Raw genomic sequence first — 72089 nt, forward strand, 5'->3', positions numbered from 1 at the left:
TATCGGAATAAATTCTAAATTCTATAGAATAAGGCCTAAATTCATCGGAATAAGGCCTACATTTATCGGAATAAGTTTAGGGTTGGTTTAAGTGGGTTTGGGGTTAGTTTAAGTGTTGTTTAGTCCTGATTCTGACCTTTTAGGTCTTATTCCGACGGATTTCAGACTTATCCGATTTAGACGGTACTAATATCATTAGGTATTAATTCTATTTTGGCCTCATTCCGAACTGTGTTTTATTCTGACGTTGGTGTTGTTCTTAATCGGTCTTATGTCTGGAGTCCGTTAGTTTATCGGTCCATTCTCCATTTCCTTTAATATATTTAAACATGACTTTTAGCGATAACCTCAGGTTTCCTAAGGTTACTTGTTTTAGACTTCCCGTTATAACGCAACTATTTGACGTCATCCATGGAAATTTCCTTGCGTTTTGCTTATCGCCGAATTCATAAATATACCTGTTGCGTACATACTCGTCTAGTAAATCAAAAGTAACAAGCTAGTAACATTTTGCAATATTTCATTACAGCAAGTTGTCCACCTAACATGGAGCACAAACGTTGTTACCGATGCGTGCAAACTTGCGACGATGGGGTGGAATGCTACCCAAAGTGTAAATCGGGCTGCACTTGCCAACCCGACTACTACAAAAACAAGGAAGGCAAATGTGTGAGAAAATACCAATGCTCCAGATTACCATACTTTTATCCTGGTGAGTAGTTTCAAGGAGGCCTAAGATTATTTTAGAGCCTGTATTATATAGTTGACAATTTTTCCATCACAAGAAACCATGCCTTGTTCAAAATGTACGAAATGCCTTGTGATGTTTTAAAGATAATAGCATTTTTGTCAAACATACAGAACAACAATCAAGTTTCCATTCACTATTGGTAAAAATAATTTACCAGCATTGCAAAAAAATAAAATAAATGAATTGTGTTTTATTCAGGATAACAAAGAAAGGAAAATGGATTTAATCGACTTACACGGCATCATAACCAGTTTATAATTTTTGAAATATAATCGCATTTATTCGTTTTAAATAAATGGTGTTAAAGCAAGATATTGCTTTGTTAAAGATGTGGTCAAAACAGTTGGGTTGAGTGAAGAAAAATGTAGAGACAAGAGTAGTACATACAGTGGACTTACGATTAAAAGCCAATGATTCTTTCAAGTACTTAAGTTAAGAACATTTTAAGCCCCAAACCAGATCAGCTAGGTTCAACAGAAACCATGAAAAACACAACGGCCTCCTATTACGCCTAAATTTGTCCGGACTTTTCCAAAAGCGCTCGTATAGTTGCTTGGAGAAGTCGTCCTCGATATTGTCATCGTTCCAGTTTTCCTCTCAAAAAACTTCCAGCTCCTTCTCCATCTCTCCCCACTCCTCCGCTGGGAACTCTTTGAGCTCATCATCTTCCTCCAGTGATCCCAGATCAGGAGCCTTGGTTTCAATTTTCTCCTCATTTTTTTTTTTTTTTTTTTTTTTTTTTTTATTCGACATGGCCAAAGGATTATATTCGTTAGCAAATTTAAAACATGTTGCTTTCTTACGGTTTAAAAAAGGAAGGTTAAACGTCAAACCTCAGGGCACTTTAAAACTCCACACTTATTATGATGAATGGTTATTCATGGTAGCGCATGTGTGAGTAACACAATGTGTACCTTTTGCTTATGGAGCAAATGTTTTTAACAACTTTGTTCTTCACTTTTACCGCAAAAAAAGTGCACTGCACTTCCAAGGTTTTTCTACAACTAATGTTTTAATACTGTTTAATAGGCTGACTCAGTTCATTCGCTATACTTGAATGAACGGTGATAAATTGACTACAACCGAGCTACTAGTTCTCTTTCGTAACTGTGCAACCAAATAGTGATTACTAATGTCACTTGGTACGACATTACTGTATGCTAAAGTGATTGTTGCATTGTTGCAAAGTTTTTTCATTTTTAGGAATTCTTTGCGATTTCGAAAATATTCTATGAATATCTTTGCGATCCTTATGAAAGTACATTTTGCAGGCATTTGCAATCTATTGCTACGTGGAAAAGTGCTAGCGGGCGGCATTTAAAATATAGCCTACCGCGCAACCTAATTAAAGTTATCGCTTATAAAAGCAGAGAAAATGTGCGAAATTCTTGCCATTCCAAACTTTTCCTGGCCTAATCTTTCTTGCACGAAATTTTTAATTGATCAACTGATTTCAGTTAGCCTCTCTGGATGCTCCCGACTATACTATATGGCTGTTATCGTTGGTCAGTAAGATTTCTGAAGGGCAAGATCGCAATTGAGCACACTTGTGTATGAATGTTTCAGTGACATTACAAACTGTTTAATAATAATATACGTCCAGTTGTACGATTGAATAAATAACAACTCTCAAAACCTAGAAAAGCTTGAGTCTTGTAGTTTTAGAACAAAGCTGTTTAATTCAAAGGCGATTTTATGTTTTCTAAAGTCTTTTTGCCAATGTTAATGTTTTCAGACTGTCGTTGATTTCGAACCATTTTCTCGAAACAATATACCGGTACTCCATGTTTAGCGAACACACAACGACAGCGATCAAATCATACATTCGTCATAATTACAATAAAAAGAAATTTACTTTTAATATATTTATTTTAAATGTCTTATTTTTATCCAAGTATATTTTCACTAATCCGTTTTATCTGCGTTTTTTATGTTTGTCTGTGATGAGGAACCTCTCATCAGCCAAGCAAAGAAGCTTATTATTCCCAGTACCACGTATATGTAGGAATTACGGTTCATACCTGGAAAATGTTTTTTTATGATAAAATAAATAGTTCTAGTAAAAGCAACTTTATGGAGCCATATATATATATATATATTATATATATGTTCATTTATTTTAAACCTAAAGGAGGGGGGGGGAGTTTGTCTATATTAAACATGCAAAAACTTGTTTTTATGTTCTGCTATTTGTTATACTTTGCAAAGAGCCTTCTCTTGTCGTTTCGCTTGACCTGTGTTTTAAAAAGGAAGATTGCGCTCGAATTGGCTTTTGATTAATAACAAAATTTGGTGAGGTTGTTCTAGTAGGGGTGGGGACCACAAGGCCAAATTTATCCACTTATAGAGTGAACGGATAATTTATATCATGGGTTTTAACATTTAGCTCAAAGCAGTTTATTAGTCTTCTGTTACAGAGTGAAGTTGTATGAACAAATATTTGTATTGTGCTATATATATATAGATGATAACTATAATGTAGTAAGAAGGATGCATGAAACAAGGTTAAACAGTTGTCAGTATAGTGATGTTTGATGCTTGACTTTTTATTTATACCGATGCCACATATTTCGGACAATAACTATTGCGATTCGATGTAATCCGAAACGAAATAACCTTATCAAAGAAAAGGATTTTTCTCAAAGTAATAGGCCAAAATTTGCTTTAGTGTGAAGAAGTTTAGTAACATCTATTTTGATACATTAACATTTTAGGGTAGAATCGCTGCCCTGGGTCGCAAAGGAGCATTGGAATTCATATATTTATATGATTTTGGATCGGCACGTTACCACTCAAGTATTCGGGCAAGTACCGACACTACCACCTAGCATCGGTATCGCGTCCAATCCAAAATCATCGGACATCACTATTTCTCATAATAAGTAAAAGAAGTGTTACATTTATAATTAAGTTACCGTATCCTAGATAGGTGGCTCTGGCAACAATGCTGAGAACTGGCGTCAGCATAAAAGGATAGAAACTCTTGATGTATTTGGTGTAATCGGGAAACAGATACAGGTCCGACACAATCCAAGCTAGCACCACAGCTACGAAGAACGTGATGCAAATAGTGCCGCAGTCTTCGACAGAAAACCAACCTATAGCGTGAAAAAGTATTAAATTGAATCGACTGTGACGCCTAAAAGTTTCATAGAATCCATTTTATGCGTTTCATCGATTTGAAACAATGCCGGTGCCGGTCCGCGTCAACTTTTTTGCCGGTCCGCCAAATATATTACAATTTTATATCTCAATTGCAAGATGTTAAAAGCTCGTCCACCAAATTAAGAACTTCGCCAGTTCCGTAATTTGCAGCATTGTTACGTAACATAAAGTTAATTGTCTACTTTGGACTTACCGTACGTTACAATGCGCAGTGTTGTGCCCAACTGTTTATAAGTAGGCTACACGTCGTTGAAGTCTTCTACTTTAAGATTGTTGTATGTGAAAAACTTTCGTATACCACGTATGATATAAGAAAAACAGCAGAAAATTGCTAATTTAATTGAAGTTTCCAGTCTTTGCTTTTAAGTTGCATAATTTTGTCGTAATTACATTTTGGGTTGATTTTGATTTTCAAAGGTCCACCGGTCCGCAAAATTTGTTTTAAAATTTCACCGGTCCGTAAGCTAAAAATGGTTGAGAACCACTGATATAGGCCCATCAACACCAGAATTAAAATTGTTTCTTACTTTAGTCTTGCTTATGCACTGATGATTAGGCTAAGCACCAACCAAAAATAATTGGAAGTTTATGACAAGTATTCTCTATTTGTGTAGCCATTACATCAATAGGCTACTCTTTATGGCCTAACAGCAATTTACTGCTAACCACAAGATTAGAGAAAAAAAATTATTTCTTTTTTGAGAACTTTTTCAGGTACTTTTCCACCATCTTTTTCTATATAAAACTTGCGGGCAACCCCATGGTGATTTGTGTTTAGCCTCTCTTAGCGATGTAGCGTTAGCCCGCCAAGGGCAGACTTAGACAACTAGATTTTTTAGCCTTTTAAAAGTAGGCCTACATAAGATTAAATTTAGATCATTTAAGTTTGCTTTTGAATTAGATTACAATTAGCACTATCATTTTTTTAAACTAGAATATAAACTATAATAAAACCAAAAATTTGATTATAATTAAAATTAGAGCACACGCCATTAACAAAGTAAAAAAATTAAAAATAGTATTTGACGCATTTTGCCCTAATTGAATTAGAAAACTAGAATTATTTATAGTTGTCCGAGTCTGGCCTTCTTTCCATTGACCAAACAACAAAAATATTTGTTAAAAACTTTGTATTTTTGCCCTTAAAATTATTCTAGCGCCACGAGGGAGCTATAGGTTTGGCCAACCCGAAACTGGAATTCGTTCTAATTATTTGGAAACTTTGAAATTTCTATTCACCTCTAAGTTTATCTCCGGTATCTGGACCATCTTTGAAAGCGAGGGACATTGCCCCCCAGAAGGCCACCGAGTGTCCGGACCAAATAAAATTGGTGGCGTGGGCATCCAAGACGCATCGGTCGAACCAGAACTTTGCCGACTCTTAAATTACAAAAGATTATTTTGTTAATCAGTGGTTAAAATAAGCCGGTACGGCCCAAAGCGAAGTATCAGTAATAAAATAGCTCTTTGCAGGTATGCGCCGTATAGGTAAAAACAATCTTCTTATTTGTACCAGACCATGTGAATTTGTGAAGTCATCTCTGTAATTTTTCATGCGTTCCAATAAGAAAACAAATAACAAATCGATAAAAAATAACAAATAGATTGAGGTATCCCTAAAAGATTTTTTTTCAAGATTTTTTCCGTAGGTGATTCGCTTGGATGTCACAATAAACGGAACTGGAACAACACACATCAACTCTGCGCAACGTAGGAAGCTATAATTGAATTTATTACACTATAATCCTTACAAAAAAATGTCAAGAGTTGAGCAAAAATCAGATTCTTGAAGATCTTCAAATATCTCTCGGCACCCTTAACCATTAGAAATGGCACCCCGGTTGAGAACCACTGCATTAGCATATCGTACATATTGTCAGAGACCAATCCAAATATAAAATAGATAATGACCTGACACATTTTCGTCGTCCATGCGCTTTCGTCGTTTCAGGCATACTGGAAGCGAGATTACCACCGCCAACCACATGAACAACACGATGACGGCACTTATGAACATGTGATGGCTGGAGTAAGACACAGACAATGGCATGGCGCCAGCAAATCGCACAAACCAATACATATAGCCGGTCTGAAATAAAAAGATTTGTCGTTAAGAGTCAAAAAGCTTAGCCCCTAGTAGCCTATGACTAATTTAAGTGAAGTGTCTAAAAATCGTTTGGGGTCCCAATGTTGACCTGTGCGCTTATCGAGTTTAGTTTCGGGTTGCCATACGTCCAGATTTTCCCGGTCATGTCCGGAACTTCAATCGTACACTCTAAAATACATTCTTATATACAAATTATAAATTATACACAAATATTACATTTCCAGTGCCTCTTATACATGAGGTTATTGAACCTGTCATCCATGATTTAGCCTTTTCAAAAATGGGAACCCTAGTTTAGGCACATCTGTACCTTCTACGTTTTTGTAGATTTGTATGCCACAACAAAACAAGGTGTCGGTCTTGTAACGCGAAAATTATTATTTACCGAGCTGAACACTTCGAACTGCTTCTCGTGCTTGATCAAATAAAGATATGCAATCATACTGTGGGAGAAAGTAACAATAGACGCAACAATCACCTGAAAAAAAAAGGTAAAATAAAAGTATTGCTATCAAAACTCAAACACAACTGGGGTTATCCAACGTAAATTTTATTTGCATTTCAAATCCTTTTTCAATTTTCGTTAAGACGCTAAAAGTTGATATTTTTTGTTTTGCAAAATTAAATGCACATATTTGTAACCCACCCCTGTCAATGTTGGACCGAAGTCGACTGGGTAGTGAAGTATTACATCCGCTGTGCGAACGGGAAACACTGTAACAAAACAATTTTATTTTCGAAAAACTATACACCATTTTATTTCGAAACTATACACATCCAAATAAAGATTTATTTTTGAAAAAAGAATCTTAATATGTTAACCCAGGGTTTGGGAGATGTAAATTTGGAGGGTAGGCCTATGCAAGAAAGTTCATTTTACTGACACTGTGGCGATTTTACGTAACAGTGATTTAAACAAATCGTTATTTTAAAAGTCACTTGTGCGCTAATGGGCCGAACATTTCTTTTGGCTAAAAATTATACTTGTGTGCACCAAGACCACATTATGGATCCTTACCCTAAAAGCAAGCGTTACTGCTATATATGCAACCATAATAAGCTAACGTTGACCGTGTTTAAGTTTTGCATAATTTGATTTAAAAAGAGTGGAATTTTAAAGTAAGGAATGATTGTAGAAACATAAAAATATAACCGAGTTATGATTTACAATTTGCATTGAATGTCGAATTTGCGGTGAATCGGCCAGCTTTACACAACAACAGCACCCGAGCAAGTTATAGTCTTATCACACGACTTTTCGCTTTCAGCTAAAACGGTACGTGACAGTGAAAAAACAAAAGCGTGACGCATAAAACAGTAAACCTAGTATGACCTCTATGTGACACCTGTTCACTATTATAAAAAAGCTAATTATGTTTGGAGTTGATTTATGAATCTGAAAATCGATTACCGCAGTTTTGTAATGAGTTAAGTCAATGACTTGGCTTAACTGCACTTACGTCACTGTTTTCAAAGGACTTTGACTTGACTTAAGTTTTTATAAAATTGGGTTATTACTCCTAAGCTTTAAAAATAAAACAATATGCTTGCTATATGTTGCTTGTACGTTATTTTTTACTTGCGTTATTACTCATAATCGGACAAGTTTGCCAGTTCTAATAGTTTAATTTTTATTTTTTTTGACAAGGAACTCACACTTGAAGTTGACTTGTTCTAATTGTGACTTGACTGGGACTTGAATAGGGCACCCAATTACTTGGACTGGGACTTGACTTGTTATTTTTTCGATTTGACTCAGACGTAAGTTATTATACGAATGACTGGAGTGAGACTTAAGTCATTTCAAATTGACTAGATTTACTTTGCAACACAGTCGATTACCTTCTGGATACCAGTCGTTCAGCTTTCCAAGGCCCGCGAGCACGAATTGCATCTGCGAAATTGCGCACGTTGCCATGCCGAGATACAACCAAGCCATCTTGCTTACCATTTTGTTTATGTTTCTTTAATCCAAACGCGAAACTATATTTCGACCTGAAGTTATAAAAAAAAAGTACGAAAAGGTCGCAGCACCCCTCTGAGCCTGTGAATTTCAGTTGAAACAACAACTGTCGCGGTATAACCGGAGGTCGTGAGTTGGAACCTCACCGCAGGCTAGTTGTTTTTCTAGCCTTAATTGTCTTGTTTGCACTTGAATTCTGATTAGGCTATTAACGAATAGGCGATACGCGCCGAAAGGCTAAATTAACTCCAAAGAACGTATAGCTTACATAGAACAACAAAACGCTTCGCTTTCAGTTTAAATTAACCAAATAAACATTTAAAAATGTATTTTTCGACAGTATTTTTATTAAAAATTGGCTTTTCTTTGTGACCATGGATTATACCATGGGGACTGCTCTTTCTACCAATTTATAGGAGGTAATGCTAACGTCTTTACAACATGGCAAATGTAACACCCTTAAACTCATAGTTTTGTTTTGTAGATATAGATTATAATGGGGACAACTCTCAATGGCCTTTACATTTTGTACGGCGCAAAAAGCGGCGAAAAACTCTTAATTATTTTATTTTTTCTAGTAAAGAACCAATCGAAAATATTACACCCTGCATGTGTTAACTAAACACGCGAAAAAAATGATAAACTGTGCCTGTGACCTCACAAACTATCTCCTCATAACGAAACACCCAGCTGTCAAACCCTTTTTATAAAAAAATGTTATTAATTGTTAGGCAGCTGTTTTACGGTAAACAGGGTATTGGATGAGTCAATTTCCTTTTGCTGCAGCTTTTTCAAGTAAAAACATATTACTTCCGTTCTACTGTTGGGCAGTTAGATTTTACGTGCAGAAAGTTTAACGCTCTGCCCACGCGTCGCACTCTTGTACAAGACCACATATCGCATCTGCCATCTATACTGTGTTATCTGAATTGCTAGCGTTATTTTTATATAAGCATTTTAATTTTGTCTTTCTTTTAAACACAAATAAATGAACAAACATTATTTTGTAATTACTAAGGGCTTTGAAACATAAACAACCTTTTACCGGAGCTTTGCGCGGAAAAAGTTTGAGAACCACCGTCTTAGACCTGGTTGACAACATTTGTTTAGCTAAAATGCGTCGTACGTCACATCAACCTCTAAAATAAAAGTTTTGCAAACTTAACCATAAAATAGTTTTTTTTTTTTTTCGATAACATATTTGTAATGTAGTTTTTGTATAGAAAGTAAAACCTTTCCAACCTAAAACTTTAACAAAATAAACGATCTGTGTAGTGGCCTTAAGGTTACTTCTCTATGACGTCACGTTTAGATGTAACTTTTTGACGTCACGTTATTACGTATTTCCTCATTTTTTTTCCTAGCCTCGCCAAACAAACAAAAAAGATCCGTGCCGGCCTGATGGTTACATTTTTTTACTATAAGAACAGGAGCGGAGACCTGAATGCATTACCCTTGCATAGCAAGGTTCTAAATCACTATTGTTCTAAATCATTTTTTTTAAAGTATATTTTATTGAACTGTAGGCTATGCTACCTGTTCAGCAAAAACAAAACAACTGTGCTCCAAATAATTTATTCGCTATATTCTTCAACAATTTACAGGCACTAACCAAAATATAGCGTTTACGGGGGCTAGTATAATTTATGTAAGCATAATAGTTCGGAAAATTTAGGGGTCCGTAAGGTTGAAAGTTTTTAAAAGGGTCCATCGACTTAAAAAGTTTGGAAACCAGACCTCTAAAATTAACGTTTAGTTAAATTATTCGATATAATCTCCAACAAATTACAAGCAGTAGATTTTTTAGAGAGAGTCTCATTCTTATCCAGGTATCTTGACTATTCTGTTTTATCTACGTTATTTATCTTTGTCTGTGATGAGGAGCCTCGCATCAGCCAAGCAAAAAAGCTTATTATCCCCAGTACCAGATAAATGCAGGAATTACGGTTCATACCTAGAACAGGATTTTGTAAGGATAAAATACTTAGTGTTCTAGTAGGAGCGATAATACGTTTTTTTAAATATACGAAAACAAACAAAAATTTGAACATTGTTAAGAACAGTTCAATCTTTATTTAAAGTGTCTTTTATCACTGCTTAAAGGTACATAAAATACATTTGAATAACAGTTCCTAGAACAGGTAAAAACAGTGCTATATTTTATAATAAAGTTACCGTATCCTAGATAGGTGGCTCTGGCAAGAACGAAGACAACTGAGGTGAACATAACAGGATAGAAACTCTTAACGTGTTTGGTGTAATCGGGAAACTACAGGTCCGACACAATCCAAGCTAGCACCACAGCTACGAAGAACGTGATGCAAATGGTGCCACAGTCTTCAACAGAAAACCAGCCTGGAGAGTAAAACAGGTTACAATTTAATAGAATAGACTGAACCATCTATAAGGCAGTGTTTCTCAACACATAGGCCGCGACCTAAAATTGTGTAGCCGTTTGATTTAGTTGGGACGCCGACTGCAGTAGTTTTATATGGTTAGATTTGTTAAGATTGTTTCTGAGCAAGATTTCTCCAATACTTTTTGGACCGCGTGTCATAGCCGATATATGAAAAGGAAATATTGCCAACAACGCAATACATCCGTGAAAAAAGTGAAAATTTCTCTGCGCATTAGGATGCTAGCGCGCTACACTTATTTGGCCGGCACACATATCACGAAGGAAAATCCCCAAAAATTGCGTTTTTTTACTATCTGGCAGAAAATTGCTTTCTATTTGAAGTAATGCGAGGCTGCTCGCTTCAGACGCGCATTTCTCCACGCTTTCTCTTTCGATACGAACAAAACGCCATTCGGCTTACAAACTATGCCAAAACATATTTACAGATGGGTAGAAATTGATCAACAGTAATTCTTAACTTAGTTCTTATTTCAATTTGTAGTTTGCACCAATTCGGTAATTCTAATAAAATTGAGAAAACTGAAACGCTTTTATTCTTATTCTAATCTCAAGAGCTAAACAAATTCCAGGTGTCGAAGTCTATTTCCAACACTTCGTTGAAAAGATTATATTCCAAATAAAACAAATCTCAAACCGTTTGCGAATTTACAGAAAACAGTCCGGCTTCAAATGAAATCATTGCAGCGTCACGAGTGCCCAGACCGTCAGGAAACTAAAAATACTTTCTAATCATTTAGAAACGTAAATTTTGATACCTCTAAGGTTATTTCCGGTATCAGGGCCATCTTTGAAAGCGAGGGATATTGTTCCCCAGAAGGCCACAGAGTGACCGGACCAAACGTAATGGCTGATGTGGGCATCCAACACACATCGGTCGAACCAGAACTTCGCCGACTCTAAATTAGCAAGAAAATATTTTTTTGGTAATTTATAGTAAGAATATCAAAGTCCATACAGAAGAAGTCTGGGTATCATTTCGAACGTCTTTAATGTTTCTTTATCATTTTCAACATAGTCAAGCGTTTCAAATAATACCTACTTCTGTATGGGCTTTGATATTCTTACTACGTCTTATTACAACCTCGAACTATCAAGTTGTTTCACTAAAGCACTTAACACACCATTGTTTTGCGTTTTCAGTAAGACCTTAAAAACTTAAATACGGTCGAATATTCATTCTTTTATTCTAATGCAATAAATGTGGGACATCTGCCTACCAATACAAACATTACAGTAACTGTTTTCTTGCGATAAATTTTACTTTTGGTATTCCAGTTTGTTAATAAACATATTACATCGAAGCAAATTTTTGCAACCTATTGAAATCCGGACCCAGTAGCATACATACACAAATGCAAAGCGTTGTGCATTAATACTTCATGGTCAGACCTACCATATGTCCTCTTTTGGGAGGATTCGTCCTCTTTTTTCAAGAAAACTGAATGGTCCTCCGAGGACGCTCAAAAATGCCCAAATGTCCTCTTTTTTCGCATTTTGAGTTAGCTGTTTATACTTTCGACAAGACTTAAAATGTTAAATTAATAGTTTAAAAAAGGTTTTCCACCGAACTGCCCTACCACCCCTATACCTTCTCGATTGTTATTGCAAACATTGCGCCAGAAAAATTGCAACCGAACCTCACATCTAAAACGGCCCATTAATAAAGGATCGTCACTTATAAGTCTCTTTGTAGCCGCAAACAGCAAAACCTTCTCGCTCGCCATCAATATTTGTGCTTGAGCCGGCCAGCAACACGAAATTTCCTATCGAAAGTTAATCCGACAATCCCAAAACAACCAAACATTCCGAAAATCAAAATAAAACATCATTAAACTCGAACGTAATAATTCTACTTTCGTTTTACTGGCCGGCAAAAAAAATTTCCTCTTTTTGTGTGCTGAAAATATGGTAGCCCTATTTATGGTATAATTCGTTTTTCGTACTGGGAAAATACGAGCTGTTGACGCCATTGCAAGACAACATTACAATACCATGTCGTACATTTGTAAGAGACCAATCCAAACATAAATTTGATAATGACCTGACACGTTTTCGTCGTCCATTCGCTTTCGTCGCTTCACGCATACAACAAACGAGATTACCGCCTCCCAGAACATGAAAAGTATTATCATTGCGGTTAAGAACATGCGCTCTGAGGAGTAGCACATGGACAAAGGCAGGGCACCCGTAAATCTCACAAACCAATAGAAGTACACAGTCTGGAATAGAAAAATAGTTATGGTAAAGATCAACGCGGTGGTAGGCTACACCGCAGATTTAAAGTAGATGCATTTAAAATAATAACATGCCATAGCAATAATATGCTTTCGTCAATCGCAGGCGATAGAAAGGAAGTTTTATCGACTGCTTATAGATTAGAATAAGATAGCTTCTCGTATTGCGGACTGCTAACAGAATAGCGCTGCAATGAAAACCGAATAACTTTTTTTATTTAATTCCAGAGACTTCTTAGTTTTGCCAAAGTTTTATATGGATATGTTGTTTGGCGATCTATAGCAGGGGTGGGCAAATGTGTTGAATGAAAGAGCCATTTTCAGAAAATACAATTTCTCAGAGAGCCTCAAAATTAGCAAATGAAATACCGTTGACTCGCTTCTAAGTATATAGGCTCTAACTCTTCGGATTCTATGTCTAGTGCTATGTCATAAACCAGTGGTCGGCAACCGCCGGTCCGCAGACCAGTGCCGGTCCACAAGAAGTTCGTTACCGGTCCGTAGCAGCGTTGCCAAATTCAAATTTTGATATAAACCCAAACAGTTCGTAAAAGGCCGGAAAAAGCCAGAAAAAAAAATAAATGTATTTTTAAATTTAAAGCACATTAAGTTTCGTTTACATATATGCTTGACTGGTATGATAAAAATGCTTGATTGGTATGATAAAAAATCACAATTATTATCAAGAACTCACGAGGTGCTAAATCTAAACCAAAAGCAGTGGTCGGCAAATTGTGGGCCGCGGCCAAAAATTGGGCCCCAGAGCCATTTCTAAGGGGCCGCAAGCAACTTTTGAATAGTTAAGACTTAAGTGGTATCATGTAGTTATTGGCCGCGTGACAGCCGTACATTTATTTACCTTTATTATAAAAGTTGGTGTGGAATATATTTTTTAAAGTGGCTCAGCTTGAAAAGGCTCACGTGCCAAATGTGGTCCCGAGAGCCTGTCGAACTATATTTTTGCCAACTTTAACTGTATGTAAACGCTAAATTTTTCATATATCCTTTTTTGATATTATGGTTTACATTATGACATGGCATGGTTTTGGCCATAAGGCCACTGTGAAATATTTTACCCTAAACCCAACTATCCTGAATCCGCCACTGTTTTCGTAGTATATTTACGTAGTGGCCCTTCAATAACTCGAAAATAGTATTTGAGGCCGCGACAAAAAAGATTTGCCGACCACTAATCTAAACAAACAGTGTGCTAAGACCATATGAGTTGCATAGCACGTTCACGACATTTACAAGTTGTTTTTTTCATTGTAAAAACTCCTCGTACAACGTACGTATAGGCGTAGGCCTACAATGTATTGAAAAAAGGCTAAAATAATAAGTTCAAGTAGAATCAAGTCATACAAACAATGTTCATAAACAATGTCCCATAATAAAATGATTTAATATTTTGATGTTCAGACAGGAAAGTTTTCAAAAAAATGTATGCCATTTAATTAGTTCATTGAAAAAAGTTGTAATAAATTTCCTTTAGTAAACATTTGTTGTTTTAAGGCCGGTCCGCGACAAAATTTCAGTCTTAAACCGATCCGCATTGGAAAAAAGGTTGCCGACCCCTGTCATAAACGAAATGCTGGCCTAAATAAAGAAAAGAAAGAGAGAAACCTTCTTAAACAGTAATCTTGGTAGCCTTTACAATTTTTTCGGAATTTTCAATTCGACTAGAAGAGCCACAAAAAACATGCCGGCGAGCCGCAATTTGCCTACCCCTGATCTATAGTGACAAGAATAGAGCATAGTGACATTTAGTTTCATTATACAAGAAGCCTTTGGGTCCCAGTTACCTATTTACTCGCTTTACAGGTAGTTTCAGTGTACGGTACCGTACAATAATCAAATTTTAAGCCCGGAACGTGGTAATAACTCACCGAGTCGAACACCTCAAATTCCTTCTCGTGTTTGATCAAATAAAGATATGCAATCATAGAATAGGAGAAGGTAACACATGAAGATAAGATCACCTGCAAAAAAACAAACAAGGTAGAGTAGGCCTAATAAACCTTGTGTCTAGCAATTAATAATGTTTCACTTTCAAAATATTCCGTTTAAGTTAAGGCAATAAATTAATAGGTTTGCCTTTAATAAAACCGAATGCAATTATTTGTAACCCACCCCTGTCAATGTTGGACCATAGTCAACGGGATAGCGGATTAACACATCAGGTGTAAGTGTGGGAAACACTGTAAAACACGAAAAAGTATTACGGTACTTAGCTGCTTGCATTTCTTTCGAAACATTACAAATCCTAATAAGAAATTATGTTTGAAAATACAGTCTTAACGGTTTAACACAAGACTCAGACCCTCAACTCCATTAGGCTATTATTATTCTTCGAAAGGTAAAAAAATATACGGTTTTGACGACACCTGGTACTTTTGGTTTGACAACATTTTGTGTCCTGCAAGTAATATTATAGGATATGGTCAAAGCAGTGTTGTAAACAAGTAATTTTGAAGACTTAGAAGTCAAATCATTTACAAATTAACCCAAGTCCAAGTAGGCTATAGTCATTTTAACAAATAGCAAGTCAAGTTCCAAAGTACAAGTGATTAAATACCCAAATCATGTTAAATTCAATCACGCCATTGGCATCAAAGTGTTCAAAATTTAGTAAACGAGTTTCATTCTGAGCAACATTTATCACAGCAAACATAACCAACGAATTATATCGAGCTAACAAATTTCCATTTACTGTTTAACGTAAATAACCACATTGGTTCGGAAAACACAGTATACCTTCTGGATACCAGTCGTTGAACTTTCCTGAACCGGCCAGTACGAACTGAAGCTGCGAAATTAGGCCCGATGCAATGCCGAGATACAACCAAGTCATTTTGCTTACCATTTTGATGCTTGCTCTTACAGAAAAGCTAACAATTTCGATCTTATCAAAAGAGATCTTGCAAAAATAGATTAAAAGATTCAAACGCCTAGGAATGTCAAAAAAATAAATCTTTAGCATGTTTAAGCAATAAGGTATAAGATGGTGGCAATAAATATACGCATTTATAAAGGTAAAAATAGCCTTTAAACCAAATGCAAAGAGAGGATTTTTTACTTGTTATTTCACGAGAATGGTGGCAAGGATTTTCATAAAAGCCCACAAAAAATATATAAATTCAATTGCCTTTTTTGTTTTCCGCAGTTTATTCTCGTATATGAGACCCATCTCGAGTTTCTATAAACATTTAAAGCCCACTAGCAATACTAATAAAGTCATTTTGACGTGTCAGGCCTAATACAAATTAAACGCTACAAGTATTAACCATGCAGTGTTTATAAAATAAGGCGTCAAAACTTTATTGTGACTTAGATAGATACGAGAATAATTTTCGAATTTAAAGTTTCAATAAAAGACTTTTTATATAACTTACGTAAAAAAAATTTTCAACATTTGCACCCTACGTGTTTATAAAAAAATGCCTTTTTAAGGGAAAAAGGTAGACAACAGAATAAACCTTCACAGACTATCCCTCACTAATAAAACAATGTACTGTCGAACACTCTTCATAAAAATCTGTCCCACTAAACCCAAGCTGGTTTAACTATCCCAAAGCTTGCTATTATTTTATAAAGACAGCAACCCACATAGTTATAGCTGTTTTACTGTTAACAATTTTACAATCTTTTTCGAAGTCATTTAGGTTTAGTACATTCGCCGATCCATGTGTGAAGCAAACTACGTGTGAATGAAAACGCCGAGGATGATTGTCCCAGTAAAACACGGCGCTTGTCCTCGTAAAACACGTTACGAAAAAATACGAAAAATAGTTTTTGCGAGTCATTTATACAAATATAGACGATGAAACCCTTTGAAACATTGAAAATTGCCTCCTAGAAGTTAATTCCCCCTTGTTGAGAACCTCTAAAAAAAGTGTTGCCTTGCTGAATGCTGCGATCATTTGAACTTAACGCAATTCAGCGATTGAATCTATATATACATGCATTACTTAACTTTAACACAAAAATCTCGCAAAAGTTAATCTTAACGATGACACGGATTGCCTTGAGCTCAATATTTGTACAAGCACGTTTAAGTCATCGATTTACGTGAACAAAGGAACCAACCCAACTTCCCATATTTTTGTTTGAAATAGCCAAAAAGTCATTGTTTATGTTAAATCGGACTTCATTTTCTTAAAATATCCCTCACAAGACGTTCTGATTATTTAACATTATTTGAGACACAATTAATTTTTTAAGGAGAATCTTCTTTACGTACAGTAAAACGCGACAGGCCTCATTTAAAGGCAAATCCCGTTAATAGCCTTTAAATAGAGAGGGGTCAAAACCCCGACTGATTAAGGTCTCCCTCCTAAGACTGCGGTGCCCTATAGCGACAAAATTATTGGGTCACTTGAACCTTCCGCCAGATGCCGCACCGTGCAAAATTGCTTCGGGCACCGTACACAGGAAAAAAGTTTATTAAGCTTAAAGTACCCTCAAACTTGTTATTTGTTGCCCCGTAATGCGTTTTGTAATTTTATTTCGTGGTTTAAAATAAATTCCGCTAGAGTTCACTCCTTGCTAAATCCCGTGCGAGCGACGAAACTTTTTACGATAAATCCCTTGCGGTATCAACATTTTTCAAATTTGGCGAAAGCGTTTATCGAAACCTAGCCACAAAAAGCCAATTAAGTTTAAGATATATGTACCTCACACTAGCAAACAAAAAATAAATTGGGACAAAAAAACACAAATAGAAATAAGGGCCTTGTCAGACCGCACTTGATTGGCCTATTGAATTAAGGGGCCAAATCAGGCGTTACTTCCGCAAAGCATACAGACAGCTGAACCAAACTTCCGTTACCATTTTGGCAATAAAAATAAAATAACACCATAGCTTATGCTGACAAAATACCCACCAAACAACCATCAAGCTCCTTAACCCAGTCTGGATGTTATACTTTAGGCAGCAACCAGCAAACGACAGCTGTTTTACTGTGGTTTTACAACCTTAACTGACTCAATTTCCTTTGTAGTGTGACGCTTCCGTTCTACTGCTCGCCACTTGGATTTTATGTGTAGCATCCATTTTTTTTACGCATAACAACAAAACTGTGGACAAATCAATACAAGAACCGTTTTATGCACTGGTATGACGTTGGTCTAGAATCCTACTGTCGTATTTTAGTCCGTGTTTCTCTTTTATTAAATGGACGTTTTTCAGTGATCAATTAATGAAATATTAAAACATAACTTACCGCCATTGCTGCAAATTGGGATTGCCAAATCAAATTTTTATAAATCCACGTCTAAATCCCGTGCAAGAAACGAAACGTTTTTCGATAAATCGCTTGCCGTATCAATATTTGAAATATGGCAAACACCTTTATCGTAAACATAGTCATAAAAAGCTGTTGAAGTGCAAGATATGTGTACCTCATACTGAAAAACTAAAATTTGTTTTTATATTTTTATAAGTTTTGTTTTCCTATCGTGGACCTCATTAAGCACGACGGTGCGAAAGCTCGTCTCAAATAAACAAATTCTAAGTGTGCAACATTCGAATTTCAGCTTTCTTGTGCATGTATGCTTCATTTTTCTGTAGGTCTGCCTGATCAGCTGTTTAAAAAGGCTGTTCCTTTTTACTCTTGATAAACTGTGGTGTAAAAAAGTTTGGCGTTGTTTAGTGTCTTTAGATTTAACTAAGACCTTCTCGATAGATCTGGGCATTTCGTGTGCTTATCAAATATTGGGAACCATTTGGTATTTATCAGAAAAATAAAACATAAATCCAAAATACGATTTGAAACCCTTATACCTTACATTTAAACTTGCAACATGCAACCCAAATTGATTATTTTGGACGATCCTATCGTCAGCAGTTTGAAGAGCTGTTACAAAACAATTTGTATTGAAATAAAAGTCAAATCTTGGCAAAAACATTTATTCGAATCATAACAAAAGTAAAACGTCATACTAACAAAAGTCAGATAAGACAAGTCGCCAACGTCGGGGCACCGGCACCAATAGGGATTTTTTTGGTTTTGTAACCTTTTTAAGGGATCTCGTTTCCTGATAACGAAAAAAGCACGACAGTGTACTGTGGTTATAGATAGCAGGAATGTTTCGGTAGGGTTGCTACCTTGAATTCGATACGTAGGTATTTGCTTGTCGAGGTGGGTTTAATGTACACACACTTAAAGCAGTTGGGCGAGGTGAAAGTGCGACACCGAACGGGCGAAGATAATCGATTTCATCAACCGAAAGGTGTCGCTCGCGGCTCGAATGAAGTTACGTCACCACTTGAGATTGGAAGCAAGAAAAACGGAATCAATTTTGACTCGTTTTGACAGGATGAATTACTGTGCAGTCGCAGAAACAACAAAAAAATACACGAAGGTGCGTGACTAAATACATCTATAAAAATCAAACCATACAGTTTTACTATCTAAGGATGAAAAAAAGAGCGCGTAAGCTAAAAACTGGCGATGAAAACATTAAGACCGAGTAGAATGGTAAACAGTTAATTATATACCAGCGTTCGTCTCGCAGTTAAAAGTGGGGAAGCGCTTAACAAAAACAGCGTACGCGAATCTAAAAACACGCGCCGGCTAGTAACAATAAGAGTAAGAAGAAAAGTCTGGTACGGCGCTACACTTGGGAACAGCACAAAAGTGAGACGCTAAAAAATATTCGATACAAAAACACACCAATGCAATTGCTAGGGTTTTTGTCGGGCCGCGCAGTTTTGACGGCAAGACCACGCAAACAGCGAGTTGAAGAAGACGACCGGGGGTGCTTCTAAGTGCAAAAAAATGGCCGGGGGCTCATTTTTTGCCGGCCTTGGGCTTCCCGGCCGCGTTCCTGGGCGGGGTCACGGGCCGGCCGGCGTTGAGACCACCGTATGGGAACTTCTTCTTGTCGGCCGGTTTCAGGATCTAGGAAAGCGTTATAAATGGTCAAACACACTCATTTAATAAATCGGAACAAAAACTCCCTTTTGAGGCTTTTTGGTTCATGCCGTGATTGATTTTTTTGCCTGAGTTACAAACGATAGCGTCAGTTCCTATTAAAATACTCAAGTCAATAGATTTTTGCAGCCACAATAGTATGATCGCATTTATTTTACAAATTCCCCAGTGTAAATTCAAAAAAATGAAGCCCACTTAATATCGTTAGTGCTCAACATTTAGAAGACATCTAGCCGAGAAAGAGTGCGTGATAAATCTAGCTGGGAACTGGAATGTGTGTGAGAGAATAAGACGCGAGTGGTATTTTTTTATGTCCATGTTTAGGGTGTTACTCCTTACGGTTAACGAACTAAGAAATAAGACTCTTGGTTCAAATCCACTACTCAATTTTTGTAGGCGAAAAATACTATTACCGACTACAAAATATACTCAAATATTTTGCAGATCATTGTTTATTATTTTTATAGCAGACTAACACAATTGACGACATATATTATATGTAGACAGTAAGCGAAGAGTTTTCATATTTTAAATTGCTTGGTTGGCATTCATTCTATCATATTTAGAATCGTATATTATAGAATCTATTTTTCGATATCTCGTAGGTTACCGTACGTAGTACGGTGCAGGACAGTGCAATTAATTTTCTCCTGTTGTATTGATTTGGTATTATCGGGGTTTATGAGATTAAGGGGCAATGATCAAAGAATTTTAAAATCGACCGACAGACTGGAAAAAATATAGACTTGATATCGAAAAACGCGACGACCTTTGTTTCCTGAATTACAAAGCCCTTTATGCATGAGCTATTAAAATAAGAAATTCCGTATACAAATAATTTATATCTGGTGGATTGATCATTAAACAATAGCAGTAAAGCCAATTTACGTATGTCCAATGGAAGAGGAACAAAAACAACGATTAGCAAAAATATGACGAACAGAAACTTCATTGCTGTATCACCTTTAAAAAGTCAGGACATTTGGAAAAATTATACGACATCAAATTACTAAAATGTCCATGGTAAATTTTATGTGAGAAGCCGCTAAGTTTTAACAAACATTATGGACACATTCAAGTCTTACTAAAAACATTAATCCTAATGACGAAGCCTAGTCCAGTCTAGTCATTACGCTAAAGGTCAATCATGTCATCGCAAAAACGTTAAAAGTTTAGGCGGCCGGCAAAAATTGCTTCACAATTTGTTACGTTCAGCATAAACTCAAAAAACAGAAAAAAACGGAAGAAGCATAAGGGTTGCGGCAAAAACAGTCCGACATATATACAAGCGGTGTTGTGAACATGGGTTCTCAGTTTGTATGTAATTACCCCGAAAGGCGTGTTTAGGCGTGTTTAAAGGGCACTTTTGTCAATTATGCGAGAAGCTAACAACCGCTTATTATCAAAATGACGTAGCACCAAGTGTCGTAAACAATAAGTCCCGGTCCATGTCGTAACAACAAATAACAAGTCAAATTCAAGTCACGTCAATTCGATGCAAAACAATATTTCGAATAGCAAGCGTCAACAACAAAGCAATTTCAGATTTTAACATTTAATTGACGAAAATTAGCCAACTGTGCTAGAATGTATTCAATTATAGCATTTCAACCACAGTAAAGTCATTTGTTAAAGCCAAGTCATTTAGCTTATCCAATTGACTCAAATAGACCAAGTTTAGGTTAGCCAAGTAAAGCCAAGTCAACTTAAGTCAAGTCAAGTAATTTTAGAACGACAAGTCGGTACAAAACAAATATTAGTATTCAAAGCTTACCTGAAACGAGCACATGAGAGTTTCATCGACACTCATCATGGCTCCTGCGTTGTCGAACTCGCCGCAGTAGTTTGGTGCCGAGAAGAGGGTGACCAACTGGCGCTTGGCAAAGAACTCGTATCCGTCCTCGACCACCTGGAGTTACAAAAAAAAAGATATTTTATTTATTGAGATTAATTTTTTTGGTATTTTCATAGAAGTTTTTGTTGTATTGTTTTGAATATCTAGACCAGGGGTCGGCAACCTACGGCCCGCGGGCCGGATCCGCCGATGTAATTCATCCGGCCCGCCGCCTTTTTGACAAATTAGACACTATTTCACATACTTTTTGACTATTTTAACATTTTTTTATTTTTTATTTTCGGCGATGTAATAAAACCTTGCAAGAATTTAAAAGAAATGCCGGTATACCAAAAAAAATCGCGCTCGCTAGTTCTGCCTTCACTTAAACGTTTACAAACGCTGAGCTAGCTTAACTTTAAATGTTATCGCGTTCACCAAAGTAGTTTTATTACACTTCTCATTAGTAGTATGGATGACGACGTGTGAACTCGAATTTTGAACCAAACAAACGCTTTTTTTCGCGCTTTGCACCAACACTTTACTGCCTCCTTAAATTTAAATAATAAACACGTTTCAAATGCAAAAACGATCTGAGGCCCGCCTGATGCACAGTTGTTCTAAAATACTAATAACACAATTCTTAGTTATCATTTTGTGCGACCCGCAGAGACCTTTCTGGGTTTGGTTTTGGCACGCGACAAGAGAAAGCTTGCCGACCCCTGATCTAGACAGTTTCGAAGGCCATCGTTAATGTCGCATATACGTTTTCTGTTTTTATTCGATTTTTTATCCTGTTCTTTGCTATGTACATGGCTGCCTTATAAGCGGACGGCAGTGTTTCGTTTTTAGTAAAATTCTGCAGTCTAGTTTGTTCCCCAATTCATTCCGCCATTATATAAACGGGGATTTTGGTTCCCTTTGTAAGTCGTGTTTAGCTTATAGTTTCAGCTCGCTACGTAATATATTCGAAGGCCACTTACAAATCAAATCGACTTCTTTTAATGCCAGTTCGACTAAATTGTGTTTTGTTGACTAATTTTGCTTCGCTTTCTTTTCAATAAAGTTGGGCATATTTTATTGCCGTTAGTCATAATTTACATAATCCGTAAAAACTGAAATATTTTGACTAATTTGTCTGGCCGCAATAAAACAGGCCGACTCCCCATGAAGACTTGTTCCGAGTATTTTATCTCATAAGTCAATAACATTTTCGCCTTAAACCGGGCTGATGTTGTAGAATGTAGATCGTTTTCGGCCACACTGGCCATAGTTGGCCTAACACTCGAAAAAACGCGGCACCATACTGCGGAAAAACTGGCCAGAAAAAAGAGAGCTAAATATGCGTCGAACGGCCGCGCGGGCATGAGACAGATACCAGAGTGTGGAATTACAAGCGGCGAAAGGGTGGCCAGCGTCCATTCAGGTATCGTTTCGCGCGGCTTCGTGTTTAGCAAATACGAGCGGCGATTGTGGGCGAAGCGACAACTCTTAATTCGTAATCGCGCCCTCAGCGCGACATATATAAGGAAATTGCGACTAGGGGTTTTGTAGCTCGTCAAACCGCCCGGCCTATGCGATTGCCAGCCTGATCTATTTTCGCCACGTATCGTGTGGAGCGCGGTTCGCTCCAGTAACAAAGGACGATTATTATGTTCGTGTGTAAGTGTCGCGCCGCTGTCGCATACCCAAACAACGACAGCGATTAGTAAAAGAAAGCAAACAAACCGGTAGAGGGTTTTGTTGTGAACCCTAATTAATGTTGAGTACTGAGTTGACATATCAAACATTTACTGGGCATGATGTCATATCTGGCGATAGTTTATTATCGTATTTTCATACCGGTATCTTTTTAATCTTAGATTTGTGTTGTAGCACATATGGTCTAATCATCAAAAGTTTAAGGCAAGGGTGTCCAACTCAAACATGCCGGCGTGCCAATTTTTATCTTATAACTTCTACCCGTGCCAAAGTTTCGTAACCGAACCAATTCTTTTTAATCATAAAAGCGCTTTTTTTACCAAAACTAAGAACGTTTATATTTAAACTTGAAAAAAAAACTGTCTAGTATAAACGCACATCACTGCATCAAAGTGTCTCTCGTTGAGCTGACTTTTGTTTCTTCACACCAAGCTATATAATATTATGTGAATCTAGCCTCCACACAGTATAATGTTACTAGATCAAAAGTAGTTGTTGTTTGTCGTGATTGACGCGATTGATTTATATTGTGAACAAACAATTGGCGGTATAACAAACTTAGTATTTTCTGACAATTGGCTAAATAACAATTTTAGTATTTTTTGGGGAGGGCTTGCGTGCCATTTTTTATTAGGTCGCGTGCCACATTTGGCACGCGTGCCGCTTGTTGGACACCCCTGGTTTAAGGTGTTCTAATTAACCGACACGGTCTTTCAAAAGAAAGCCTACTTTTGTAACTACAGGATATTTTATAAATTTCAATAGAATTAAAAAAATTAATCGGGCTCATGCAAAAACTTTTTAGCATGTACTGAAGTAGCTATAACTAATTTAGCTAAACACTACTGCTAAGCCCTTCCAAAATAAAATTGTGCATAAAGAAATGTTTGGTCAAACCCAATTAGTAAACAAATTCTCACCTGGTGGGCTCGACAAATTAGATCCAGGTCGTGTTTATGAAGAAATTTGGCGACCACCTCTGATCCAAAGGTGAACGACACACCCCGGTCGTTTTCACCCCAGCCCATGACCTCCTTGTCCGGGTCGGACCACAACAAATCGCAAAGCAAACCCTGGTCAGGAACGTCTGTGGGCCGCATGATACGACGGATTTGTTCCATAGATTGCAGATCTGGAGATAGACCTGAATACAAAGCACATAAAAATATATTGTATAGGGTATATACTTGAATTAACTGGACTTTAATTTGATTTTTTGTCTAGTGTCAAATCACAGGCAAGCTTGTTTGAGAAGTAATACTGAGTTCTTGAATTCATAGATTTGTTCTGTAAAGTGGTATAAGACAACCAACAGAAAGTTATGTCAACGTACTTACCTGCAAGTGCCATAACAGAGAAGAAATTTTGTTTGGTTAAATGTATACAACTTGACCAAGCTCTGTTCATTAAAAAGATTTAGTCCCTGGAATACTCCCCTATATTTGAACCACTGACACAGTATTGAACAACTGATACAGTATTGTTGTATGTTTTTCTAAGGCCCAGCCTATATTAAAAAACAAACATTTCATTCTTGTGTGTGCTAATTGTTTAAGGATTACATTATTCAGTTATAATTCAGCCATCACAAACAGTTGTGTGATGGTCTACATCAGTGGTTCTTAAACTTTTCACACTAAGAAAATAAAAACAAATTTGTGTCACGCTTTTTACAAAAGCACACAATTTAAGCTTAGCAATTACCCTAGCAAATATGCTAAAAGTAGTAAATAAATTCCAAAAATTAAAAAAATAAAACCTAATACAATCTTGCTTAATTTGCTGCATATATGCCTATTTGTAATTGCAAATATAATATTTTTTTTCAAAACTACTAATTATTGTTCAAAACTACTAACAATTCCATGGCAGACTTGAAAATCAATACCTTTATATTTTGCTTTGATACATTCAAGGTAATTTTTGAGTTAAACAAGATTTTAATAATAGATCAGAACCGATAAAGTCATAGACAAGAGATTGTAATCAAAAGGTGACAAGCTAAAATCAGACAAAGGTTAGTAGTCACCACAGCGAGATGATTGCATAAATTAAATAATCTGCCTTTTGAGCAACAACAATAACATGCCCTTTCAAGGGGCGAGCATGGGAGTAAAACAGGAGCAGTGATAATGGCACAAAGCATGTTGGGGTTCGGAGCCACATGCCAATCTAAAGTTCATAAAATATTCAGTGGCTCCAGCAAACCGCAATAAAGCGATTTGTCAGTAATCCAATTCGCAATTGTGAACAAAGCCCTGCATTGACCTTTCAAGGTATAATGCTGGACCTTGTGTTAGATAAGTGCAATGCTTAGAAAAAATGTTGACCATTTTAAAAGCCTAAAATCAAGTGAAATATTTTTAGCACCTACTTCTTTTAACCTGATGTATTTGTTCAAGAAACACACAAGGCTTTTTTAACTAAAGCATAATGTTTTTCATTCATGTACGAGATTTTGAACCAGTGGAATTCCCTTAACTTACAAGCCAAACTACACGAGACAAACTCTCAAGGCCATTGGTCAACAAACTGTTTGTTGGCTAACAAATGTTTGCCTTTGATAGCTATACATAGGAGCAAAACTGATCAAAGGAGGCAATGATTAACCAGTTACCTACATCCTCATACGTCAATGAGCATAGGAAGATTGGGGCAGTAAATATTTTTACATTCCAATTACTGCTAACTGTTGTTGTCCAATTAAATTTGCTGACATCATAAAAATATGGAAACAACAAGTTATCAAAATTGTGCACTGTTTGTTTAAACGCCATATGACCTTTTGAGTAACTTGTTTGTTGTGTATTAGTAATTGATAAAGATCATGACAAAAACAAACAATAATACACTTAACCACTAATTGTAATTATTAACAACTAATAAATTAAAAAAAAACTGTGTAAGCAAACTTGCAATACTTTTTCAAAGCAGCTAATGCTTACTTAAACCAAGATTGCCAAAATGTTTGAACAATAAAGCATGTCGCTTGGGCCCTTATTTTTACCATTAAACTTATGAACAGATCCGTATATAGTGTTCTAAACCAAGATATTTTCAAAAAATAAACACACAAAAAGTTTTTTTTTTAATTTCAGACACACTAACAGTTTTGCAAATGTATTTATACTTTAGGTTAATGGCTGGTAACATAAAAAGACAAATTTAAGCGGTTAATTAAAACCAAGAAATGTGTCTAACATAGGTTAAAATATATACGCTTAAAAATTGGAATGTTTACCTCCGTGGCAACAAAAAATCTTTTCATCAATGATGGCTGCAAGGGGAAGACAGTTAAAGCAGTCAGTAAAGGTTTTCCACAGTTTAATGTTGTATCTTCTTTTGCCTGTAAATCACCACCAATTATATACAACACTGTTTAACATTAAGTAATAGTTGGGCAGTTGGTGGCAACAAAAACTATTCACATTTGAGATGTTTTCAAATTAGGTTAAGCACACAAAACAGTATGGAGGGATGTATTTGGTTGAAATGTCAAGAACTAATAACTTGCTTTTATTAGCAATATTACGCACATTTTTTAAAATGAAGTAGAGAAAAACTTGTAAATAGTAAATAACAAGCTGCCATAAGGTTCAGCAATGGCATACTAAAATCTGCCTGTGCCTGGCAATTTAAAGTCGCAAGTCACATTGATGCCCAAGAGAATAAATTAATTTCAAATTCAACTGGTTGGCTGCTTCATTCTAAATTTAGCAGTGCAATAGAATGTTTCTCCAGACTTAACCATGCATGTTTATAAATACACCACACATATAGACATAAATATGTTTATATATATGTTACTTTTTTAGCACCAATTAAAGTATATAATAATGATATTGTTCCAACCATGAAATTGCCATTAAATATAAATACCAACTTACATTCATCATAGAAACCATAAATTCTGTTGATGCTCGCACATTCATGGTTGCCTCTCAGCAGAAAGAAGTTCTCTGGATATTTGATTTTATAAGCGAGCAGAAGAGCGATAGTTTCAAGGGACTGTTTTCCGCGGTCGACGTAGTCGCCAAGAAAGAGGTAGTTGGACTCAGGAGGAAATCCTCCATACTCAAAGAGACGCAAAAGGTCATAATACTGCCCATGGACATCACCTGGTTATACATGCAACATTAAAACTAGCAACATTTTATAAGAGATACACACAAATAAATATATATATATAACAACTTTAAAGTAAATGAAATGAAATTTAAAAAATCAGGATTTAAAATTAGTCACCGTAGTTTAAAGGCTTATTAACTAGTAATACACTCAGAATTTTCTTTCGAATAAAGGTGAAAAACAAGCAATTCTGGTTGCACGGTTACACTTGCATCGATAATAAAATGTATTCATTTGAATTAATATACAGTACTGATGATGCTTTTAGAAGCGAAATATAATTTCATATAACATCCAAACAAACTGATTTTCAGTTTACTAAGTTTTGTCCTAAGTTTAATCTTTATTAATATTACAAAGCATAAATTACAAATTTTTTCAGAGATTTTCAAACTCTAGCTTTTTTGTACTATTTATTTGAAATATTTTGAAATGATGTTCGAATCAGTTGTTTTATGAAACTCAATATTAGAACCCAAATTTATAAAAAAAAAATTTTTCTCAACCCTTACCACAAATCTTTAATGGTGCTTCAAGTTCTAGAAGGATCGGTTGACTGAGAAATATTTCCCGTGATTTGAGGCACAAACCTCTTATGTCATTTTCGGTGAGTTGAACACTTTTGCCTGGCCGAGAACCTCTGACTGTAATTACATGGAAAGTTAGACATATTAGTTTGTGTGTTTGCAGTACAAACTTGCATTAACTTTTGAATGAAAATATTTTTTGAAAATAAGTATAAACAAAAAAAACTATGTGCGACTTACCTTCCAGCAAATGTCCAATTATTTTATCCACGTTTAGCTTATCTGCTTCTGACATCCTGCTATATTTACTGCAGCCACCTAATCAAATTTTTTTTTTCTACATAAAAACGAATGTGGTTAGAATCGAATGTAATGTTAATAATGATATATATATTTACATTGTCATGCAGATAGTACTCAACATACAATTGTTCACAACAATATGTGGAATATTTAAACGGAACAAATTCAGCACCGGTCTGGAATCCTATGACAGCGTTAAAACAATTACCATAAAGCAACGCACAATATTTGGGTTAAGGTGCCGGTTAACGTTTGGGTGAGTTAAGTATTATTATTTTAAACATATTGACCAAACCCAAACCCGCACCTATCAAAAACCCGCACCAAAACCCAAATGAATAATGTTTGTTGTGGTAGGATTGGAGACAAGCGCCGCAAATTCTAATCAAATTTTTAACAGGCTTTATAAATGTTATTTTAAAATAAAATCATGTAACACGATTTCATAAACAAATGCAAAGCAACTTTTAGGTCATACTATTGGCGACATGGGAAACTGGTAAACAAATCGGGCGCTGGTCTAGAATCCTACCATAATTATTAAACCAACACACAATATTTGGGTAAGGGTGTGAGTTAGCATTTGGGTGTGGGTGGGTCAAGTATTAGTGTATTCATTATATAATAATAATACTTAACCCACCCTAACTCAAATCGCTAACCCGCACCCTAACCCAAATAATGTGCGCTGTGGTAGGATTCTAGACCAGCGCCATCGTCGTGTATTAACAGTACAGCAACTCCAAAATAAATAATTAAAAGAAGTGCAATACTCGGACAGTCTAAGAAATATAGTTTTAGATTTTCACCTACGTATATACACAGTAGGTGCTTTAAAATATGGGTGTGCAGCAGAGTGACTGCGAGGAAGTCATTCTAAAGTTTGACGAAAGGCGAAAAACCTTTACACTGTGCAGCTGATATCGGCTGATGTAACTCGCGTGACAAACGTAATTTTACTTCTTCTTGCATGACGGCTGCCAGTCGCAAGCTTCTACAAACAATTTAGCGCCATTTCCGCCAAATTGTTTACGAGCGCGAAATCTCGCGACTACGGCGTAACTGAGCAAATACAAACTGACGTTGGTTGGAAACAAACCGAGGCTGCTGGAGCGCCATTCGAGACTACAGCAGTTTGGCAATGACGTCACAGCGATTTTCATTGCTTGTTTTACACGACTTTTTGCACTTTTAAGTTTTAATATTCAGTAAGTTTGGCCTGACAAAATATCAATCGGTAAGAATCACGTCTGTGGTGTAAATAAACGCCCTTCTGACCAGGCGCGGATCTAGGATTTCAGTTTGGGGAGGGCCATGCATTTTTTTCAGATATGACGTCACAATTTTTTGAGATATGACGTCACAAAAGTACACGATTGCGTCATAATTCAGGTAAAAATAACATCGGATGGCCGAATAAACTAACTCCTGCAAAATAACGCGAAAAACAGAACTTTTGAAAGCACCAAAAAGTAATAAGGTTAGCCTCTACAGTGGGCCGGTTTCCTAGTTTGACCCGGTATGAAGAATATCGCTGAAAGACGCTACCATGTCTATTGTCTACACATCTTGCTTTTTCCCGAAAAGGCGGGAGCAACCTCACATGCCACCGAAAAAGCGCCGAGGCCACGTCGCAATAACACCATAGCGTTGTCTGCTGCGGTCAGCTGTGGTTCTTTCATGACACTTCTCTCTATTTTTAAGTTACTGTAGTTGGTTTTTGCCAAATAAGGTTGGTAAAATGAGCAAAACTCTATATTCAAATCCTTACAGGGGTCGGCAACCTTTGTGTAGTAGTCGCGGGCCAAAACCAAACTCAGAAAGGTCTCTGCGGGCCGCACAACATATGTTAAATGAGATTTTGTGTTATTACAACTTTATAAAATTGTGAATCAGGTGGGCCTCGGATTTTTTTGCACTTTAAAAACGTGTTTATAATTACTTTTAAGGAGGCAGTAAAGTCTTGGCGCAAATTCGCTAAAAAAAGCGTATACTTGGTTTAAAATTCGAGTCCACACGTCGTCATCCCCCTACTACTATTAAAAAGTGTAATAAAACTACTTTGAGAAAACGCGATAAATTTTATAGTTATCTATTTTAGTGTTTGTTAACCATTTGGGGCAAACCTGGCGAGCGAAGCGAGCGCTATATTTTTGGTATACCGTTATTTCTTTTAAATTTCTTGTTTTTGTTACATTAAAAAAAAATGGTTAAAAAATATTTGTCGATTATGTTTGAATACGTTTTCCGTTTGTCCGCGACGCACTTGGCAGCTTTCCACGGCGCAACAGTAAAGAAGCGCTGATCTAGTTCAAAAAGAGCATCAAAACACACTGGATGTATAAAGATCATTAGCGCGAAGCGCGAAAATTTTTCGCATTTACACACTTAAAATAGTAAAAAAGTATTTAAAATGGACTCGTGTCTAATTTGTCAAAGGGGCGGCGGGCCGGATGAAGTATATTGGCAGGTTGGTTCCGATACAGATTTGCACTAACAACACAAAAGCTTTTAATTGTACTTGGATTTAAGTTAGTTATTATATAGTCGAGGTCAGCGTACGGTCATTTAAGCCGTCGCTGCATATCTGAAAAACGCCTCTTTGCGCGAGTGCGCGAAACGAATTTTACAATTTTTTTGAAATATTTATTATATGGCGCCATAAGCTCGTACACCACTACAAAACTTAAAAATATGTCTTATTTTGGCGAAAATAGGCCATACTACCTATGGAACCGCGAAAATAAGCTGCCTATTAAGTAAAAAAAATGTACATATTTTTTAGTTTGGGGGGGGGGGGGGGCATGGCCATATCGCCTAAACCTGTCGAAGTCTTATATTCATCGGAAAAGTCCTATATTCATCGGAAAGTAGCCTAAATGACCAAAATAACGCCTGAAACTGTAGAGAGAGGATATGAGACGATTGGAGGCCATGGATCCGACATCGGTTGTTTTGTTGTCGACGTTTGGGCGCCCTTAGGGCGTCGCTGTTTTGGCACTGGAATTTTTGGCCCTGTTTGGCGTTATTTCTGGGCAATGGGTGTGGTTAGAAAATAGGTTAGGGTTCAAATTATTGGGGAAGTTAATGATGTACTTAGGGGTGGGGTTCGGGGTTAGGTAAAATACTGTATAGGCCTGATTCTGGACATTTTATGCCTTATTCCGACGGGTATGCTCATAGAACTTATTACGATTCATACTTTATCATAGGCCTACCATATGTTCTCTTTTATGAGGATTTGTCCTCTTTTCTCAAGAAAAGTGAATGGTCCTCCGAGGACGCTCAAAAATGCCCAAATGTCCTCTTTTTTGCATTTCGAGTTAATTGCTTAAACTTTTAACAATACTTTTAGACGAGACGTTGCAATAATTTATTTCAAAAGATTAATGCCTTTAATTGACGGTTGTTTATAATTTCAATGATATTTCGTGTAAACAATTTCACGATCTAGTTAAAAATGATCAGAAATTTTTATTAACTTTTGCTTCGATGTTTGTTTTTTTTTCATTTTTTCCTGCAACTACCAAGGAAATAAAAAACATCAACAAACTCAAACGTAACAATTATATTTTCGTTTTACTTCCTGGCAAAAAATGCCCTCTTTTGGGTGCTGAAAATATGGCAGTCTTACGTTATTACGGCCATTCAGTAATCGTATTTTGGTCTATTCCGACGTTGCTGATTGTTCTTATTTCGATCTTATGGCTGGAGTTCATAAAATAGTCTATTCTACAGCCTTTATAAACAACTGATCAGGTGAACCCACCGAAGAATGAAGCATACATGCACAAAAGCTGAACTTCGGGTGTTGCACACTTGGATTTTTTTTTAATTGACAAGCTTTCGCACCATAATGCCTAATGAAGTCCAAGAAAGAAAAAAACATATGAAAAAATAAAAAAAACAATTTTGTTTTCGAGTGTGAGGTACATATGTATTATAATTAATCGGCTTTTGGGGCTATGTTTACGATAAAGGTGTTTGCCAGCTTTCAAAAGTATTGACACGGCAAGCGATTTATCGTAAAAAGATGTGTTTCTCGCATGGGATTTAGACTGAGCGACGCGTGGATTTATAAAATTTTAATTTCGTAAACTCAAGTTGCAGCTATGGCGGTAAGTTGCTCTTTAAGATTTTATTAGTTGATCATCAAAACACCTCCATTAAATAAGCAAAGAAACACGCCCAATAAATTGGGCCTAAAACTGATAAGAAAGGCTCAAACCTGAACCATATTTGTACTTATTTCCTGTTATACTCCACTTTTGTTTCGTTACAATTCCTGCCTAACAAATAAAAGTATAGCTCGGCCGCTCGTCTAGAATCCTACGACTTTTTTTACAGTAACGAAATGAGTTGTCAAAATTGAAATTGCAAGGAAGAATAAGCACAATAATAATTGTTAACCCACCCAAACGCTTACAAAATACCCCCTGGACGAAAATGTGACAGAAGGATTCTAGGCCGATGCCATAAAAGTGCAAAAAAACGGTTAAATTGATTTGTCAACATTTTTATTGTTATACTTAAAACAGTTTTCCTTCGTGATCTGAAATAAAGGAGCTGATCTAGAATCCTACCACCAAGCACATTATTTGTTAGCGTTTGGGTTAGGGTGGGTCAAGTATTATTAATATTAAATAATGACTATAATAGTACTTGACCCACCCAAACGCTAACTCACACTCTAACCCAAATATTGTCCGTTGGTTTAATAATTGTGGTAGGATTGTAGACCAGCGCCCTAAATAAATTCATACTGTGTATTTACTGAACACATGTGTCTACTGTTTTTACACTTATGATGTGAAACAAATAGTTTTCCTTTTTTAGAAAATTATAAATGACAATGTTTTTAAGGTTGTCAAGGGAAAACAAGGGACAAAGGGTGCAAAACAAATCAAAGAAGAAAATGCAAAAACTTTCAAATTCTATTGTTACATTATGGCTACAGCCACTGTAAGTTTAATACTTATTTAATTTAAGGTTTAATAACAATAGTCGGAAAAAAGTTACCCTTATTTGACTTATTTGTTAAATATTTACTAGGAAATCAGTCCAATGCATTTCAGCTCTACAGTTCAATGCATTTCTTTATTAAAAATTAAATATATACAGGTTAAGTTGTTCTTGTAAGGTAATAGAGGCTTAACAACGCTCGTTATCCCAAACTTTTTTATTTACATGTAGTTAATGATATATTATGTGTTGCTTTATATACCGGCCACTGTTTAAGTATTGTGTAAATTCTGCTATGCTGAGGATGATTTATCTATGATTAGTTTGTCTTGAAGCACTCGTAGCTGCTATATCACTTGTAGCTACTAATACCTGACTTTATTACATGTTTTTAATTTTATTTTTTACCTCTGTATTGGAATATAATAATACCAAAATTATAAGAAGGAGTATTTTGCTAGTTATACTTTTTTAATTGTTTTTATTTTCCAGATATTTGCAATTATTTTTCAAATCGTTCCAAATATTGCAGATCTGCAATGGAAAATAATAGTAAGTTCCTGTATAGTTTGGAAATAAGTTGAATTATTTTGTTAAATTTATTGCCATCACAAGTATTGCACCGACTATAAATCCTGTTTTTTATGCTTAGATACTCTTTGTTTTTTCTTTGTTGATATATTTACTGTGTGTAAAAATGATGAGCTCAATGGTTTCCAATGGTCTTGATTTAAACATGGAAGCAGGAATGGCAGAGTAAGGATACTATTGTATTTATTTTTAATTTTTATGTGCATATCAATATTGAATAATTGTAAATATACTGTCCTTGTTATTTTGGTATGCCGGTATTTGTTACCGTACCAATTACTTTTAAGTGTTTATTAATCCAGTGCCATTTCGTTTAAAATTAAACGCTTTTGAAATCAGTTATTTGACATTGTTTTACACTGAAACCACTTTGTGAAGTTCTGCCATTTAACTTAATGTTTAAATTTTTGTATATCCTAGTTTAAAATGTGGTAGGTTTTTCTGGCTCACCCTGTACATTTGCTTGTGACTCGAGTTACACCTACACATGTAACATACCTAATGATTGCATACTTTTTTTATATAGGGGATCTCATAGTGCCCAGCCAGCATATGTTGTAACAAAGCAATATAAAATGATAAACTCAGTAAACCTGTAAATCACTAGAAATTTTGTTTTTAGGCATATGAAAGACATCCTTATAGTAACAGCAGTTTGCCAAGTGACCAGCTGCTACTCACTCTACTTCTGGCTCTTATGGCTTGTGGTATGTTTATAATTAAGACTCTTTTTATCAGTGTAGTAAACAAGTCATTTAAAATGACTCAAGTCCCATTCAAGTCATTTGTAATATAACTTGAGTCCAAGTCAAGTTTTTTGCAAAAAATTAGTCAAGTCCCTGTCCAAGTCATTAATTGCCCAAATAAAGTCCCTGTCAAGTCAGTACTAATTTACTACAGCAAGTCAAGTGATTGACTTAAAAAAGTGTAAAATCGGTAAAATTGGTAAACTCGTCCGATATGATATGAGCCATTACTCAACTTAAAATAACAAAAACGCAACAAACAGTAAGCAAGTTGTTTTATGTGCAAAATTTAAGATTAATATACCAATTTTATTAACAAATATTTAAAAACAACACTTCATTTTAACCAAAGTTATTTGACACCATGACCTAAGTCCAAGTCAAGTCATGTGTTTAAAAGACTTAAGTCAAGTCAAGTCATTGTGGTCAAACAACTTCAGTCAAGTCAAGTCATTTAAAAAAAGTAACTTGAGTGCATTTTAGTCAAGTCATTGCAACACTGTTTTTTATTATGATTTCTAATCATTTACTTGTATCTTGTTTTTACCTTAAACATTGGTTCTCAACCTTTTATGGTTTGGCTCCTGTTTGAAAAGAGTGTTACTCAACGTCAACGCAAGTATTTGTCTGATACAAACCACACATTTGAGTTTAAAAAGTTAAAATTAAACCTATTGTATTCTTGTGGACCCTCAAATGGGCTTACGACCACGGTTGCGAAACCATGTCTTAAACTTTGCTAAAATTTATACAAAAACCAAACCATTAGTAATTTATGTGTTCATTGTTCAGCATACTTGTCAATTCAATCGTGTTTCGTGTACCGTTTTGCAGGTTCCAGCTGTTGCGTTTCAAAAACTTTGGGTTAACATTTTGTCACCCTGGATATTTCAAGAGCCCGCTGAACTAAGTGAGAAACAAAAGAAGAAAATGGAAAAGAACAGAAGGCAGCAGCGCTGATAAAATCCACTTTCGTTTTTTTTCTTTTATTCAAATTTTCGCTGTTAGGGAATTTTTATCGTAATTTATTATTTTTATATTTGCCAAGGTGTTCTGCAGAGTTTAGGAGAAAAGAATTGATTGTGTTGTGTGAAGTATTGTAAAAGGTAATAAAAAAATGTTCTAATAAAAACGCCCATGTTTTAAAGGTGGCGTTGTTGCAAATAACAGCTGTTCCACTATGCTACAATATTTTGCAATACTGTTGAAGAAGTGAATGTATTTCGTATGTCACTTGTTCACAGCTGCTCTTATGTTGATACTAACTGTCTTGCTGCTGAATCCAATCAATCACGCGCTGCCACCCCAAATACACCAGGAAGCATCGTGGCGTGATTTTGCTATTGAAGTACTGGAAACTTTCGTTAACTGCTCAATTTACAATGTTTCATGTTGTAATATAATTTTTTGGCAAAAGCGATTGGTACAGCGTGTTTATTTCAGTTCCGTGCAATATCGAATGCAAATATAAACCAACTTTGTGTGCGGTTTAAGATATTTAAGCTTAGCTGCTGATGTTTTGGAAGCTCGACAAGCTTGCAGTTGTAAAGTTTTGGCAAAATCCAAATCTCAGTATTAGGCTTTATGGGGTATCGAGTGTAGTAATTTAACACAAACTACCACATTAAGTTGGGTTTCTGTTGGTAGGTATTTATTATGTCAAAAATTAGTGATCTATATCGAACCATGTTTGTGCTGTTGCTAGCTGCATTCTCGACAATGACTTAATATTTGCGTATCGAGATAATAGTAGTAATTTAGCAAAAACTACCATATTAAATTGGGAAAAGTATCTGTTACCAGTTCTTCGTTTTGTGAAAAAATCAGTAATCGATATTGAAGCATGTTTGTGCTGTTGCTAGCTGCATTCTCGACAATGAAACAAATATTTGCTTAGCACTTCACTAGGATGTGACGTTAGAACTTGCTGTTCATAACAAGGCTGACAGAGGGCCCAGTATACAAGTACACATCTTCATGTTTGTGTCGTTTAATATTTCAGAATGTATTTTTAGGTTATTAAGTGGTAGAGCAATTTAGAACAAGCTGTTAAACTTCTGCATTTGCCATGTCTTATATAGAATCTACTCGGTAAGTTCGAAACGCTTTATTAGGCGACAAACTTGAAATAATAACAACTGTCGCGTCATAGAAAGGCTTTAGAACAGGTCGCACAAATTAGAAGGAACACAATAGTTTGCATTGTGGAACTTGCTCTAAATGCGTTTGCGTGCTGCTTTTTTGCTACGAAGTTATCGTCGCTGGGCTCGTAGTAATGAGCACATAGCGTACTATTGTCAGGCGACAAACACATGTATCCGTTAGATTTTCAGGAATTGGCAATATTAATGAATCACTGTGGCGCGGCAGCTATACTATTAATTGGAAAACGCACACGTGTGGGACAAGTGGCGGACATATCAGCGCTCGTCGGCGGCGCAGCGCTCTACATTTTTAAGAAGACCGACAATTTGTAGTATAATACACAAGTCAGCGCGGAATATCCAACAAAGGATTTATGACCAGGTATATTGCTGGATGTGTTCCAGCTGCTGTATAGCACTCTGTGGTTTACTAAATGCCTTTCCATCAAGTCAATTGGTGTGCTGCCTGCTGAGAAGTCTGAAGAACAGTTAAGGCTAAATTTTGTGCTTTTTTGCTGAAACGACTAAAACTTACGTTGTTTAACTTTACTTTAAATGTTATTGCTATACAGAAATGCCAGGTCAGAAAGGTGTTTAAGGTATGCTCTTAATCTGCGAGTCTACTATGTACAGCAACATTTGCCCTACTCAGCATAGCACACGAGGCATTTCAATCACCATGTGCAATTGTGATATTGCGGTTGGAGTTCTTGGAAATGGGGACATTGAGAGCGGTTTATCGTTTGACCAGGTCTAAGAACTGTAATTGTAGGTTATGGGTTAGGGCTTTAGCAGTCCAGCACAATGTAAGAGCTTTCTAACAATAGATTTGTTGTTAGCGGTCAGCGAAATGCATTTGGGTTGTTTGTGTTTAATTCTGTTGTTTTTTTTGGCAGACGCTTAATTCGTAATAACAAAATTATTGTGCAGTTGTAGTATACCGTTTGGTCTTTTTAAACACATGTTTGGTTTTTAAATCAAACACTCAGCTTTGGGTAAACCGTTTAAAAAGCTATACCACACATTTATTGTTTTTACAGAACATTTGTAAATTATTTAACATCGGGTTTAATAAAAACTTTTTCCGTAATAAAGGCTTATTTACGTTGAATTTTAGCGTCAATATTATTACCTTGTCCGTTGTCATTTTGATATATATTTTCTCCAATCCTGTAATCGCCTTACCTTGGGAACTTAAATATCTTGTGTTTTTTGTGTTTTCTTCTTTTTTATTTAAAAAAAAAATTATGGTTGATTTGGCAACGTAGCTTTGGTGCATTTTAGTGTTTTGTATTATTTAAGCGTTATTGAGGACACCACGCGTGGATTCAATCAGATTTTGAAAAAAAATTTTTTGTAGGATATTCAAAGGCTGTAATAACTAAGTAAGCATACATAATAGAAATAATTGAAATACAATCGAAGCATTGCTCGGTTCAACACTATATTTAGTAAGTTAAATTACAGCTTATATGTTCTTCTATAGAATCGTTGTTTTTATCCGCTTTTGCGAATTTTCGTTGAGGGTATTTTTAGATTAGATTGAGAAAGTCTGTTTGCAAATTGCTCGGCTTGATAGTCAAAAGACAATTTGCATATATGGATAAGTGCTATGCAAGCAGTTCGCTCTGCCCTTCTATCCTATCACCGCGTGGTCTTTGCTTTAAGTAGACAACTGACACCGTCGCCGCCCATGTATGGGACAGGACGCGTCAATAAAGGATGCAAGTGCTGGTTGCGATTTCCACATTTTCCCCGCCATTGCAATTAGCCGCACCGAAGTACTGATAGCTCCAAGTGCCAGAGCCCAGATAGTACAGGATGTAGTATTATGTGCATCGACCCGCCAGTTGGAGCTACATCGGCGGTAATCGCGTGTTTGAGTTAAATCGCTTTGATGAGCAGGACACTGGCCTGTCGCATTTCTTGCAAAATTTCGATTTTGATTGCGGTACTTTGGTTTTCAATTTTTGCCTAAGTGCGCTGCGAATGTGAAATATATGTGTTTGAGTAGATTTTGATCCTTTATTTAAGGTGTGAAAAAGATGGCAGCAAAGTACAGGTTAAATGGACAAGACTGATCAAGTTACATAATTATTATTGAAAAATTGAATACAAACTAACGAATGGATTTTGGTGTGTTCGTTTCACGACAAAAACGGTTAAAGCAATGTAAACGTTTACTAGAGGAGACTGTACAAAGCTGAAATTATTATCGCAAAATTAACCTAACCTGTTATTTGTTATGAAATTTGTTTGTCAATTTTCTGAATTGAAATAACGCAATGTCGCAAAAGCCGCATGATTTGAAGTGAGGCACGCCAACTAGCGACAGATACTTGAACAAAATCTGCAGTACATCGATACCGGAATGACAGGGTGTAATTTAAAAAAGAAACGGCGATGGATTTGCGTGCGTTAATACATCAAGATGAGAGATGACTCGTAACGATGGTAATCGCGGCTGTATAGTGAGTTAAGGAGCTGGATTAGTTCGGACTTTCCCTAGCTATCTGCCTTAACGAACGATCGCGTGTCATTTGTTTATAAGGCTTAGTTAAACAAAATCGAACACAGAAGCGCTATTCGGTTCAAACGACTTCGCGCAGGGAGTTTCTCAATCTTTGCCTCTGCCGCAATTGTATATCGCCGCCTTGTCGAATTGTAAACCTTGCAAATCCGCCCCAAAGTAGCACATTAAACCAAACCGTCTTTTAAACGAAGGCCGGGCGCCCGCGAACGCTTTCTCCCAACGCTGGGCCTCCCCGAGAACCGCCAGCCGATTGTTTTGTGTACGCCTGCGGTCGGAGATAGGTTAAACCAACGACGTGACCCTAAACAAGACGAAAAGCCGCCGAGAAAAGAGCCAACGATCGAGTCCATCAGCATATCGTCCAGTTCACGCATAACGCGTTGCCAGCTCTAACGGAATATTTCCTTGCTTTCTAACCGAAAGTCTAAAAGACCCGAGCTCTCTTGAAAGCGTTCTACGTTATTTTTTTCACCTTGTTCCCGTATCTAGCGATGCAAAAACGGCTCCGAATGAGAAGCAATGTAATTTTAATCAACTTGTACAAATGGTGCGAATTGGGACCCTATATACAAGGTGGCGGTATATTTATTGACTTTTGACAACACCTGATGCCACCGTAAGTTATCAAACTGTTACCCAAATAATCTCAAAAACGTGAGATGGTTCTCAAACGGAAAAGTCCTAAAAAACGCATTCGTATAATGTATTTATCTATTAATAATGTATGATCAAAATCAACGTCTGGTATACGAAACTATCCGCGAGGTGACGAATTTTCACTTTTTCATTGTTGGAAAATAGGTTTCTCGGAACTTTCCTGATTTACAGGAATTAAAAAGTAAACGTTTGGACTCTCAGTAAACGATTTGCCTTTCATTTAAAGCTGTCTGTTTAATTCAAAAACTGTCCTGTTGTGATTTTGGAAATGAATTTTTGCTTCCAACGCACTGATTTGTTCGGTTGATCGTCCGTAATTTTAAAATGGAGCGAAAAAACATCTAAAAGTTGTCAGGGGATGGCCACATATTTTTTCTAGAATAAAACCTGCCTAGCCTACATGTATAGGGCGGCAAAAGGAACCGGGAGTATAGATAACCGCAACGGGAGTGTACGTTGTTTATTCGAATCATATAAAATGAAAACGAAAAAGAGAGAAAAAGGGGGAAAAACGGGCAAGGCGAATATATATTTACACAAAAAGGAACGACGAAAACAAACAAAATAGAAAATTAATAAGGGCGGCAGAGGAAAGTGTAAATATGTGTTATAAGCTTTAAAGGCTTTATTTATCGTTGTTAATAGCAGGAAACTAAATTGAGAAAAGAAAAGGCACAAAAATAGAAGGGCGCTTGAAAACAGGCGAGATGGAGGTTACATATAAAACTGTGATGAAATAAATACAGGCAGCAAAGGAAGTGTAGATTACCGTAGCGGGAGTGTAGATTTTTTTTCGCGTTTGTGAGGCACAGTGGTGGGGTTTAAACGGTGGCCTGCTGGCGTGGGGCGGTCGCGCGAACCGACCAGGACACCTTTCTCCCACCGTCGCTTCGCGGAACAGCGGCCGCCCCCGAAAAAGAATGTCGCCTCACGAGCGTGTCGCTGCTTTGGTGGGTGACCGGGACTCGTGCGCGTAGCGGGTTTATTTCTGTTATCGCCCGTCGGTTCAAAGTAAATGCGTCGCCGCATCCTGGAGCATTTTGTCGAGTTTTATTGGTGGGTGATTGTTGAAGTGCGTTTAAAACAGCAAGGTCGGGGGAAATGCCATAAATTGCCCTCCAGACATTAATCGGTCAAGGGAAATGTGGTCACTATAGGCTGTTCGCAAATAAACATATCAGGATATAAGTAAATGCGGCGCCGCATCCTGTGGCATTTATCTCGACTTGCGGGTGATTGTTGAAGTGCGTTTGAAACAGCAAGGTCGCGTTTTTTTAGCGTTTTGCTTTTGCAGTCAAGCTTTAGCTCTTTTCTTCTGGTCCGTTTTACCGTATTGTCGCTGATATGCATATAAGCGTTGGATGCTGGTAAATTGAGATGCATATAGGCGTTTTGTCTATTTTCTCTGATTGCCAGTATGTGAAGGATACTTCGGTTAAAATGCAGAACTGAAAGATTTAAACGTCAAACAGGTTGCTTTTTTTGTGGTTTGCGGCCTTTGTTTTAACTATAATATTATTCAGTAATTAGGGTCCTTAAAAAATTAGTATTAAAATAAAAAATGCGAGTTTGTGTGCCTGTTTACTTTAACAGTTGCGGCCCGACCTAATATTAAATAAAAGTTTTAAGCATTAGTTAGTTAAAGTCTCAAGATAATGTAAACATAACACAAAATCCTAAAAATTCTGTTTCATAGGACAGTGTAGATTTATATGATATTTGCTTGTAGTGGTAGCCTTATTATTCACTACCGTAAAAAAAACGCAGCAAACCAAAGTTTCACAATCATCAAAGGCCTCGTCGCTTCGGCACGCTTTAAGGTATTTTCTGCTCGATCCGATGTAGGTAAATATGCGCAACAAATCGAGCGCCATTTGCCGGCCCTGTGTATACGAGATACCCGCCACAGATTACAAGTGTTTTGACAAGGGCGCCTCGCTGCGTTAGTTTTGCTACTGGTGCCTGTAAAAAATGTATGACAACTAATCGGGTCGGACCATTTGAAGACTCAATTGAGTCGGCGCGCGTCCAACGTACTTAAACACCGCACTCTAGCGGTTCGTCCATTTTTTAAGGCATTCGAAGTGTCTGCGTTTGATAGGATAGTAAAGACCGTGAGTTCGAATCCCACCGAAGGCTATGGCCCTACAAGCGAACAATACTTGTCGACTGACTAATTTAAATAGACGGCATAAATACCCGGTGTTCTTCAAGAGCCGTTATTATTATCCCGCGCGCGGCTGTCGATGACCTAATCAAGGCGCAAATATTGCATACACATGTGTACTGTATATTAGTTTAAATAAAAATAAAAATCAGCCTATATTTAATAAAGTAGATTTTGTTGAATTTTATCCGAACATGAAAATATCTTTTGTAAATTGTCGCCTATGGTATAAAGTTTTTTAAAAAAGGGCAGGATGACTTTAACGCCTTACGATCGCGGGCCGATTATAAAAAAATGTGTCCAACTTTTTTAACTTGATTTTATGGTTAAACGAAGGAAATATGAATTGTCATACAACAAAAATTTGGTGAACTTTAATAGATTATCGCTCGCTTTACGTTTCATAAAAGTTTAGTTTGCTAACGCATCCGACAATAATAGTTAACTGCGTTCTTTCTTTATTGAGGAAATCTGCAGCGGGACGGTAGAATTAATTCTGCGGGCCGTAGTTTGGCGACCCCTGGTCTAGTTGACAGTCATTAGTGGCACGTTGAATATTGCCTAGTCGCGATATTCGGGTCGAACCGTGCTTTAGAGAGCAGAACGTGCAGCAATATATGCAGGTTTTCACCTAAGAGGTGGTCTATATCAGTGTTTCTCAATCTTTTTAGCTTACGGACCGGTAAAATTTCAAAACAAATTTTTTCGGACCGTTGGACCTTCAAGAATCAAAATCAAACCAAAGTTTTTTTACGCAATAGTATGCAACTAAAACTCTTCTTAGCTTTCACATACAACTGGTCTTAAAGTTTAAGACTTAAACGAGTTGTAGCCTACTTTTAAACAGTTGTAGCATTGTGACGTACAATGAAGTCCAAAGAATACCATTACCTCTATTTACGTCGCAATGCTGCAAATTACGGAGCTGGCGAAGTTAAATTTGATGGATAGCCTTCAACATCTTGAATTTTGCAATTGAGATATCAAATTTTAATATATTTGCGGGCCGACAGAAAAGTTGACGCGGACCGGCACCGGCGGTTGAAAACCACTGGTCTATATAGTCAAAAAAATATCGAAGTATACATATTTAAAATTAATTTCGATTAAAAACACGCCATGTTTATTTCCTCCAAACGGATTGTAATATGACGTTTTGAAAGCTTATGCGCGTCAAAGACAGAAGGTGTTGGCTTTGTGGGCCTTGGCTCTTTTGTTTACGTTTGCGTGGTGTTAAATTCAATTCAGTGAAGTTAAACGTCGTCAATTGAAGCCGCGTTTTCCGCTTCTCCATAAATCAACAATGTTCAAGCGGTCTGGACAATACACACACCACCACAAAGGTGGGGAGAAGCTATAACGAACGTTAGCTGACTCGACGAGTCCGGTTCTAAATAAAGCCACCTATGACACGATTCGCGCCTGTTACGTGGTTTTTCCGAAACTGCTTTCGAGTTACGTAATTACGGCAATTGCGCGCTTTGAACCGTCCATTTGCGAATCGTAATCACCGGCGAGAACTGCCTCGTTAGAAACTGTCTGGCAAAAGTGAAAATCGGATAAATATGACAAACGACGATTTTTTTACCTTATAGAAAACGCGCAGGTTTTACGACTTTTCCTTGTTCTAAACTTACAAAAATACAACTGCTACCATAGATTTTACTTTGACATTGCTTTAGAAGAGAATCGAAATTTTGCATTACATAAAAAACGTTTTGAGTACAATAACACTTTGTTCCGGATGGATTTAGCAACCAAAAATTGTTCCAAATTTTGCGTTGGCTTAGTTTAAAAATCGGACTAAAAGCGAAAAAACTCTGAAACGTCGCTCGATTTTACAAACGCTGTTTAGTTTGATTTGTTATCTGTAAATATGAAACAATTGCAACAGATTTGGGTCATGGCAATACAGACGCATGTTTGCTCCTTATGCCACATAGGCGTATATGTTGATTGTTGACTTATTTCTCGTAGAAGTAAACCATACTGAGGAAACTGTGGTCGAACGGAAAATCGAATTTGCTTCGTTTATCAATATTTTGTCAAAATTCTGCAGGTTTGGCAAGGCACTATTTAGCCGACAAAATAATTTAATTTTGGCCGATATACGACATAAAAGAGAAAATAAACAAAAGTGCCCGTAGCTCTCGCAATTTTCCAAAATATTTTTGTAGTGCAAAAAAAAAATAAATGAATAAAATAAAAATAATAATCAATTATTTCTGGTATTAACGTTGCAGTAATTACCTTAGCGAACACCTCTTAAAGAAAATCGCCACCATATTAACCCTACGACAATAGTGTAAAAATGGAACGCAGTATCTTGGAAAGTTCGATGCGAAACTAAAAAAAAGGCTTTTGTCGATCAAGAACACGCATAACTAGACGGGGGTGCGGTTGTTGTATATTTTGTCAGGGGATATATTTTCAGGGCTTAGTGTTTATTTTCAATTTTTACTTTATATTAATTTTTTTTTTATTTTTTTTTTTAATATTTTGTATTGTGTACTTTATATTATATATTTTGTTTTTCATTTTCCTTAACTTGTTTCTGCAAGCAAAAACAGATATGGGCCGAAAACTTCCCTACTTAAAATATGCCTTTGATGCGAAAGTGGTTCAAATATGGCGTAGAATTTGGGGAATGATCGAAACATATATTTGATAAATAGAATTTACTTAGATAATGCATATGGCTATTTTATTAAATTTTGACCAGCTTACGTGTTTGAAAATCAAATATTATCATTCTCTTAAAGACTAAAAATGGTTTAACGCCTATGGTTTGCTATACTTTTGCAAACTTTCACTAGGTAATTTTTTACCATAGCTTGGTCCGAGCAATCACTGTTAAAACAGGCTTTAAATCTGTCGTTTCAAACAATATGAAAAACACTATTACGTGCCTAATACGCAAACTATTAAATCGAAAGTTTTGCTAGATAAGTTTAGGCCTGATGTTGGTATGCTGGTTGGAGCAAGATGCACAACAGGTGCTAACAGAGAGGCGTAGACTGCCTTAAGATTTCGCATTTAAACTTGCGGCGGTAAATACACCCTATTGACACTTAATTATTAGGCGAAGCTTATCGCGAAGTAATTGGTCGCCCCAAAAAATGCTGACGCCGCATTTAAAGCAAGCACTATAAATGTGTCGCCGATATTCTGCCTTGAACATCCCTACTCGAAATGCTTCCCTCCGTTAATTGTACGGTGGGTGAAACTTTATTCACGGCCTTACCTCTTTGTGTATTACCGCGACAATACGATGAAATACGATTTGGAGAATATTGGAAACATCGTATTTGGAGAATATTTGCTATTTGCACCTGTTCTGTATGTTACTCCAATCCAACATATCTACACACAATTATAAGTTGTGTATAATAATATAATAACTTATGGCTTTGAAGCGAAGGGGGTTCAAATATGGCGTAGATTTTGGCAAATGATCGAAACATACATTTGATCAATAAAAATTTACGTAGATAATGCTTACGGCCATGTTATTACATTTTGGTCAGCTAGCATGTTTAAAAAGTCAATATTTTCATTCTCTCTAAATGATTTAACGTCTATGGTTTGCTATATTTTTTCCAACTTTTACTGTGTAAATTTTTACCATGCCTTGGTCTGAGCAATCACTGTTGAAACAGAGTTTAAATCTGTAGTTTTGAGCAATATGCAAACACGTTTATGTGCCTAATAAGCCACGTTTTATATTGAAAGTTTTGCCAATTTAAATCCAATAAACGCAAGATTTATTTATTTATGACGCCATGTTATGACGTAGCTTTGTAACGTCGTCGTTAAGAATGCGTTAAACTTAAGCTTTTTGTTGTTGCGGCCTTGTATAATTATATTTGCTTAGACCTGGTGTTGATATGTTTGAATGGTGCAACAATTACAACATGTGCTAACAGAGATGTGTACACTGCCTGTAGGATTCGCATTTAAATTTGCGGTGGTAAAATATTTTGTGTTGTAAGAGCAATAGGTTTTTTTACTTAGAGAGGCCTCTTTATGAAAGGCAAGTCGCATGTGCATAGTTTTACTAGGCAAGCCACTTCCAACACAAATGTTGCACGCGCGGGACAATAGGGCGCAGCAGGGATGCCAGCAGCCGCCTCGTCGCGACGCGAGCTGGACAAAGCAAGCGAATATGAACGAATTCTGTATGAAAGTTTTTCTGCTGCTAGATGGCTGTCGTTAGCTACAAAGTGCTAAAAAGCAATATTTCAGGTTTTTACCCTCCAAGCAAAGGCCCCTGGGAGTGCAGCCTCATAAACTTTTACAAAGCACCTACATACCACTATACGCCATGTCTGAAAATTTGAAGGTTCTACGATGTCTACTTTTTCTATAAAGCTTCGGACAAAACTCGGTCTGAAACAAACCATAGGAAACCATAGGAAACCATAGGAAACCATAGGAAACCATAGGAAACCATAGGAAACCAAAAAAGAATAACGGCAAAAACAAGATATGTCCCGAAAATAAATTTTCGGCCCATATAATTATACAAAAACTCGAAATTTACGCAACCAGTGTCTGTCAATAAATACCTCCCCGACTGCCAATAGCAGCGGCCGTTTTATTAAACTAACCTTGACTTTCGGGTTTTTTAAAAAAAAGTCTTATCTGGGTTTCTCTCGCTTTGAAAGTGTCGAGAAAAGGCCCCTTCTGGCGGGTTGTACGCCAACTCGCGCGCGAGCGTGCGTCATGTAACAATGCCTTATTTGCTTTGTCATAATAGGTGCGAAATCGCGCGGCTGTCTTGTCAAACAGGTGTGTGCGTGTAAGTCGCTTGCCTTTCAAAAAAGTGATCAAATGCGGCTTATTAGTTCGTCGTATTTGGGGGTAAATTGCTCAAACCATTGGAAATTAAATAAGGGGACTCCTTTTAGTTTTTTTTGCGTTTAGCGGGAGCATTTTGTTCACGTGTAAACCTTTTTACAGTACCTCTTTAATCTATGTGTTTAAAAATTGCATTGATCAGTGCAACGTACTTGATAATTATTTTTTATTACAATAGTATATGGTGCTTTCACCTTTGGCTTACACATAGATAACGTATAATATAGTCAAAATGTTCTACTTATATTTCTCGTAGCATATTATCTAAATACTGAGCTCGTCTGATTTAATGCAAACTTAATATGTAAAAATGAAGATATCTCCTCGTCCTAATGCACGTTAATGACGACAATGACTTCGAATGGTTGCAAAACAGTATAGACTTTCTTGTCTCAGTCAAAATCAGTCACTATATAGGTTCTAGTTTAAAAAAGAAATATATTTCGCCAATCACGGCATCATCAGTCTCTAAATTAATTTTTAATTTCTACCACCATGGTTTAAGTGTTTACATTATTTTGTATTCGTTTTTTAGAGACTGATGATGCCGTGATTGGCGAAATATATTTCTCTTTTCAACTAGAACCTATAGTGACTGATTTTGACTGAGACAAGAAAGTCTATACTGTTTTATCTCGTCTGATTTATTGCCAACCACACCACGCATTTGCGGCAAGCAAACAGTGAATAAGTAGCCGCCAAAATTGTGATTTTTAATGTTGCAGTGACTCAAGTACGCACGTCACTGGTTCGCTTAAATAACCTAATGCAATCTATTCGGGGCAAAATGACTTAACGTGAATTTAGCTCTTTGTACACTTAACGTAAAAGTCTAGTGTTATTGTTTTGCAGAAAAATTGTCTGGTTACCTTGTTTTCTAATCACATATATGTTTCATGTTGCGCAGTTTTATTAAGATTTATAACAATTTGGCGCTTCATTTTAAAGAATCGAAGTTTGAAATCTTTATATTGCTTTGACTAATTTTGTTGGGGTTAAATGTTAATGAATTTTGTTTTTCCTTGACAACAAACGCCTTATGAATGTTTAAATAACTCTAATCTGCTTCCCGAAAAACGACATTAACGAAGTGTTAAAATGTTTACAGCATTTCGCGTTTTAAGTAATTTCAACAGACTTCTAAGTGCTTAGTATTAGCATCTTATAACACTGTGCTATGTTGCGGTAATTAAAAAAGAATATGCTTTAGGTTGCTCTGCCTTTCAAACATGAGGAGTGGTTCTCAAAATGGGGTCCGCGGCCCCACGGGACTCGTGAGGATGTTCCCACATATTTTAAATTAATTAATTGATAAAACATTTTCACCCGGAGCACATCCCTCTTGTTTAGTTCGTGAGATAATCATTAAATTCATAGCGTGTGTAAAGAAAACAGTTTAGCATCGGTACGAATTTCCGGGTACAAATGTACTGTAAGATTTTTTCGTTTTGAAAACTGACGAGACCCTGTATTATTTAAACACCAGATTCGGTGGTGATTAATAAAGACGTTTCACCTGTGGGTGGTGGGCAAACAACGGTCGTTTCTAAATTTGATACTTTTTTATAAATAAAAATAACGCCATTTCGTGTCAAAGTTGGTTGAAATGATGTTCTACTACTCAAGTTTACTAATTCGTCATTGTATACAAATACACCAATGCGGGTTTTCAGGAGCAATGACGCAGAGCTTATGAGCTAAGCCGTAGGAATGTTTTTCATCGAGCGACGATCGTCGGTTGAAATGTTGTTTGTGACACAACATTTCGCGTATACGCTTTTTGGTCGCGTGCGAAAAAAGGGGCGCAACGTTTTGACTGCGACTTACTAAACAGAATTTACGGTTTAATGAAAGCCTGAGATTTTTAACAAAAGTCTTCATACAACACGATTAAGGTCAGAGCTATCATTCGACAGGAGCTCAAATTAAGTGGTTCTTAACCTTTTTCAACGTAGGCCCCTAAAAACTTTTATATTTATTATTTAGTTCAGCATAAAATTGAACGTCATAAGAAACCTGCTGTTTTCGGTCGAAAAAATTGAAAATTGAAAAAGGGTTTAAATACATTCAAGAAGATTGCGTCTATTTTATAATTCAACTATTTTAATTTTGAAATTTAAGATTTTAATCATTCCTTCATGGACCCCTTAGTACACGGACCTAGGAACCCCTGCTCTATGTAAACACGATAGACAAATTATTCTGTACAGTGTTTTATTAGCATAGCTCTGATTGGTTCTTGTCACAGGCGCCGAACTTTTAAAATCCCAGGGCGTTTTTTGAACCAGTCCTTAAAAAGGGGGTTCCCGAAATTTCAACTTGGGTAATTCCCCTATTTTCCGTCTGACGTTAATGAATAATGACGTCATGAAATAGTGACGGGGATGACGTCATAAAATAGTGAAGGGAATGACGTCATACATATATAACCAAACAAAGCCAATTAACGTCCAGCAAAAGCGAACTCTTGCTATAAAATAGCTTAGTGTGCAATCGTTAACTTCAGGCGAAAAACTAAACCAAGACGGTGAACTTGTGTGATTGATTTTGATAGAATCATGTTTCGACTATCAGCAGCGCAGTTACCCAAGTTCCTTGTACGGGACTACGCTAAATTACAAGCACGTCTTTCGTCACCTGCAAAACGAAGATCGTTTTCCGGATGTTGTTATGCCACGATTTGCGCATCATCTGCGCCGAGCAGTGTGCCAAGTCAATTTTGCGATTCCGTATATTATGTTTAAAACAACCGTTATGTCTCACGTTGTCAGAAATAATTGTACCTAAAGCTAATGCGTGTTTTGTCCTGTATTAAAATGATGAAGGACGAAGGTTAGTGCCAATTTAGTTTAAGCAGCGTTCTTAACTTATTTCAGCCATAGCATACGTACGTGCAGAAGGAGCGAGCGTTGTGACGCTAGACGAAGCACTGTGTTATACGGCGTTTAAAAGTTAGGAAATAGGTTAACACTTGTCTATTTTAGCCTCAGTAATAGGCTTGATGCATCTTTTATCACAGAAGATTTTTCACTAAACACAAATTTCTCATCAGCTTTAGCTTGAACTACGTTTAGCGCGACCTGGTATTTCGTACTTTTAACCCTTCGGTTTATTATTAGGTGCAAACGAATACTTTCGCAGAAGGTACTTCTCCGCATGGAATTCAGAAAAGTCGCGCATACTGTTAGTGAACCAGGATTGTGTTATTAGCAGTGTACATTGCGCTATAGCTGTAATATAGTGTTCACAGAAGTGAAGTTGCACACTAATTGCACACGAAACTTAAGCGAACTCCAGGGCGTTTTGACACCCTGCAAGAAATCCAGGGCGTCAAAAAACGCTCTGCACACCCACGTTCGGCGCCTATGGTTCTTGTAATCACCTTTTCCTTTTTCCGTTTTTTCCGTTTTTCCGTACAGCTAGAATTTCTGGAAAATAACAAACAGGCCAAAACGCGTCAAACAGGTTATAAACTTGCCAAGTAAAACAACCTCTTACTACTTGGAAACAGTATACACAACAATTTACTGTAAGACGCTGCTCTCCAGGAAAGCACGTATCGAGAATAAGGCGTGGCAGACTTGTTTACATTTTACCTGCGTTTCGGAATTCCGGCGCAATTTATCAACCAATCTATTGTGCTTTTCAAATTAGCTAGTTTACATATCCCTATTTAAGGTAAAATATTGACAGAAAAACAAAGAGCTTAAGCCGACTATAGTTCAAATATCTCTTCACTATATTTTCTAACATTTCACGTGCAATGTCTCTTTTTCTTAAATTTTCAACCAGCCGTAAAATTCCCCCAGCGTATTGCCTAATTATTTTTAGATATATTTTTGTTCGTGCCCTATATTTTTAAAACGCAATTTTTTTAGTTAGATATTGATTTGACCGTGTTTTTAAAAAACATACGACGCCTATTTTTTTTTTCTTCGGTGAGTTGACGTGAAATTGGTCACTGAGTTTAAAAAACAGTTGTAACCTAATGTCATATTGTTTTAAATCACTTTCCACTTAACGGGTAAATTTTTTTTAATTATGCCGCAAAGGTAAACGTACACCATTAAACGTGATATAAAGGTTCATGGCAATACGTAAATTCCAACACATTCTATATTTAAAAACTAGCGACGCAAGGCCCTACAGATCGCGACATGACGAGCCAAATTGTTGCACGCGTCATATTCGATTGTCTTTAGGTTGTTGTTTTCCTCGCCGCTTCACCATAAAAGCCGCCCGCGTATACAACAGACCGCCGAATCCGTTCCCAATGCCCAGAGAATCGCGGAATGTCTCGTTACGCAACCTCACCTGTTATGCAATGACTGCACTGCTCCTTACCTATGTACGCGTGATCTACTGCCCTCTGGTGGCCGCCTGGCGTCCGTCTTGCATAAGAGCCGAAAAGTAAGAAGGACAGCGCCTTACGCAACGCTAAGCGGGCCCGGAATATCAAGTCGAGAAAAGCTCACAGCAGCGGCTTTCGACTCCGCGTTTTGGGCCCGTACAGCATGTGTTTGGAGCGAATAAGCCAGCGCGTAATCCAAGCTCGGTGGACTTACATAAGTCGGCCGGAGCCGCTTGCGTAAAGCGAGCTCGCGACTGAGCCGCCGCTCATCGCCTCAAGGCTCAGTTACATAACTCGCGATTCGAAGCCGCGGCCCCGGCCGACTGTAGGTAACTTTCTATGCAAAGCGACGCTCAGTTCGAGTGCTGGGCCTGGGAAAGATGCAGGCAGTGATTTTTCGGAAGTGCGACTTTCGACGGGTTTGCCTTTTATTGGAAAGCGGCTTTATCAGTTTCCGAGCACTCGACACAGTGTGTCCCGCTTGCCTTCCAGGAACGGCCGCCATTTTAGGGCTTGGCTGGGACGATTTCGGATAAAAAGTGAATACGCAATGAATGAAGGCGCCAGAATCAGAGGCAGTCGCAGTCGAACCACTTTTCTTCTTAAAAGTGCCAGAACAGTTTTACGCGTTAAAGCTACGTCATTCTACAGTTCAGACTTGAGTTGGTAGTGCCACTTGCAGAAACCATTTAGCCTTGTGTGTCCTTAGTGCTCTATGTCAACTGTTTACCAGCCGTTCAGGTATTTGTGGAAAATGTGTAAAATAAAATATTAGCATGCTGCAAAACTGTTTTGTGCATAGTTCAAAACTTCACCTGTACGGAGAACTTTTAACCGACACCAGAACTTGGCTCTAGGTTTGCTGTCATTACGAAAGAATGTTATCTGGTGCTGTCATCTCTCAGCACGAAAGGTTAACGCCTGTAAGGCGAGGAAATGCGTCTTTCCAGCTTTCTGTCATATAGGCCAGAAACAATAGCAAGCCAGAAGTTTGAACTTGATAAGCCAAAAGGTGGCCGCGGCGCGGTTCGCTAGAGTCCAGCAGTGTAGTACCGGTGGACACTCGACCAAACTGCCAATTACTGGCCTTTCGCTTGTGATAGTAGCGTACGGTCGGCGAGTCGCTTGTCTCGGAAGGTCAATCGTACTTTGGCAACCTAATTTAGCTGTGCAAGGCTAATAATTACCCGTCTGCCTTTGACCGGGCGAAATGGACAGTGTATAATGCTGTTCTACCAAGCGTGCACTGATCTTGCAGCGTAGCACCCTAAAGCCACTATACACAAGGCACAAGCCTTTGCTTGGCGAAGTAAAGCAAAACCATGCCTACACATCCCACGGGAATGCACTTAGTTCCCGGAACCCTGGCGTTCTTTCTAGCTAAGTAGCTAAGGCGTGGTGCTGTTGCGATAATACATAGTTACGGGACTTTGGCCGATAAGTAAGCGGGCAGCGAGCGAGGTTTAGTCGCAGTTTTCCGGGCCCCTGCTGCCACAATAATCGCATTGTCGCTCTTTTCGATCATTTCGCCGCCGTGACGGTGACGTCCATCGCATACAAGTTCCGCGAAAGCTTTAGGCGCCGGGTGGCCGATATTTACACCGCGGACGAATAGATGGCGATTTGGGCCTTATTTTGGGAAAGTCCTAGACAGGCTGCTTGAAGTCTTACAGGCGCTGTGTTGTGGTGCTAGCGTCTGTTGCATAACAACCGTTCGCCTGTTGTTGAAGCATCTGTAGACGCCATACGGCTAAATTAGGCTCAATCTGATTGTTGGGATTAAGCTATTAACATTGTTTAAAAAAATTGAATGAGTATTTAGATCGCAAAAACGCGCGTGTCATATGATGAGGCCTAAACACTCAAGTGAGACAACTGTTATGTTTATTGACACTTTAAGGATATCAGAAGCGTATAGGTCCAAAACTTCTCAACTGCATAATTTGAGACAGTTTATCAGTGTTTTTGGCTATTTCGACGCAGCGGTATATTTATGTGCAGAGCCGGATACGGGCCGGTTACCGAAGTTTTCGGTTTTTTTTCCTTACGATTTTAGGACCCTGGCCAGCAAAATATGCAGGGTCACAAAACATTCAGGTTATGCCAAATCTCCCGGTTATCACGGCGCCGCCGCACCTTAGCCTTTAGAGGCCCGAAGTCGGTCACGGGATTTTTTGTTTCGCAGAAGTTCCGGAGCGCTTTCGTCGAAAATCTGATCCTCCCGCCGATAAAAGCGACACACGCCAATAGCCCAATAGAGGGGGGTCAGGCTGCACGCGCGCATGCGCACGACGCAAAGCCCTCCTTAAAATCTTCGATTTCCAAGCGCGCCCGGACGCTTTGAGGTGCGCAAGGCCGTGATTTCCCTAAAACGCAGCGGATCCGGCGCCCGGGTCACGGGTTCACGGTCGACGCTTATGTAACTGTTAAATTGGCCTGCAGGCATCGGTCAGTGCGGAGCAGTTGCGCCTCAACCGCCGTTCTCCTCTCTCTTTCTCCTTCTCTCTCGCGCTCCTCCTTGGCGTCTCTCCTTTCCTCCCGCGCGCGGACTTTCGCTGCCACTCTAGTCACGTTGGGTCAGCGTCGCAGCAAACGCGTCTTCAAGAACGGTTCGACCTTTCCGAATGCTAAGACGCAAGGCAGCTTTCGTGAAAGCAACGACACGAACGAATCCCTCGGGCCGTACGAATGCTTGAGCGAAAGCGATTCTGGTATAATACTGGCCGCTTGTCAATACTTGCGCTTGCGTGATTGGCCCGTGCCACTTTCGTGCTGCTCTTGACCTCCGCCGCGGACGCCCGTGACCCAAGGTGTCACGCTTGTTCCGAGCGTGGCCGGCCTTCTGCGAAAGGCAACAGTCGCACGATAAGTTCGCGTTTTCAGGTTTTTTATTGAAGATCGTGCCGGCCGATTTCGCTTGAAGTTGCCGCGTCTTCCCGTTGGGTCATGTTAGACTCGCAAAAATTTCACCACTGAATGCAAGGGTTGTTAAACTGGGTACATGGACCCCTCGGGGGTCCGTGAAATAATTTTAGGGGTTCCATGAAGGCCTAATTAAGTCTATTTGTATTGTGACAAAAATTTAATAAGTATCAGCATATTTCGGAAGTCTATTTGATTGTGACGTAAATTTATGACGTCATTTTGGAACATTTTTTGCCTACCGGTGTCCAAGCGAAGCAAAAAAAAATTAAGGTCCGCGGTAAAAGAAAGTAGAAACTCTGACTTAATGATGGGATAGAAAATACCATTGTGTGAAACGTTTGTTACGGTTGTACCGCGTTACCACATTATCCAAACTTAGGACAATAAATTGGTACAATTTACCGAACAGAAAAAATTCAATCACTTTTATGTAAAATTGAAATATAATTTGCTCCACCAGACAACCTACTAATCGATAAAAATGCCTCTCCAGGTAAATCATGTAAACCGATCGGTGAAATGTGATACCCGCTCAGTTCCGCCAGTTTCGGGCCGATAACCCCAAGGGGGGTCGTCGTTCTTGGCTTCATTATTGAAAGCTCAACTCTTTTAAATCCGAAAGCAACCTTCTACCGTAAATCGCGACCACAAGGCTGCCTGTGATACATTAACGAAAACGCGTTTTCCGAAAAGCGCCCTTCGCGTAATCTCCTCGTATACCAGTTCGCGTAAAAACGGTAAGCATCAGCGAGCGAGCGTTGCCCCGGTAAACAGAACAACACCGAATGCCTTCCGCGGCCTTCGATTTTCTCTTTTTCGACTGTCTTGCGGCGGATATCGGCCTGATTAAGAGTTATAACAATTTCGACCTGGTCTCCGTGCCCTTTTCGTATTTCACGCAATGTTTTGCCCTTAACGCAATTTTTTGCCACCCGCTTAACTTGCCTGGAATCTTTTTTGCCAGATTGTGCCTGAAAATGAGCCTTTTAATCGGAGATCACAGCACGTGGACCGCAAAAATGACACCGCTGTATTTTTTATTCCTAAAGATATAAACGATATTATTTAATATATCTATTTATCTAGGAGAAAACTAAGTCACATAGTTACAGGCTTGCTTGGAAGTCGTTAGATAGAGGGTGACGTTTGACTTATATGTGCAGCCTTGTAGTACTCGATCAGGCATTGAGTACTACAAAGTCATAAATGGTGACATGGAGAGACTTTCTTGTCAAAGGACTAATATCTGTCCACCTTATAAATCCATTTTTAGCGCATTTTTTTCGTGGTTTACCAAAAAACATTCTGTTTTCACAACCTATTACCGTCACTGTATGTCTTTCTTTCCAGATGTTTGCGTAGCCCTTTTTAGAATGTCCCGCGTCGAAAACGTGTGCTGATAACTGTGTATCGCGGCATGAACCGCTGCCAGAAACCGTGACACGAAAGGGAAGGACGCCACCAAAAGGATGAACAGCAAACTACGTCGGATTTTACGCAGAAAGCGAAGCAACGCCGACGACAAAGCTTCAAAGGTTTGCCGTTTTTCAACTTTTTTTTATTTAATTTTTTTTTTACGAAAATTATATTAAGTTAACAAAATGAGTTGACTTATCTAAACTTTTTAAACCTAAAACAAATTTTGGCCTAATAACCAGGAAAGACTGAAAAAGACTTTGCCTTTTAATTTTTTGAATTTTTATCTATTTTGACGAAACTGTGGTAGGATTCTCGACCAGTGCCGAAAATTGTTGTCTTTACAATATCCTTCTTGTTTTTTTTACTTGTTTGATAAAATATTCTTATTTTCTGAAAAGTGTTCGTAGATTTAATGAAAGTATACGTTCGACAAACATTGCGTCTGGCAATTACGTTTTGTGGGTGCCGATAAAAACCGCGCTTTTGCGGGAAACGTTTTACGGCGGGTTAGGCTCGGGCAAATAAATAAAAAACAGACATGTTTTCCGAAACTAGCTGTTTGGTATTTGCGAGTAAGGAGGCCAAGATAAATAGTGTGTCGACTCAACATATTTGTTTCAGCGTTACGATTCACCCCTCTGTGATTCACTTGCAGGGTTTCAGATTCTTCAAATCTTTAAATGTCTGTTTAAATTATTAAAAAAAAAACATTTTTTTCAAAAGTTTTTTAAACGAAAACTGCTATTTACTGTTTTAATTAGGAGTATCCAAGTCCATATAGAAATAGGATAAGGCTTGGATATTCCTATACTATACACGTCTAAATAAGGCCCCCGACCATTATGCTTCTAATTTATTGTAATGTCCATGGCATTTATACTGTTATGTTTCCAAATTATTTTTCAAAAAACTCAAGTGATCAAATTTTAGTCCTTTAAAAGTCTACAATTGTTTTTTTTTAAGTCTTTAAATATCTTCGAATTTATTTCATAAAAATGTGTGGCGACTCCAAATTGCCTTTTTCAACCAGGCCAAAACCCTTTACAACCAAGCCTTTGCTCTGTATTCCAGCCTATCGTCCTGCGTAAAATTTTAACCTTATATATATATATATATCATTTCGGGTGAGGAACGTACCCAATGCCTCTGTTTGTCTATTGAGTGTTGACGCAAATCAACCTAGCGCGTAAACAAATAGGAACTGTTTGACATTGCCTTAACTCGAAAAGCGTTGCCCTTGAATAGCAAACGACGCCGGCAAACTTCTGCGAAACGCACCAGGACAAACCATTTTGACCAGGTATTCAAAAGGTCAACGCACTATACGCCCCTTGTCCTTCTGGGAAGTTTGGTTTTAAAGCGGTTCGCGCAAAGCTTCGCATCAAATATAGATGCGAACCCTCGTGCCCCAAGGCATTGTTGGTACCCTCATATCACCCCGAGGGGTGGTCTATTTTACAAGTTGTCTATATACAGAGTTGGCTTTAAAATTAAATAGACACCAGTCGGGCGAGTGTCGACCAATCAGAACTCGCCCTAACGAAATTACACCCCCAAAAATGTCGGCACGCCGTCTGCAAATTTTACGCCCTACTCCTATGCTATACCTAATTGTATTTCCAATAATTTAACCTGCCTTTCTATTTCGGTTGGTATATACATAGTCCTTGTGCGACCGGCCTCGATAGCTTAGCAGACTATTGAAATGTTTAGTAAAATACGCTTGTGTAATTATGTAAATGCGAATTGTGCATCGTTAACGATTTGTGCAATTGTCCTCCAAACTGTACCACTTAACACTATTTTCTCAAATTTAGTCCAGTAGAGGTCTTTTACGAACAACATATTTTTGCTGTAGACAGCAAGGCGAATGAGTGTCAATCAGTACTCGGGCCTAAATTGGCGAGTGCAAATTCCCAACCCTAAAATAAAATTCATGCAAAACAAGATAAAATTTGTTTTCCAAACATTTGCAAACAATAAAAAAAAATTAAAAGTTAATACAAAATGACAAATGTACGAACTAATTAAAAATTATCAGGCGTAAAACACTAACAATATACCAACTATCCAATATACAAACTTTTTAGGCGTTTAGCTCTATAGCCTATACTTGTTACAATTTTGATACAATTCCTGTAAATCCGTTTACTTGTCGACCCTGTAAATTGTTTAAATTGTTTAAGTATGCCAAATTGTATTTGCTGAAACGATAAATAGAGGATAGAGTGGTAGGATTAATTTGTCATAAACAACACGCAGTTGGTTGGCCGAAGCGCGCTATCTTTTCCTTTATAACGCTTACTTACGGTAAAATTATGGTCGGGTCAAACAGGCGTAAAATTGAAACAGGACAATGGGACATTTAAAGAGAATTTTTAACGATTTTTGGTAGTTTATGGGCCGTAAATTTTGTCAGCCTTTCAAAGGTCGAAATCTCCGTACATTTCTGATAAAACGTTTAGCAGCGTTGCTGTAAAAATGTTCAAATACAACAAAAGACCTTTGCTAGAACGAATATTTTTTTTGCAAGAAATTGCTTTGTAGTGTTTAAATTGCTGCATTACGTTAAAAATGTAGCAGGACAATAAAGCTTTCGGGGTTTATTTTTATAACGTTGCCCGTAAAAACGTTCAAATACGCCTAAATACGTTTCCTAGAAAGAATAAAGTTTTGCAAGAATTCGGTTGAAGCGTTTTAACAATTTTCGCTTAAATTATTTGTCTTGCCGATTTACAATAAACTGATTTGCTGCGTTACAAAGAACCGCATTGTCCTCAAATTATTTCCAAGCGCTTTTAATAAACGGATACGCTTATTTGCGCCTCCCTATATAAACAGCCTGCACGATAAGGACCCTTTCGTCAATTGGATTTCCAGTAAGCCGACAAGTTTTCGCGTTTTCGTGACGTGTCGAAAGTGTTCGGCCGGATTGTGAAATCGCGTGTTCCCGGCAAATAGGCGGCGTTTATCAGAAATTCTGGTCCGATTCGACTATTTGCCCGTGTTACACTCTCGACCGCCCATCGCCTTTTTTCACGCGCCCCTTCGGCGGCGTTGGGCAAAGGGCAGTTCGCCGATTTTCACGGCGTCGCCGAATTTTACGCTCCCATCGCGCCCGATATGTTTGCTCTTCCGGTAAAAAAGGGTCGGCGCGCGGTTATCGGAAATTTTAAACAGATTCCGCCGAATAGAGCATTATTGGAAAAGCCATTATGTTGCCAGGCAGGGCGCTGTCGAGTGTATTACACCGTTGTGCAGTTCAAATTGGACTATAGGTTGGTCGCTTACAGGCTGCTCCTTATAATGCTTTAAGTAAAATGGGAAAAGTCGAGGTTATACACAAAAATGCTGGTGGTGGCATGCACAAGATACGTTTGCGAATCTTTTTGAATTGACGTTGGATTTTGCTTTCAACTAATGAAATAACAGAAACGACTTTGGAAATGCGGGAAGGCGGTTTTATCGAGTTGATACGCCGTTAGCTTTTAGGCGTATTTTGAAAGATGAAATCTGCATTAGGTGTTGTAAGACATAGATATGTATAGATTAAAAAATGTGAAATACAGTAAAAGTCCTGGACAAAAAATAAAGACAGTGATAATCGTCTGTTATCACAACCTTTAAATATTAATCGCAGCTCAAAAGTATCCGTAGATAAATACTCTATACTATTTTAATGCGCATAGTAGCATATATCCGCGCACAGTTTATTAATCAATCGCAAGTCTTATTTAGCCTTTGTCGAAACCTCCAAACATTACTCAGCTACAGAATCACGCCTGCTTGTCACATCCCTAAAAGTTTCAGCAGCAACAAGCCTATAGCTCTCATAAACGCTTATCGGGGAAGAGCAGCTAATCAACTCAGGTGCGTTGGGTCAACTATTCCCCTCCAATCCACTTTGTAGCGCGACGGCCTTGGACCTACTCAGTGACCCGAGTTACTAGAAATGATCGTCGCTCGCTTCGTATACTGAAGGAGAAAAAGCCGCATCTCGTAAAGTCCGTGACGTAGAGGCGCCGGCAAAGCCAGCGACCTGCTGCTGGCAAATAGGCCTTGGATAGAGGGCCTTGTCGAAACGTGTGGATTTGCTGTAAGCAGGCGCGTCAAGTTTTCATTTTAAAGACAATTTTCCAGAGTTTTTGCTGCGGAATTATGGTCCTAGTTTTAGAAGTTAAAAAAGGTGAAAATTTCACTGGTATACTTGTTTGAAGTGTGCTGTTAACCACCTGAGAGGGCGGGAAGGTACAGCAAAAGAGATAGTTTAGGTTATATTTCAGGATTGCTACCCCAAATTTTGTCATACCTAAAAATTTAATTTTGTGTTAGACGATTTAGTGAGTGCGTTCATTTCCTATACATAGTAAGTTTGACGTGCAGGGACCTGAGTAGTTAGTTTGTTTGTTTTACGGATTACAACGACGTTTTTACGATTTCGAGGTCGACCGGCATAAAGTTCAAATGCTATCCACGAGTTCAATATTTCCTGAAAGGTGGCATTCACATTGTTAAAGCGCAAAACATTGTTTAATACTGTATTTTCAGGTAATATGTATATCAAAAAAAAAAAAAAAAATTAAGAACGGTATTATAATTGTCAACAAAAATTAGTGTGTAGCGTAAGATAAAGTATGACGACCATTTTAAAACCACCTGTTCTTCTTTTCGTATAGTGTGCAACATACCCTTGTCCCCGTGTAATTTGAATTAAAAAAAAAGAAAACAAAATACTGTTTTGCATTTAACTTAAACAACTATAAACATTGATGTTTCATAAATAGAAGCTCTGTCCTCAAAGTATGACGACCATTTTAAAACCACTTTTTCTCTTTTTGGTAATGTGCAGCATACCCTTGTTCCCATTTAGCTTGAATTAAAAAAAAAAGATTTTGCAATTAAATTAAGCAACTAAACATTGATGTTCCGTGAATAGAAGCTTTGTCCCAAAGTCCGATCAACCAGCATGCCCGTTCGTCTGCGGTCCAAGGTAAGTAGCCGGAACTGCATAAATAGAAAGAAAGTTTTCTGCAAGCGGACGCAACCGAAAACAACAGTTTGCCACGGGAAAACGGTTTGCCCAAGGCGCGAGGCAGCTTAGCGATTTCTCTCTTTCTGGTCTGTGTTATGCGTCGAATCTAACGACGGATTTCCTTTGCGCTGGAAAGGTTAAAACGGCCGCTGTTTTGCTCGCAAACAACTGCTTATTGTAGCGCGCTTCGGCCGGCTCGCGATATGACCGTTTTGCCTTTCTGCAATATAACACGGGTTTGACCGGCTGTTGGCTGCTGCCCTGCGTCTTGAGCCTAAAATTATGTATGTCAGCAAAATTTAAAGTTAATTTCTTCACTTTCGTTTTATCCCCGCTTTTGAAAACACCTAAATAAAGCCATATGTTTTTGCAACGCATTCCGGTGTTTCCAAGGCGAAAAATTCTCCTGCATTTTAACTGAGTCGGCTTGGTTTTAACCTACCTACAGCTTTTTAACCTTTCTTATCGATCTCGCAAAAGGTTATTTTTGGCGCGTTGCCAACTTGCGACCGCACTGCTTGCGTTGCTGCTGGAAAAAATAACTCAACACGAATTTGTTGAGTGTTTGACGGAATCGGGAGGTACATCTATTGGAAAATTCGCTTCTCAGCATCACTTTTTAAGCAAACTTAAGCGAATTTATCACTGCAATATTTTATTTTTGTTTTCAAGCTTCATTACCGGTTAACTAATGGCTTAATTCAGAAAGATACCATTAAAAAACATTTTTTATACGCCGTTTCCGAGTCGGTGTTTTGAATTTGAAAAAATAAAAACGGAATTCGGTGTGATTAAAGTCCTTCTATAAGTGAACAACTAAAAACAAAAGTCAAAAACAACCCCAGCAGATCTGCCGAAACTGCCAAACTGTCAATCAAATATGGTGTTGATATACCTTGCATCAGCAACAATAAATAAACCAGTGATTCTCAAACTTTTAAGCCCAAACCCTTTTGCCTTCCTAAAAGTATGGTGCATCTGCGACTTTTAAACGCCGGAACTTAAAAATGAGCCGTATAATATTAGCCTTGACATTCACAACATGTACTCATGCAAACCACTTACACAAGCAGTCAATGGTGTATTTATTTTAACAAATGTTATGCGCGTAAGGTGTTTTGGTACTGGAACGGCTTGACAAATTTCCCAAAGCGGCTCCCTCAAAACATACCCAACAGCAGCTATATTTTGTATAGACTTCTATAAAATAGCGGTCTCTTAAAAAATGAACTTTGCTGTCAGCCCAATCGTAAATAAATGGCTGTGCAAACATATTGAAACTTCCTTTTTTGACCCCGGCGCACGGCGCTTTATGACCTTTAAAATGGCACGACTGTATTAAAACTGATTTTCATTTTACTGTGTAGCGTTAAAATACGTTGCAAATACGCTACACGTATACTTAAGTTTGGCAACCACTGTCCTAAACGCCCGAGACCACCGCCGCAAATAAAAAGTCCCGTTTTAAGCGCCAGTCTCCAGACGCGCTTTAACACTTTCCTTCTCTTCCGAGCAGAAACGCGACAAGCCAGCTTTGCCCGCTCTGCTTTCGGATCGCACCAAGGCAGAGCCCAACTACTACTTCAACAACAATGAAGCGTCGGGCGCCACCAAGCGACTGGAGGAGGACGACGACAAGAAAAAGGGAGAGGACCTCATCGTCAACACCGATCCAGTGGAACCCGCTCCGGAGCAGGAGGAGCAAGGAGCAGAAAACGCGCTCCTTCCTCAGCCGCTCATCATCGACTTAGAACCGCTCGAGTGTTCGCGCGAAACGCCGCCTCCGCTCGCGAACTTGCGCGAAAACGCGCGAAACGCCGCCGCTTCGCTGGAGGAGCGCCCGAAGATGGAGGCTGGCGAACCACAAGGGCAGCTGGAATTCGCATCAATGCGCGGAGCCGCCGCCGCCAGTAGCTTTCAGTTACATAACAGTGCCCCGCGGGCGTCTTACGCAACTGGTAAAGTTATGCAACCTCGGCTCGTAGTACCAGCGGCTGAGAGACGCGCGATCAAGCCAGATCAGTGCGGCTCAGAAGCCTCGGCCGCTCCAGCTCTCAGCGCCGCCGTCAACTTCGCCGACTGCGCCGACTTTCACGACTGGAAAGGATTCGAAGCCGACGCCGCCATTTCGGACTGGGCCGACCCGGGACACGACATGAAGCGGCACCACCCCGACTCGACCACCGCCGACCTGCAATGGGGCTGGGTGTCGCAGACGCGTGACGTCACGCCGTGTGACGTCACCGCCAACCGCTGCTCGTGCGACTTTCTCCCGACTCCGGTGGACCACCACCACCACCATCTCCGACGATCCACCGTCAACAATTGCTGCAGCAGCACCCCGGCCGGATGTGACGTGTGCGCGCAAGGCATGACGTCACAAAGGGCGAGGAACAAGTGGCAGCAGGAGTCGTGGCGGGCGCCCCTCCCACGCTCGCACTCAAGGTCCTGCTTCCGCGCCGCCCACCAGTGCCGCAACCGCCGCCTCCAGCATCAAGTATGCTCCTCCTGTCATCCGTGCTCCTGTTCCTCTTCGACGTCTTCTCCTACTCAAGAGGCTCCCAGGAGGAGCCGGAGCGCAGTGCTCTTCACCATCCTAGATGAGGACGCTGTCGAACGGCGTCCGCGCATCCTCGAGTTCGATAACGCTCCGGAAGAAAGAAGGGAAGACGATGGTTTCTCCTCCTCCTCTTCTTGGGACTCGCATCTGGACTCTCGCGATCCCCGATGTTACGGATGCGAGCAATGCGACATCAACAGCGAGAGCATGGACTGGTGCGACGAAGGTTAGCCCTTTTGATTTTTTGTGATTTTTTTCAAAGGGCATTAAAACATTAAAGGGAATTTTTTTTCTGATTTAAAGAATAGAAGTAAACTTAGGTACAAGCAACATTGTCCGAATATTGACAATTGTATGTTGGAAATTTGTTACTGAACAGCGTATTTCAAAGTCACTTGATCCGTTTAGTCTAATGTGTCAGCGGTAGTTAGCAAACTTTTGCACATGTCGTATTTACGGCAAATATTTGCGTAGACTACAGATAAATTTACGGTGAGATAAATGTGCAATGGCTGTGGAATTCTTCAAAAAAGAAGTAATCTGGAATTTATTCTGCTAATCTGCCTTATTTAATTTTTACTTTGGGGTTTAATTTGGGCCTTGTACTAGGTTAGAGGTCTTTATTTGGTAAGATATATTAAAAATAATTTTTTATTTTTTATTTTTGTAACTGCAGGTCGAAATACCTTTATGGCTCTACCTTAATTTTAGTATTGTTAGAAATAGATGCTGTACGAAAAGGTAGGATTTTTAGATAATACTGTTTTTCACCAACAGTTTTTAATGTTGAGGGCCTTTCACAAATGCCATCACGTTTGCAATACATTACTGCTGCGTTGTTAATTTACCACTTTTACCTCCAAGAGTTTAGCCGGTTTTCACCGCCAAAACATTACACTTTCGTGAACACCACAAGTGCTCACGCAAGGATAGTTCAGGAGAGGGCACAGCCAGTTTAGATAAGGCTGTGGTTCCGGATTTGCACTTCGGTTCGCTGTGTTTACCCGTCTGCCTTAAACACGCACCAATAAGCCAATTGCCATATGCCTGTTAAAATGTATCTATATGTCTAAAATGCGTCAGGTACTTTGCTAATAGAACTTGAAGTTCGCATTTAACGTTTATAGCTGCCAATTCGACCTGGTGTTTTCTAGGACGAGATAATTAGGAAACCGATTTGGGCGCTGCTTGACGCAAGAGTGATCAGAAAAGTTTCTTTTCTCAGAATTAGACGTAATGGACTTTACATTGGTGTGCCTTCTCAATTAATCGGCTTGTTTGTTGGGTGTTATCACAGCTGTACCGCCATTTATTGATATGTGTGTTGATGATTTTAAAAATTACGCAAGTCACAAACTACGTCAGTTTCTCCTAATTGCCCTAAGGCTAAGAACATGATTCACAATTCCAAAGGGCTGCGGTCAATACCGGAATTCGCTTTACCATAATGTCGTTTCTCGGTTTACTACATCACTGTAACTTGGTTTATCAGCTCATTATTTTTACACTAAGCGCGATCGAAGTGTAACGCTTGGCTCAAGGTATCACCGACTGCCCCTGGAAATAACAATTTTATGGCTTTTCAAGAAGCGCTTTGAGTCATCTCACTTCCGAGAACTGTTTTTGTTTTGTCGTTAATTTGCGAGTAAATGTGACGCGGAGCGCCGTAGTATTTGCTCGCTTACCGATCGGAAATTTTGGTTTTCCGATAAGCCTTTGTGTTTGGACCTTTCCGAGAAGCCTTGAGCGCATTGTGCGGTTTTTGTGGGAAAACTGAAGCAGGCAAACTGTCAACTGTGCTTTTTAGGTTATGTGTTTCTTAAAAAAAGGAAAACCGCATTAAAAAATGACAAACAGCTTTCAATTACTGCCCTTCTGCTGAATAATTGAGTACTAAGTTGTACGGAAAATTTCCTTTAGCAACAGAGTTAGGGCTACAGGTTTAAACCTATAAACGCCAGGAGGCATCCATTTTGTCCTGTTTGCCAAAGTCGTTGGACTCGTGACCCCAACTTTGCGTGTTTACCCAGCGTAAACCAGGTCTTGCCTTTCACCCCGGTTCGTCTGCCCCATTGGCAAATACGCGCTGCAAAGGCCCAACTACTTGAAGCCTTAAACAGGGTGCGAATGTGTGTTGGCGAAGGCATCCTTTAACTTATAATCAAATCCTGTTTCGGTACTGTGCGCCTCAGGGTGGCGCCCACGAGCTATCGTGTGATCAGTTTTTTTAGGAAAACGACTTTTTAAGTGACCCTAAAAACGGGAATATAGCAGCGGTTAAAAGCGCTAATGTTAAAAGCGCTAACGTTGTCGTATGTCGCAAAGCTAGGCGCCTCTTTATCTGTTGACAGCAATCGGCAACTCTGAAATGTAACTCGCGAAATATGCAAAACCGTTAAAAAAGAAAAAAATCAAGTTCTAGAAAACAATATACTCTGCTCTTAATTAGAAAACCATAATTTATTCACTATAACATTTTCACTAGTTTGACAATATTTAACAACAATACTATAGTTTGACAATGTAACAACAGCTAACATGCGTTGGCCTGCGAAAACCGCCTTCGGATAACTTTCGGCGCAATTATAAGAGAACCGCGCTGACTTTTCGTAGTCTGTTTCTCGCAACGCGAATGCATATGTTCGTGCAACAGAAATAGTGTGTCAACTTACGCAACCTCTGGCCGATTGGGTTAAATTCGAATCAGCTGGAAATTTCGAGCCAACTCGATTTGGAACGAACCGCGCACGCGCAAGTCGCATTTGACGCACGCACGTCGATTCGGTGACGTTTTTGCGTCGGTTTCCAGCGACGTCGCGTGCGTGCGTCGGGGCGCCCGAGGCGACGCAGAAAGAGGGCTATTTTTCGGTCAGCGAAACGCCACCAGTGCGGTGAGCCGTTACCGGCCTTGCGGTTGACTGGCAAACCAGCCTGGTAACATTTTTGGTGATTTGTGACAAATTTATTTCGTGGCATTTGTTTTGTGCGTTACGGTTTCGCAGTTTTTTGCTCCTGAGGCGCTGAAATTTTGTGTATTAGCAAAAATTTAACCCTAAATGCTAGAGTTGGTGTTTGTTTGAGCGAAAGACTAGATTTCGGATTTAACTCATGAAAAACGGGTTGTGGGGTTTAATGTAAAAAATTGCTGTAAATTTTGTATAGTTTGCGCATAGGAAAATATGCTTGTTCGCCTACTTGCTTGCACCTATAAAACGTGAGCTGATGTAGCTGACACAAATGTCGCAGGTCGGGTCATTTACAGAATATTGGGATTAATTTTTAGCAGAAAAGTATTTAAAGTGGTTTATAATACCCAACAGGAGGTTGAGAGTCAGGAATCAGTTAATTGCAAAGTTTCGAGAACCGCGGTTCCAATGGATTATTTTAAAAGCAAACTTATGATAACTGGGTTTAAGTACTTTTTTAAACCCAGAATGTACAAAAAGTCGGGTCACAGTGTTTATTATTGCTTTTGCGCCCAGCCTTATAATGAAAGGCTTTACAGTACGGGCGAACTTTGTCAATCATTAACCAACGGGAAGGGAAACTGGGACTTGTAAATAAACGGCGAATAACGGTAAACGAAGGCTTGCGGCTTGGGCGTCCTCCTATTTACAAAACTCATTAGGCGCTTTCAGGGTAGTAAGGGTGAGAATGATATATCACTGCAGCTATTTTGCAAGGCATCAAACGGAATGTGAGTTTTACGAGCCGAAGGTGTTAACGTTTGCGCAGCAGTGCGGAAATTTTATTTACAAGTATAGAAGAAAGCAAGGTAAACTCGATTTTTACCTCAATGTTAAAAATACAGCTAAAGTAAACAACATTCAGAATAAGTGTGGCTTTTTACAAATATTGTGAATGTGTAACATCACCGTGTTAAACTTGTCTTCTTTCATGCGGTTCATTACCCTCAAAAAGGTGTAAAAAACGAAATGCGCAACAGTTGACCGATCATACTTCGCGAGTTTGACTCAGTGTTACCCGCTACTCGGCCGACCGACTCAAGTATCTGTATGTGTTTTTTTTTAGGAAAAATATTGATTTAAACATTTTTGCCGACAAAATCTTCACGGAAGCCGTGGCCTGTCGAAAAAGAAATCCGTGTGACGCGATTAGCGGTCGAGTTTACGTTGTTTAGGACGAGGCAGGCAAATAACAAACGCGTCATTTTGACGTCAATGGGGTGAAAGGCGAGACATGTTTTGGGGTCCCAGATCGCGCGGCGTATTTTTTTGAAAAACTTGCGGCGAAACCGCTCACTTCCGAACCGACGGAAGACAGCTGTTAAGTCTGTTTGTGGTTATTTAAAGCGGCGGTTGTTTTGCCTTTGTCGCAAATGTTTAAAACAGAATAGAAAAATTAAAGATAGAAGTCTGTCTCTGGTGACCCACTAATAATTTTTAAGGTCCTGCGCCAAAAGTATATAATTACACATCTAGGCTTTTTGCGAGACATCTTGAGAAAATTGAAATACTTTTACGGACAACTTCACAAACACTGACCTTTATACGCTGGATAGCGTTCAAACAATGTGCGAAAACCTATTTTCGTTTTTTATAGTGGTTTTAAACAAAAAAGCGAGCCTTTGCTTACAAATCGCCCTAATAAACCGAACAACGGGATAAGAAACGCGCAAAGCATTTTATCTCAATTTTTATGTCGTTTACCTCGCGTGGTGTTGAGCGTAGTATTGTTGCATTCACTGATGAAGGCATCCTCAATCTATAAGGTTGTCGAAACGTTGGAGACAATAAATAAGTACCGAAAGAGCTTGTTTTCAGAAAAAGCGCAAAGGCTGGTTTACAAGGGGAGCTTGCTTTCCAAGTTTGTTGATAAGAACCTTTACCCCGCTGTGCTTTTCCAGCCCCGGTTGTCGTGACCCTGGTGAGTTTAACTCAGCAAAAACGCCCCCGTTTCAGGTTGGGTGCCCTTTGGCGTCACAAGTTGAACGCAGAATGTTTCACCGTTTCTCTTTACGCGCTCAAAGAGAATCGGGAAACGACCCGAAACACATTTTGCCAAGTTCGTTCGGTTGAGTGTTTCTAAGTAAGTAAATTTTATGTGCCACGCATAAGGATAAGTACAAGTCCCGCGGTAAGTCAGATCGTTATGAGTTTAGGAAGCACAAAGCTGAATTTCTAGAGATGATTTTGGTTAGTTTGCCAGCCCCTTGATAATTTAATTTAACAATTTTAAAATATTATGCTTTTTTATTTTTAACAGAGCGAAAATTGTCCCTGAAGCGGCTGGAAAATAGGGTCGGCTATTTATAAACGGGCCTTGGCTTGAATAAAAGCGTTTTTACGACTCGTGTTTTTGCGATTTCCGAGAGTCGGAATAAGAGATAAAAGCGTGATTCACCTTAATTCTGCTTTTTTCGGCGTTATTGTCGCGGCCTTGGAATCCCTGCAAAACCTTTACGCCTACGGGGATGAATCACTGCGTGTTTTGGCAGCTCGGTGCGACAACAGTTTGGCTTCCGACCGCAACATTTTTAGCAAAATTACGACCAAATCCCGCAAGCCTTTACACGCGTGTTCTTTGTCCGCCTTGAGAGGTCTTTCTTTGTCAAGATCGAAGTGCCAGGCCTGGGTAAATTTTCTCACCTTGTGGACGCGTTGCTTTTGAACAGTTCTCTTTTTTTGATGTATTATCCTTTTGAAAAGTTTTTTTGTTGTATTCAATTTCAAGATGCGCCCGACATCGTTTTGCGACCTACAAAACACGTTTAGTTCAAACCAGGCTTGTTTATTGCATACACCTTTTGTAATCCCGGTCGCAAATCCTGTGGCCGTAAAGTTTATCAACTGCCAACTGTTGTGTTGTGAAATGATGTGCCATTGTCCCTGACCAAACGCAACGCTCTCACTCTCCTTGGTCAGTAACCTATTTCGCCCGCCGACCGTTCTAGAAGCTTCCTGAACCAAAAATACATCGCGTTATATTGTCAGACATTACGTGGGAATGTCCATAAAAACGCCAGTTTTTAACAACCTAAACAATTACAACTGGGTCAAAACGGCGGCAAGCTTTTGATGCGCGAACGAATTACGCTTCGACGTGTTTTAGTGTTAGAGCGCCGGCAGCTTTTTCAGCTCCTGCGAAAAACCACGCGGCCGCCGTGTCATGCATTACAGCAGTGATTCTCGGCCTTTTATGGTTTACGGCACACCTAAAAAATAATAAATTGATTTTCGTCACCCCGACTCGAATTTTGTTGAGTATTTTACTGAATGTCACTATAAATGGACCTGGAACAACACAATCCACTTTCAACATGTGGAAAATGTCATTTAATATAATGGTCTCTAATCGTAGACAAATAGTTCTATCAGAAGCTTACCAATTGTGCAAAAATCTAGAAATGGCACAGCAGGGCGCCGCAGCACCCCGGTTGAGAAGCACTGCATTAAAGGTAAGCTCCGCTTTCGCTACGTTACTCGCCAGTTCCTCGAATTTCACGCCCCGATTGGCACAGGCCTGTTTTGTTGTAGATATGGCGCCAATTTTACCCTTGGATTCGCTCCAGCTTTCGCAAAATGCCGCGAACCCGAAAACGTCGCTTCTAGTTCCGGCGCCGCTCCGGTTTCGTTTCTTTGCCTTGTGGAATTCCCTGAAGGCGCTTTTTTCATCTATTGTTTCATCTAATAACCTTGACATTAAGTACCCTTTCGCACGGTTTCGCCAATCGAGCATACGGCGTTGTCAAATAGCGGAACCGTTGGGCGCTAGAATTTCGCTCGATGGGCGAACGGCCGAACGCCTATAGTTTTTTGTTTGCGTTAGCGGAATGTATATTAAATTCGTTGAATCTAATAAAGGAATTTAATAAATTTTACAAGTTAAACAGTGTAACCTTCGAACTGGTAAATCACTTTAATCTGATAGACTTTATCTTTTCCATTAGGTAACTTTGCGTATTCTTCAGAATTATTATTGGAAGAGCATACTGACGGCATTTATTGATTTTTTCATTACTTAACTTATGACACACGTGATAGAATTCATGCTCAAAAGTTTTCCAAGGGTTAACTGAACCTTATCGAATTCAGCTAAAATGTCCAATTCAGTCCAATTGTGAAATGAGAGTTTCCTAATTTGTGAAAAGAGTTCCGGTAAATTTGAGTCAGATTACTCAAATTTTGGTCAACGTATGATTTACGGCGACACTTTATTAAAACTCGACCCTTCTGACGTGGAAAAAGAACGCAGCGTGGTTCAAGCGTTTTGTTTTACTTCAATGGGTGGCATTGTTCCTTGAGAGCGGCTAAAAATCAACAACGTCTCGCTCGTTAACCACGTCCGTGCTTTCGAAACGTTTATTGTGACGGAAAGGTCGCTATCTCTGGGAAGCCGAAATGCGCCCTCGTAAAAACTATCGCCACCTTTTGTTTCGTAATAGCTGCGAGCGGCATCCAATGAAAGGCCGCATTCGAAGGCAAGGCAATTTTGCGATGACGCAATAAGCTCGTGAGAAAGACTGATCGAAAAGGCTTCTTTACATTATCCTTGTTCTACGAAGCCATTTATAATTTGGCCAATTAATGTGGCCATTAAAGATGCCAATTAACTGACCACGAAGCAAAAAACACGACTGAAAAAGGAATGAAGGCAAGTGCCTGAACGGGCTACAGCGGTGGTTCCCGAATTGGGGTTCGTGGTGCCGTTTTACGGACAACAAATAGAAAGTGTTTAGTTCTTAAGCAAACGAAAAATATACCAAAAAGATTCTCACTTCGCTATATATTGGTTACTCTTATTATGTTGTTGTGTAGAGTGACGTTTTATTTATTTCCCCTGATTTTTAAGGTCGCAAGAAAACATTCCAACGGCGCCGCTACGTAACATTCTCTAAAAGTTTGATAAGCAGTGCTAGCGCTTCGAAAAATGCTTCCAATGTCAGTTAAACCCACACTATTCAGAGGCATGTGACCAATTGTTATTTTTCACTCTCCTGCAAACGCCCTGGACTTCGAACTTTGCCACCGGAACAATGACAAGCAAATTTTACGCTACACATATGGATTCCGGAAATTACTGGCGTTTCCGGCATTTCGTCGAACTGGCCGCGTCTCTTTGTGAAATATTCCATTTCACACGTTTGCGTTCTCGTAAAACCCAAATTGTGTGACATAAATCTGTCGCTGTGTTGGTTGTACCGATTAGAATAGATTTTTATAGAAAACTGGTTGCGAAATTCTAACGAACGTGTACCCACATCCTTTACGCCCTTTTAACATAAAATAACTAGGCAATCGGATGCCTTTAGAGCGTCGATTTGTGTTAGGTGTTCCCTTTTCGAGTGCAACAGCGGGTCGAGGAATTCAAACATATTTGCTCGTGCGTCATTTCAAGACGAATTCGTGGTCCCGGCACGTAAAAAACCTTCAGTTTTGCCCTTTCGCCCTTGCTTTATTTGGTCGCGGCTTAAATGCACATTACTTTCTCTTTCCCTTGCGGTTCGAGCGGGCTCGATTCGTGGTTCGAACACAAACGCAGCGGTGGTGCTGCGACCCTTTTCGACCCTTTGACTTGATCAGTGCCCGCTTTTGTGCGGGCTTTGACTTTTAGCGTTCGCTTCAGAGGGCGCGCTATTGCTGGATTTGCGAATGTCAAAGCTCTACTTCGTCCGGCAGCCCGACCTTTGTCGTTGCCGAGCGCTTCGCTGAATTGCCGCAACGCAGACCGACAGCCTCGCCGCTGTTTCGCGCGCTTGCGACTGATTGACGGTTTGTTCGCGTTCCTGCCTGACTAACTGGGGTTCGCGCCAACTAAGCAAGTTCACGTCTAGACTCGCGCCCTTTTGCTAATACTCTAAGGTGTCTGGCTGATGCATGATGCATGCACGACCGGGTTGAGTTAAAAGCAAGCCCAACTTTAAGACTGTACGGTTGACGGAGCCGGTACCCCTTCTTAGGCCGTGGTAACATCCCATACGAGGCATCGGTGCGGATCCCACACTTAAAGTGCCACCTTTTTCCAGCTTTAGAATTTAACCAATACCATATTGCTTTTTAACTTTAGCAAATGGCGTCATTTTGAATCTGATCGGACGTCCACACTTTTCGAACA

General features: G+C 38.6%; 3 protein-coding genes across 3 annotated transcripts in view; 2 read left to right on the forward strand and 1 right to left on the reverse strand.

Moving 5' to 3' along the window:
• Window positions 1-18590: 18590 nt before the first annotated feature.
• Window positions 18591-28140, reverse strand: LOC146161558 (serine/threonine-protein phosphatase PP1-gamma catalytic subunit B). The gene is made up of 7 exons (XM_083385622.1): window positions 28005-28140; window positions 27750-27881; window positions 26997-27227; window positions 26351-26455; window positions 24030-24253; window positions 21349-21483; window positions 18591-19541 (listed from the first exon to the last, which is right to left on the reverse strand). The coding sequence occupies exons 1-7, from the start codon at window positions 28057-28059 to the stop codon at window positions 19431-19433; spliced, it is 993 nt and encodes a 330-aa protein (XP_083241748.1). The 5' UTR covers window positions 28060-28140; the 3' UTR covers window positions 18591-19430.
• A 4031-nt stretch (window positions 28141-32171) lies between these two features.
• LOC146161559 (transmembrane protein 208-like) lies at window positions 32172-35782 on the forward strand. Its single transcript, XM_083385487.1, has 6 exons — window positions 32172-32185; window positions 32931-33029; window positions 33522-33581; window positions 33682-33785; window positions 34243-34327; window positions 35201-35782. The coding sequence occupies exons 1-6, from the start codon at window positions 32180-32182 to the stop codon at window positions 35324-35326; spliced, it is 480 nt and encodes a 159-aa protein (XP_083241613.1). The 5' UTR covers window positions 32172-32179; the 3' UTR covers window positions 35327-35782.
• A 19578-nt stretch (window positions 35783-55360) lies between these two features.
• The window catches only part of LOC146161560 (uncharacterized), a 31334-nt gene continuing 14605 nt past the window's right edge, over window positions 55361-72089 (forward strand). The window contains exons 1-2 of the mRNA XM_083384418.1: window positions 55361-55538; window positions 61971-63240. Coding sequence (XP_083240544.1) covers window positions 55473-55538; window positions 61971-63240 — 1336 coding nt within the window. The 5' untranslated portion in view covers window positions 55361-55472. The remainder of the gene's footprint in view (window positions 55539-61970; window positions 63241-72089) is intronic.

The sequence above is a fragment of the Ascidiella aspersa genome, chromosome 3 (genome assembly GCF_963924565.1).
Source record: "Ascidiella aspersa chromosome 3, kaAscAspe10.2, whole genome shotgun sequence".
In the NCBI taxonomy this organism is placed as follows: Eukaryota; Metazoa; Chordata; class Ascidiacea; order Phlebobranchia; family Ascidiidae; genus Ascidiella; species Ascidiella aspersa.

Bases quoted from the DNA above. Each gene is read 5' to 3' on its own strand.
- LOC146161558 (XM_083385622.1), bottom strand. From the start codon at position 28,059: ATGTCAGAAGCAGATAAGCTAAACGTGGATAAAATAATTGGACATTTG. The intron at 24,254-26,350 runs GTAAACATTCCA...CTTTGTATTCAG, and splicing joins GATTTTTTGTTGCCACGGAG to GTCTATCTCCAGATCTGCAA. The intron at 21,484-24,029 runs GTGAGAATTTGT...TTGTAACTCCAG, and splicing joins TAATTTGTCGAGCCCACCAG to GTGGTCGAGGACGGATACGA.
- LOC146161559 (XM_083385487.1), top strand. The intron at 33,030-33,521 runs GTAAGTTTAATA...TTTATTTTCCAG, and splicing joins ACATTATGGCTACAGCCACT to ATATTTGCAATTATTTTTCA. The intron at 34,328-35,200 runs GTATGTTTATAA...ACCGTTTTGCAG, and splicing joins TCTGGCTCTTATGGCTTGTG to GTTCCAGCTGTTGCGTTTCA.